Here is a 72,089-nt window from a genome sequence, read left to right as displayed (position 1 = left end):
ATTGTTCTGAACATTATTTCAAACAAAATCATTGATTTATTTCATTGAAATCACAAACAAAATCAGTTCTTTTAAAACCTCATGTAAGAAGAATGGATTCTCCTGTAAAAAAAGTTTGAAAGATCAAATTGTTGAGCAATTGAGATCATGCATGAGCTTTTTGGTGAGGTATATGCAAAGGGAATTTCCTAGCCAAAACTTCATTGATTTGATTGGATGAAACACATCATACATAATACTTTTTCACAGAATCAGAGTTCACAGGCCTAGGTAAATCATCTCCATCCATCCTAGTTAACAACAGAGCCCCTCCGGAAAATGCTTTCTTCACTATGGGCCTTCACCCACTTTATGAAGTAATCAATGGCTACTAAGATAAATTGATGTTTATTGCTGGCCTTTGGGTTGATTGGCCCAATCACATCTATTCCCCACATTGCAAATGGCCACGATGATGTCATACTAAACAGAGGAGATGGAGGTGCATTTATCTTATCACTGTACACTTGACATTTATGGCATTTTCTGACATAATCGATGTAATCTTTCTCCATGGTCATCTAGAAGTACCCAGATCGTTGCATTTGTCTAGCCATCATATGCCCCCTTGCATGAGTTGCACAAATTCCTTCATGAATTTCTTGCAATACTACCTTAGCTGCGATTTCATCTAGACATCTTAGTACGGTGCCATTGAATGATCTTTTACATAGAATTTCTCCATCCAGGTAAAATTACATGGCTAGCCTTCTCAAGGTCTTCATATCTGCTTTAGATGCCCCCAAGGGACATTCTCCCTATTCTTATCGCTTGTTCTATTCTCTCAGCGATAGTTACAGCATCATAGAAATGCTGAGCTGAACTACCCACAAGGTGTTCAAACTATGGAGATTTAAAAGTGTTAGAAAATAGAGTGACCATTTCTTTTTCTAACAAAGAGGGTTGCACATGAGATGCTTTTTCACGCCATCTCAAAGCGTATTCTCTGACAGTTTCTTTGTTGCCCTTCTCCATGACTAACAAGCTTGACCTGTCCGGGGCTACCTCCATGTTGAATTTATACTGCTCCACAAAGGCTTTTGACAAATCTTTCCACTTTCTGATCTTAGTATTATCCAGCCTTGTATACCAGCTTAATGTCGATCCAGAAAGACTGTCTTGAAAGAAATGGATGAGAAGTTTCTCATCATTCACTACTTCTGCCATCTTATTGCAGTAAGATTTAAGATGAGTGACTGGGCATTCAGTTCCAGTATACTTGATGAATTCTAGTACCCTAAATTCTTTGGGTACAACTACATTTGGAACTAAACACATTTCTGCAGCATAAACAGGATCATATAAGTCTGCCCCTTCGACTACCTTCAATCTTTCTTCCAGAGCGGTCAATTTATCATAATCGATATTTTCAAAGAATTTCATCATTTGTGGGTCATCAGTTGCCAGGTTTACAGTAACTGGCACTTGTGCTGGTGGAACATTGGCAGTGAACTGTTGTTCAAATGAAGAGGGATTTGCCCCTAAATTTTGAGGCGGGAATACAAAGGGAGCTACTGGCATAGATATAGATGGAGTTGCAACTGCTGGCTGAGTAGAGGTACCTTCCCCAGACTTGGCTACTAGGGCCTGCTCGAGTAGACTTGTAAGTCGTGCTATATCGTTTTTCATGTTCTCCAACTCTCTTTGATAATGAGCCTCTAGATAGGCCCTTTCATCATTCTCCATGATCTTCCTTCGTAGTCGAGTGTAATGAATTTTATGGTCTTTTGGGGGATCTATATTTCAACCTGAATGAATGCAAGTAAACTAAATGAAATGCATCAATGAATGCAAAATGCCATATGGTTTATGCATGCTTGTTATTGGTTTCAATTTTTTTAAAAAAAAAATTATGACGAGGAACAGACCAGATCAGATTCTCTTAAAAAAAAAGTTCTCACTGAGGACTCCAAACCTACAGGGACTTGAACCGATTTAGGGGAGAAATTTGATGCCATGTTCTGATGGCAAACAATCCCTTTCATCATGTTGGTTCAATTCTGATCTGGTCAAAAATTCCTCAATAGTAATGGTTTTTTTTTTTAATCTCACACTTCCTATGAGGATCGGTGGAGATTTAATGAGAATATGAAATGTATATGAACATGTATGTTAATGCATTGATATTTGTTTGTGTCCTAAAAGGTATATCCTAATGGATAGGATCTAGCTCATAGGGTTTGGCTCAGTTGATTCTAATCTTAAAGATTTTCTTTGGTTCTTAGATTGCCCGAATTACCCATGGGGTAATCAGTCTCTTAACCTTATACAACATGAGTATGGGAAGAAAATTCCACAATACTCGTTGCATAGGGTGAGTTACAATCCAAGCGAAAGTCCAAATGAGCATCAGTGGACATAAGTCACACTTGCCACCTGAATCTTTCTTTTCTAATCTTAAAAAGGACGAGCTCGGGTCCAGAGCTTTTATGGGTTTATTGTGAAGTGTGTGAATACACAAATAAATAACATGCATGCATGTGTAATTACAAAAATAAAATGATTTACAATTGATATTGCATAAAATAAATAGTGCAAATAAAATAAATACTCAAAAAATAAATAGCAATAAAAAGAATGAAAAGCACACACAAGCAGTTGGTTCAACCCTAAATCCCCAGTGGAGTCGCCATTCTGTCGATACACGACGTCGGGCGACGGCTCCATATCATTTTTGTTTATTTAACAAAAAGATTTTGTTTTGATTGGTTGAAATGAAAATTTTATTGGAGTCGCCATCTAGTAATTTGAGGGAACTAGAAATCCCAAATTAGACACTGGTTCCAGAGATTCAGGTACTGGGTTAGTTATGATTAAGGGAAGGTAGACGCCACCCTTAAAACATCCTTTCAAAAGAAAGGTTACCCTTACTTGTGTGTTTTTTATTTGTTTCAAATGATATTATATTTTGAGCTTATTTGCAATTTTATTATTTTTTATGGTTAACGTCGGTCCCTAAAAATAGGAGACACGTTAAAAATGACATCAGTCCCTAAAAATAGGAGACTTGTCTAAAATATTGACGTTTAACCCTATAAAGGAGAAGTACGTCCGAGTTACCAAAAAAAACTATGGACATAATCCATATTGGTATTTAAACTTTTGACATCGGTCCTTTTCTAAAAAAGAGACGTGTCGACGAGTAATATTTGTTTATAAAATTATTTTTATATCGTTGAGAAATGAGTATCTTATATTTGAAATTTGGGCTTTGGACCCACAAACGATAACATGATAGGATGGGTGTTGGACCCGCGTTGTTATTCTTTTTTTTGTTTTATTTTTTTTATTTTACAACATGCAAGAAAATTTATATACAAAATAACAAAAATGTTAGAAATAAAAAAACAATTACTTGAGCACCACAGTATAGGTAAAAGACTGAAATACCCTCGGATTTATCAGAAATTTACGAAAATGCCACTGGCGGCACGTGTGGCTCACGCGCGGCTACTGTTGGTGGCGGCGAGATTTTCAGGCGAGATTTCTGGCCAACCGATAGTCGGTTCTGGTAGATCTGAGGTCGAGTATTTTGTTGGTGGTGGTCTAGACGTCCGTTGATGGCTGAAGAGGGAGAATCAACGCCTTGAAGCTTCGGTGGCCGGCGACGATCGCGGCCTTTTTCCGGCCAGATGAGTCGGTGAAAACGATGAAAACCACCGGGGTTTTACTTTACAGCATGTGAGGAACCTTTCTGTGGTGGTACGGAGGCTTGATACGGCCGATGACGGGAGATCGGAGGAGAGAGAGAGTCGCCGGCGAGAGGAGAGAGATGCTCTGAGATTGGCTACGGTGCGGACGCGTATATGGTGTACCGGTGCCGCTGAAGGATGTTAACCGTTGGATCTTGGATGAAACGATCGGATGGCTGTGATTGGCTAGATCTGCAGGTTGATCGGACGGCTGTGATTTTCTGGGTTTTGATCCTGTGTGGCTCGGTGCACCGAAATCTCGGTGCACCGGATGACGTGGCGCAACGGGATTAAATCTTGGATTATTTCAATGGCTGAGATGAATCGGGATATATTTGGTATTTTTCAAATTGATTTTTTTTCTAAATAATATGCTACTCTCGTGAACAAAAATTAAAAAAGAACATGCACAGTGTCACAATTCTTTCTCTTCCTTTTATTTATCTTCTTTAAATAAAACACAACTGCTCCCAACTGCTCCGCTCTGCTCCGTTGAAAAAATTTTCTGTATTATTGATTTTTTGTTTTATTATATATAATAATAAATATTTATACAGGTAAAATTAAAAATTCAAATCAGAATTAGAAAAAACCTGTTTCAACCGCAAAAAAAAAAGAAACGGAATATCAAAAACACATTTGATGGGTATTAACCCGGTAAACCGGGTTTTAACCAAAAAATAATGGTTTTGACCCAAAAATAGCTCGAAACTCATTTTTCATCCCGGTCGACATGGTTTGACCCCGTATTGACCCGGTGAACTCGGTTTTGGTCGAAAATGACGTTTTTGACCCGAAACAGCCCGTCACTCATTTTTAAACCTGGTCGACATGGTTTGACCCGTATTGACCCGGTGAACTCGGTTTTGGTCGAAAATGACGTTTTTGACCCGAAACAGCCCGTCACTCATTTTTAAACCTGGTCGACATGGTTTGACCCGGTGAACTCGGTTTTGGTTGAAAATGACGTTTTTGACCCGAAACAACCCGGAACTCATTTTTAGACCTGGTCAACATGGTTTGACCCGTATAGATCCGGTGCACTCGGTTTTGGTCGAAAATAACGGTTTTGACCCGAAACTCATTTTTTACCCTGGTCGACATGGTTTTAATGAAAAGATGCGGTTGACTCGAGAAAAAAAAAATATTTTTGATTTTTTTAAAAAAATTTCTTAATTTTTTTGGATTTTTATAAATAATAATAAAAATTAAATTACATTCAAGAAAATTTTGGTGAATCCAAAATTGGGTTACAACACTAGCATTGGTAAATATTGCACACAACCAAAACAAATGTGATATTTCTGACTCTAGTGTCAGTGAATACTTTCGCAAGAAATTTAATTTGAAGAAGAATTTTTCTAATGCCATTATTTTACCCTTTTATTATTATTTGCCCCATTTTTAGACAGAAATAAAAGAAACATTGGACAACAAAGTTTGCATTTAACAGCATGGTCAACAAATTGAGCATATAGCAAAAAAAAATACAAAACACAAAGAAAAAAAAAAGTGCGAGAGGTCCACAAATAAATCAACAAGGATCTCCAAATATTTTTGGAATTTCTGATATTGAAAAGGGTCTCGTTACTAATGTCGCACGTTAGAAAATCCACGCAGCATCAGGCTTGGCAACTTTTTCATCTCTTTCTCTTTTGCTTTGATTGGTTCGTTGGAGTCGCCACCTAGTAATTTATTGAAGGCTACTAGGAAACCCGGGTGTACTGGTCTCGTCAGAGATTCACGGGTAAGAGACTGGTTGTGGTTAGGGAAGGTATTAGCACCCCTAACGTATCATACCTGAAGTAAGCTGCTTCGTGAACTTGATGTGTTAAAGAAGTTTTAAAATTCAATTCATTCATCGAATTTTAGAAAATACAACTTACATGTAAGTTCATAATTCTTTACCCGTGAACAAATCAGAATATTAAATTATTCTTTATTCTTGCAATTTTATCATAAAAAAAAAATCATTCATAAACAAAATACACACCACATATTTACTTTCAAGCTTCGTGGACTTGATGTGATTTTAAAAATAAAATTTTAGCCAAATTCTAGGTTTTGATAAATCAGTTATTAGTTCCCAGAATATATGTAGATACATGTTCTACATTTTTATGGAAAATACAACATGATTTTTATCTGTCCTTTAGATATTTGTGCATATTAAATTAAATTCATTTTTTTTTATTCAATAACATACATTAAAAAAAAATTCAAACACACACAAACATTTCTTTTTCTTTTTTTTATTATCACTTTCTCTTTCTTTTCTTTTCTTTTACATCCACATTTACACAAATTCAAAACAACTAAACAAAAATTACATTAATCAATGTAAAATTTACAAAAATAGCCCTAAAACTCTGAAAACAATTCTGGGAAGCATTCTGGGCTGCCTGAACAGTGGCGGCGCGTCTTCCCACGCGCCACCACACTGGCGCATGTGGGTTCATGCGCCGCGCTAGAAACCTGAAAAAAACAGGGGTGCATGGAGCAGCTTCTTCTCCCCTTTCACTTTTCTGCCAGCGGTGACACCACCGTCACCTGCACAAGAAGAAAAACACACAAGCCAGTCGATTTTATTTTCATTTTGTACAGATCTGCTTTTGGTTCCATTTTTTTCTTCTCCAGAGGTGGTTCTGCTGTGAAGGAGAGCTCTTTGCTTTGGATCTTCGGTGAACGTGGCTTACTCCACGGTGGCCGATCTAGCGGCTAAAAGGTGTGACGGCCGAGAGGGGGTGGCGCTGCTGCTGGTGGCCGATCTGTATAGGCGGACGGCTCTGTGGCCGATCTGTGTTGGTAGCAGGCCGAGAGAGTGTGGACGGCGCTACTGGCTCTTTGGGTTTTGTCCGGTCGGTGGCCGGTGGATCTGTGGACTGCTAGTTCTCGGTGCTGCTTCGTCGTTGCTGTTGGCCGTCTGTTGTGGGAGAAGAAGGCGTTGTTGATGGCTGAGAGGAGCACCGCCGATATGGAGAAGGTCTGGTGCTGAAAGGGAACGGCTAGGATGGAGATGAGGCTGTCCAGCGCCCGGCTGGGAAAAGGAAATGAAGGGGTAGATGGTCGGGCAAGAGGAGAGGGATGGTGGGCTGTGCAAGGGCTGAGGCTCAGCCTTTGGCTGGTGAGAAACAAAAAAAAAGGAAAATCTGATGAGGGGGCTGGCCTCAGTGAGCGGCTGGGGAGAGGAAGAAAAAAAAATCAAAAAGGGAGGTGTGGGGTAGCCGGCGGCTGGAAAAATCAAAACCAAGGAGGGGCTGGCGGCTGGTTCTTCGTGAGGGAGAGGAAGCAGTCAGTTTTTTAGGGTTTTCCCGCTTTTGTGTTGCCTCCTCAAAATTACAAGATGACCACCTTCTATGAGTTGAGAAGACTAGTATTTATAGTAAAATGTTGCTAGGTTTTGCAACTTGGTCCTCAACTTCTTTTTTTTTTTCAAATTTGATTCTTTCTTATTTTTTTTGTATTTTTTTTGAAAACGAGCAATATCAACGTCGACTTCAATGAGGAAAATCAATGATTTTTAAAATGACGCGTAAAAAGTCGAACGCGTTCCAAAAATCTTTGAAAATTAAAATTCTTTTTTTAGACAACGTTGAAAATGCTAAAAACGATGAAATATATTAAAAACATATTTTTTTGGATTTTTGTTGTTTTTCTCTATTTTTGAATTTTCTGAAAATTTTATCAAAAAAGGTGGGTCAAAAATTAGGTAACAACAACTAAAGTAGCTGGTTTTTGGTTAAGAATTTTGTCAATATTTTTTTGGGTCTTCTATATAGTCATTTCGGTCTCATTACTAAAGTAGCTGGTTTCAAAATTAACTGATATAACTTTGGTTTTTTTTATTTTATTTTATCTTTTGACATTAGAGTACTATTGGGCATGAGCTCTCTATTCTTTTTCTCTTTTCTTTTTTTGAGGTTATCTTTAGTTCACGGATTAATTAAGTTAACTTGGGTTCTCTTAAGTTATTATCATTTGAATATATATTTTTATGCTAGAAAAAAATTATCCTGCCCCGCGGCCTAGTGCGGGAAAGAAAAATCTAGTGATAGCTATATGGGGTGTTAAAATTATTTTTTATCAAAATGAAAAGCTATTTCTATATATTTTTTGTAAAAATTATTAAAATAAATGAAAATTTTAACTATTTTTTCTCTTTAATCTTTTCCTCTTTCTCTCATCATTCTATATAAAAAAATACAAAATGTCTTCTTAAAATGTTATTTTTTATTGGAATACCACATAAAAAAAACTAAATTATACCATTCAAATACTATATTAAAATTTGCCTCTTTACAATCGTTTTTTGTCATTGAAGATGCCTTGATTTATTGTACCTCTGAAATTTTGAGTTAAAAAAAGAAAATTCCACGAGTAGCCTAATAAGCTTTACCTAACTTGAGTATTTATTGGGTCCCAACCATGTCAAGGGCATACACCAGATTTGATTAAAGATGACCATGTATCTTTGGAGTGGCAACAAATTAAGAACAACTCCAAAAAATATAGGGTCATCATGAATGAAATCATCTCTCTCTCTCTCTCTCTCTCTCTCTCTCTCTCTCTCTCTCTCTATATATATATATATATATATATATATATATATATATATATATATATATATATATATTTTGTGTTTGGTATGTATACTACATTTACTCATGTTGTTTAAGAGATACAAGTACTCCAACACCAATCAATGAATCAAACAAATTTATCCTTAATTTGTAATAAAGTCATAAGAAATATGGTCATCATAAATAAATTATTAACAAACCAACTAAATCACTTGGTCGGTTTAAGTATTCAATGTTAATATATTATTTAAATTATTTAATAACATATTTATTCTATAGGTGTTAATTAAACAATGAACCATTTATTTTTTATTTTAACATATCAAATCGATTAAGTTATGTCAATAAAACTCCTATATTTGACACTTGGGATTTTTGAACTCATATATATATATATATATATATATATATATAGAGAGAGAGAGAGAGAGGGAGGGGGGGGGGAGGGAGAGAGGGATATGATTTCATCCATGATGACCCTAAATTTGTTGCCACTCCAAAAATATATGGTCATCTTGAATCAAATATTCTGGTGTATGTCAAGTTGGGACCAATAAATTTACAAATTAAATTTAAAAGTTGTTGTTTTTGTAATTTTAATTTTTTTCATAGTTAATTTTAGATTTTAATTATTTTTCTTACTTAGTGTTTTTATTGTTTTTTAAGTAGGTATTTACCTATATATCAATAGTTGATGTTTTATTTTTTTCATTAAAATTATGAATTAAAAGACCATTGAATTTTCTTGACTTTTATGTAGTTTGGGATTGTAATTGTAGGGTATGAAAATTCTAATTCTATCTTTTCATTTTATATTTTTTAAATTCTTTACGATCTTAAATCAAATTCTCATATAAAATGTAACGTGAAAGAGATTGAGAAAAATATAAAGAAGAAAATAACATGATTTTAAATCAAATACTCTATGAAGAGTTTCGAAGTTTTAAAATGAATACAAGGTATAGTACACAACGTCATGCCATTTTCCTATAAATAGCCTTCCTTTGATGATGATTTAGGTACTCGAGCATCAAAGTACTAATCTCGAGCATTTGTCTCTATTTCATTCAAGAAAATGGAAACCCAAGCAGATATAACAGCAAACAACAATCAACAAAACAATTCTCGTCGAAAGGCAGATTTCCCACCAAGCTTGTGGGGTTGTAGCTTCGCTTCATTTTCCTTCCCACAACGGTATGCTAAGATTATAATCTGATGTTTCACAATTGTTTTTTTTATTTTTTCGAAATTATATATCGCCTCTCTCTCTCTTTTTAATTATAAAATCATATGTATCTTTCGTTGCCACTCGTCTCATATGTTCTACTTTTGTCTAGCTGTTGATTACTTTTACTTCAAACGAAGACTTCATTTTTATTGAGTAAAACTCTATAAGAAAAAAACATTATCAATATAGTAGAAAAAAGCACGTTAAGGATTACTCAATGCTATCAATTTATATTAACTTAATATTTCACGGCAGGAATTCGAGTCATACATGATTAGCAGTGTTTTGGCTCAACTGATAACATCCCGTGGGTCAAGTTTAGAAAAAAAGTTAAATTTTAGTATTGGCTTTTGACATATCGGGTTTACTACTCTTTCAAGTTGGGACCTGGGAACAAGAAATATGGGAACCTCTAGAACATGGAAAAACAATGTAGTTCGGTTTTTAACCAATTAAATATAAAATGATGAAATTAGATTAAAAATGGATAGAAAACCGGTCTGAGTTAACTGAGTTAGCATGACAAATATGTAACTTAGGTAACAAGGGGCGAGTCAACCCGTCAATCTTGTGGCTTAGATCATGAGATCAGGATAATCTAGTAGAAAAAAAATCAAAGAAAACACAGCTCATTTTTTTTTCTAAAAAAACAATGTCGAATGATGAAACTAGAAAAGAAAATAAGTAAAAAAAATAATATCAAACCGTATGAACTTTTCAAATTCATGACCCAGGTCATTAGACTAGAAGCATCACACATAGAAAAATTGTGAAGCCTAATCCCTAATCAATCAAATATTGAAGGATGAAATCGAAAAAAAATTCAATTATACAAAAGTATTCAAAACAAAAAATAACAATTAAAAGAGTGATGATTAAAATTGAAATAAAAAATAAATTGGATGAGAACTATGAATTTTTTATTGAAGGTGAAATTAAAAAGAAAATTTTATTTTATAGAAGGACAAAAAAAAAAATGAGGATCAAATCAGAAAAAATAATATATCACAAATTTGGACTAAAGGAAAAAAATGAAAAGAAATAAAAAATCAAAAGAATAAAGATCAAATTAGAAAAAATAATATATCATAAATTGGGATGGAAGGATAAACTTAAAAATAAATAAAATTTTTACAAGAGAGCCCATAACAAAAATTAAAAATCAAAAGAATAAGGATTGAAGTAACCATACTTAATTGTGATTATTTTTTTATATCAACAGGAGTTTTTAATCAATATACATACAATGAAGCATATTGTAAAGATTATGGTACTGCTTGTGGCCATCTCTGCCTGTTGGATTGGGCTCTTGCAAACTTCCATTATTCCACGTAGCCATACCTGGTTGGTGAGTTTTTGATTCAAGTTCATAACTTATACTTCAAGGGTCTTCTTGTTTATTATTGAATTATAAAAAATAAAAATAAAAAGACTTGTTGATTCATTTGCATGCTTGTTTTGCTTTTTGTATTTGTTGGGGATTATCGTGCCCTAATTTCTCATTCATCCCAGCTTCCCATTTATTTCGTTATATCACTGGGATGCTATGGTCTATTGATGGTTGGAGTTGGCTTGATGAATTTTCCAACTTGCCCTCAAGAAGCACTGCTAAGTTTCTTTTTTAACCATTAAAAAATATGCTAAGTTTACAATATGCTAAGTTTCTTTCTTTTTTACAATATGCTAAGTTTCTTTTTTAACCATTATAATCCTATATTTGTTTGAAGGGTGAACAGAAGAGAGGAGACTGTGCATCCGGTGTTGAATGCTTCATGAAACAATATGATGTCTCGGAAAAGAAAGCAATCGAAGAGATACAAAAGATGGTCGCAAATGGATGGAAGGACATCAATGAAGATTGCATGAGGCCAACTAATGCTCCAATGCTTCTTCTTCAACATATTGTTAACCTTGTTCGAGTTACAGATGTTGTATATGGGGATGACGACGACGCCTACACGATCCCACTAAGTTTAAAAGATTATGTCACTTTATTATATGTTGAGCAAGTGCCTATGTGTGAATAATGGTGTAGAACTCTTACGCCGAGCTCATGCTAGAACTCTCTATGAATGTTGCTGAATGCATTGTAATAAAACGAGCAGGTGACTCGTGAACATTATAATCTCTAAGGTAGACTATAAGTGTGTGTGCTGTGTGTGTTTTTCCCCCTCATATATATATATATTGAATTTAAAAGTTGAGTTTGAATTCTATTTTTTTTAAAAGTTAAATCTTGTTGTGAGTTATTTATTCTAAATTATATATATTATTTTTATATTACTTATGTATTTGTTTCATATAGGATTGTTGGTTTTATCACTCTCCATCTCTTTGTAATCTATCTTTTGAGGTTTATAAAATGGAATGAGCTTAAAAATTAAAAATAAAAAAGTTTTAGATAAAAAGTTCTTCCTTATTAAAGAAAAACGAAAGATGGGGGGAACATTCTCTTTCAAAAACCAAAACTTTCCTTAGAGATAAACAAACCTTTATCACACAGTTACATTCAACAACCTAATATTTTTGGAGTGACAACAAATTAAGAACAACTCCAAGAAATATAGGGGTGCGGGAAAGAGAAATGTAGTGATAGCTATATGGATGTTAAAATACACCAAATTTGATTCAAGAGATGACCATATATTTTTGGAGTGACAACAGATTAAGAACAACTCCAAAAAATATAGGGGCGCGGGAAAGAAAAATCTAGTGATAGCTATATGGGATGCTAAAATACACCAAATTTGATTCAAGATGACAATATATTTTTGGAGTGACAACAAATTAAGAACAACTCCAAGAAATATAGGGGTGCGGGAAAGAAAAATCTAGTGATAGCTATATGGGATGCTAAAATACACCAAATTTGATTCAAGATGACAATATATTTTTGGAGTGACAACAAATTAAGAATAACTCCAAGAAATATAGGGGTGCGGGAAAGAAAAATCTAGTGATAGCTATATGGGATGCTAAAATACACCAAATTTGATTCAAGATGACAATATATTTTTGGAGTGACAACAAATTAAGAACAACTCCAAGAAATATAGGGGTGCGGGAAAGAAAAATCTAGTGATAGCTATATGGGATGTTAAAATACACCAAATTTGATTCAAGATGACAATATATTTTTGGAGTGACAACAAATTAAGAACAACTCCAAAAAATATAGGGGTGCGGGAAAGAGAAATGTACTGATAGGAAAGGCTTTGTTGTGAACAATAAAAAACTCATATCAACGTCTCCAAAGATTACCTGCTGTATGTGAAGCGAAGGTATTAAAAATCTAGTAAGGAACACTAAAAGGCATGGTTTATATATTCAATATATAATTTTAATTATTTTCATAGTTAATTTTAGATTTTAATTATTTTTCTTACTTAGTGTTTTTATTATTTTTAAGTAGGTATTTACCTATATCAATAGTTGATGTTTTATTTATTTCATTAAAATTATGAATTAAAAGACCATTGAGGTATATCAAAATTTTCTTTTCTTTTATATTGTTTGGGGTTGTAATTTTAGGGTATGAGAATTCTAATTCTATCCTGTCACTTTATATTATGTCAATTCCCTACAATCCTAAATCAAATTCTCTTATCTTTTCATGCGTGTTCTCTTTTCTTCTCCCTCTCTTTTTTTTTATTGTTAATTATTTTTCTTACTTATAATGATTTATTATTCTTTTAATCACACTTAAAAAATATTTATAACATTCTTTTTGGTTTATATTCAATAAATAATATTGTTCGGTGAAATGGGAAAGTGATTTTACTACATATTTTTGTTTCATACATATTTCCTCTTCTCTCTCGCTCCCCTCTCTTTGCACTTTTTTTTTTTAATATTTACATCTAATGATTTAATATTTTTATCTTAGAACACTCTTAAAAAAGTTAAGTCCTAACACAAATGTTCAGTTTTGATCGTATTTGGAATTGAGGTTGAATTTGTTTTTGTTAAAAAATTATTTTTTTTGTTTTAAATTTATATGTTAATGTTTTTAAATATTTTAATAAGTTGATGTTAAAATAAATTTAAAAATAAAAAAAAATATTATTTTAATATACTTTGAAGTAAAAAATAATATATTTTTAAACACCCATTTAGCATCAAAATCACGTTCATCTCTTTTTATTAAGGAGTTGAATAAGAATAGGTATAGTACACAACGTCAAGCCATTTCCCTATAAATAGCCTTCCTTTGATGACGATTTAGGTACTCGAGCATCGAAGTAGTAGTCTCTATTTCATTCAATAAAATGGAAAACACCAATCAAACAAAACAATTCTCGTGGAAAGGCAGATTCCCACCAAAGCTTGTGGGGTTGTAGCTTCGCTTCATTTTCCTTCCACAAACGGTAAACTACTTCTCTTCTGTGTGTATAGCAGTGTGTTTTTTCTTTTAATGATTTGAAGTATCAAGATAAAAAAAAAATTCAAAAACTGTATATAGCTTTTAGATTTGTGGGATCTATTATCCAATTCTGCACTAAGATTATAATCTGATGTTTCACAATTTTTTTTTTTGTTTAAATTATATATCACTACTCTCTTCTTCTTTTAATTATAAAATCATATGCATCTTTCGTTGCCACTCCTCTCATATGTTATACTTTTGTCTAGCTGCTGATCACTTTTACTTTAAACAAAGACTTCATTTTTATTTGAGTAAAACTCTATAAGAAAAAACATTTTCACATAGACTAGAAAAAATCACGTTGAGGATTGCTCAATGCTATCAAAATTCATATTAACTGAATATTTCACGGCAGGAATTCGAGTCATACAGCCGACAAGTAGAAGAGTTGAAGGAAAATGTGAAGGACATGCTGATGGCATCCAAAAAGGATCCAGTGGAACATATTGAATTCATTAATCTGTTATGTCGGCTTGGTGTGTCATATCATTTTGACAAAGAGATTGAAAACAGCCTCAAAGAAATTTTTGATGACCTTCCTAATCTTCTTGAGAAGCATGACTTTGATCTCTACACTTTGTCACTACTATTTCGAGTATTGAGACAGCATGGATTCAAAATGCCTTGTGGTGAGTGCATACTTATAGCCTTTGAAACATTAATCAACATCTCCAAAAATAATTCTTTAATGAAGTACAGAGGCTGGTTTAGATCAAAGAAGTTTATCCTCCTTTGTAATTTTCTATGTTTCAATCTTTAGACTAATACCTGAAACTACTTCTTCCTATAAGTAACCGAAAATGACAATTTTTTTTTTTGTAATGTGACTCGAAAATGACTCGAAAAAAAAATGCAGTATCTTTGGAGAATACATAATTAGCAGTAATTTAAACTCTGGTAAATCTTTCTTTCAATTACAAGAAATAATCTTTCATAATTACAAAACATCTTTTGAAAATGGCTAAAATGTGTAGTATGCTTGTATGAATCAGTTGTGTTCGACAAGTTCAAGGACACCAATGGAGAGTTTAAGAAACAATCATCAACGATGTGAAAGGCATCCTGAGCTTGTATGAAGCTTCGTTTTTAAGTGTGCATGGTGAACAGATTACTGGATGATGCCCTAGATTTCACAAAAGGCAAACCTGGAGTCTTCGCTATGCAATCAAGCCCACGTCTAGCAGACCATATTAGGAAGGCTTTGATCCGGCCCTTTCACAAAGGCGTACCAAGATTTAGAGGCTAGAAAATACATCTCTTTCTACGAAGAAGATGAGTTCTCGGAATGACACTCTACTCAAGTTTGCCAAGATAGATTTCAATCGAGTTCAGTTAATACATCGAAAAGAGCTATCCATTCTCTCGAGGTATTTTTTGTTCAAGTTAGAGAGAGATATTCAGAACCAGTTTCTATTGGAATTTCTTTTACTCCGTTGCTATTTACATTTTAGGTGGTGGAATGATTTAAAATTTTGCCTGAGGAGCTTCCATATGCAAGAGATAGAATTTTTCGTAGAGATTCTATGTCTGGGCCAAATGGAGTCCATTTCGAGCCTCAATATGCTTTCTCTCGGATGATGGTCACGAAATATTTAAAATTTCTATCACTGGTAGATGATACATACGATGCATATGCATCTTTCGAAGAAAATACAACATTTTTACTAATGCAATTGAAAGGTTTGTTTCTTGTTACCTCATAGTCTGTCTTTCTCTTTCTAAATCTTTCATAAACATAGAATTCGATACAAAGATGTTCAGGAAAGGACATAGAAATTCTGTCTCAATTTCAGATGCAGCATGAATGCTATTGATCAACTACGCTGGTGATTGCATGAAAAGTTCTTTATAGAGCTCTTCTGAATACCAAATTTTCATGAAACTGAGAATGATATGGGAAAGCAAGGAAGATCCTATGCCTTCATATTATGTGAAGGAGGAAGTATGAACATTTTTTCCAGTCTCATGCATTCTTTTAATATTTCTAGGGCATTGCAATATATTGTTTATTTGTATAATATAATTAATTGAAAATATTGCGTAGGTCTTTTACCAGCACGAACAAATCTTTGTATTTATTTGTATGCTATTTAAGTTCAAAGAAGTGGTGAGAGGCTACCATGCGGAGGCGGAGTGGGCAGAAGAAAATAAATGCCATGTCCCTGTCAAGATATCAAATGCTCTGCCTCAGCCACCTCAGCTTTAAACCACCTCAGCTTCAGCACTCTGCTTCAGCCCGGACGTGCTGTCAAAGAGATGGAACTAGAGAATATAATGGTTGAGCAAAGTTTTGTTTAATATGTAAGGCGAGTTAATGCATTCTGTTACAGTAATTCTGAGTAGAAACGTAACACAAGCTTTTCATCTACAGCAGTATATAAATGAATGTTAATAGTGGTGGGAACGTAACAAGTGAATAAACATATAGACATCTTTCTTCTTCTTTCCTCTGCATTACAGCAGTATATTTCCTACTTCTAATTATGCTTCTTGTTCATCTCTATAATTCTTGTAGTCTTTCATGGTATCAGAGAGCATTTAGGATTGTAGTATCTTTGTGAGCTTGTGAATTTCTCTGTCTCTAATCTCTGTTTCTGGTGTTATTATTGTCGCACGCCCAAAAAAAAATCCTTCCTGGCTTTGCGCGAAGGCTGATAGTCGGCTGGCGATTATTCGGTCAGGCTGTTTGATGGCTGATTTGTTTCTTTGGAGTCGGCACAGTTTTAATAGAGGTAATTGTATTGAGGGCTACTAGGAACCTGATGTACCGGTCTTGTCAGAGTCGGCAGGTACGGGAGCTGGTTGTGGTTAGGTAAGGGTTTAAGGTATTAGCCCCTACGCACCCTACTGAGGTAAGCTGCGTTTTAGTAGACTTGATGTGTTAATAGAAGTTTAAAAAATTCTGTTTCTTTCATCGAATTTTTAGAAAATAAACTTACATGTAAGTTGTTGATTCTTATCCACTCACGCTCGTGATAAATCGGATATATGTTAATTCTTCTTGTATTCCTGGTGGCAATTTTATCATAAAAAAAAAACATTCAGTAAACAAAAATACACACCCTCACAGTTCACTTTCAAGTTCGTGGACTTGACGTGATATTAAAAATAAATAATTTGTAGCCCAATTCTAGGACTTTGATAAATCAGTTATTACTTTTCCAGACTATGGGATGAAAGTTTAGATACATGTTCTAGCATTTTCAAGATGGAAATTCAACATGATGATTTGTGATCTGTCCTTTAGATATTTTGTGAGATATAAATTAAATTCCCCTTTTTTTTTATTCAATAACATACATAAAAAATACAACACACACAAAACATTTTTTTTTTTATTATTATTAGAGTTAGTTGTGTATCACTTCCTTTTTCTTTTCTTTTCTTTTCTTTTTTTACATCACATTTACATAAAAAAGTAAACTATATAAAAAAAAAGCTCAAGAATTTACACAAACATTACATTAAATCAAACTTGAAATGTAAAACAAAAATTTAAAACCCAAACAAACAAACTAGAACACTTTCTGCAACCTCCGGAAGTGGCGGCGGAGATTTCTGGCGGCAGTAAACAGTGGTGGCGCGTTGGATCTCACGCACTATCCTATTAGCCACTGGCGGCGCGTGGATCCACGCGCCGCTACCAAGAAAAATCAACAAAGGGGGGGTCTGAATCGCGCGTTCTTCTTTCCTCTTCCGTTCCCTTGCCGGCGGTGGAGGACCACCGTTACCTGCAATCACAGAAAAAACGCACCACACAGTTGATTTTATTTTGTTTTCTCTCCGATACTGCTCTTCTTCTTCTTCGGTCGGCTTCTCCTCTGCCTCGTCCCTTCTTCTGTTATGGGAGGGAGCTGTTAAGTTGTAGATCCGGCGGTGCGCCGCTTCGTTCGTCGGTGGAGAAGCTAGGAGAGGTGGCGGTCAGATCTCTGTGGAGTGTCGAGGAGCGCGCTACGCTGACACTGAAGACCATGGATCTGTGGGTGTTTGAAGCTGGGTCGGCCAGGAGAAGGTCTTGGGCGGGTTTCGGGACTGTGAGCGGACTGGTTTCTGTGGGCGCCGAGACTGGTTTCGGAGGAGCGCCGTCGAAGAAGATCGAGATGGAGGGGAGCAGTGGTGGGATAGAAGAGCTGCAGCTGGGTCGGCAGGAGGGTGTTGGCCGGGGCTGAGACGAAGAGGAGCTGCGATGATGCCGGTGGAGAGGACTGGAAAAATGAAAGAGGAAAGGAGATCGAGAGGGTTGTTTCTGGTTGCAGCAGCCGTGAAGAAAAGTGAGAAGAAAAGTGAGGGGACGGCGTCGTTTTGGTCTTCAGGAGAAGAAAAAAATTCAAAGGGGAGCTGCTGGGTAGATGGTGGCTGTTGTGTTGGGGAAGAGTGAAAAAAATCAAAAAGAGGAGGGGCTGCTGTTTGGTTTCAATTGGAGGCAGATCGGAGAGAGAAAAATGTTATGGACGAGTGTGTGGGTCTGTGAGGGAAAGTTGGAATCGAGAGTGGGGAGGAGATGGTGAGGTGGCTGTGGTTGTGGCTGTTGGCAAGCCCTGGCCGGCGAGAAGAAGGAAAAATCCGATGAGGGGCGGCTGGGGAAGCGCCGGCCTGGCGGCTGAAAAAAATAGAGCTAAGCTTGTAGTTTTCTTTGTGTTTTTGGTTCCCTCTCCCCCGAAGAATTACCAAATGAACCCCCCTCCCTTGAAATTCTGTATAGCATGGTATTTATAGGAAAACGTTTTGTTAGGTTTTCAAAAAAACTAGTCCCTCAACTTTTCCTTTCCCTCTCTTTCCTCTTTTTTTTTTTTTAAATTTGATTTTTCTTATTTTTTTTTGTATTTTTGAAATGAGCAATATATCAACGTCGACTCGATGAGGAAAATCAATGATTTAAAATGACACGTGAAAAGTCGAACGCGTTCCAAAAACCTTTGAAAATTTAAATTCTTTTTTAGACGACGTTTGAAAAATGCTAAAAATGATGCAAATATATTAAAAACATTTTTTTGGATTTTGTTGTTTTTTTGCTATTTTTGGATTTTTATAGAAAGGTGGGTCAAAATTTTGAAGTTACAACAGTTGCCCCTCTTTACAAATGCTTGAAGCAAAACTCATACAAATTTTGCATAGTAAGCTTTGTAAAGAAAAAAAAAGGAAAATGATTTCATTACCTTGAGCGACTTGCCCACACATCCACACTGGTCTGTTTTGAGGGGCGACTGCCAACACTCTCACACTGGTCTGTTTTCATGGGCGACCGGTGTTCCCACACTCTCGCACTGGTCTGTTTTCAGGGGCGACCTGCCCACACATACTCACTCTGGTCTATTTTCAGGGGCGACCGACCCACACTCTCACACTGGTCTATTTTCAGGGGCGACCTGCCCACACATACTCACTCTGGTCTATTTTCAGGGGCGACCTGCCCGCACATACTCACTCTGGTCTATTTTCAAGGGCGACCGACCCACACTCTCACACTGGTCTGTTTTCAGGGGTGACCTGCCCACACACTCACACTGGTCTGTTTTTAGGGGCGACCTGCCCACTTGATTGGGTTTACCTAAGATCCCATCTGGCGATCTAACAAGAACAAAAATCGGTGTAGCTCGATCAACCTAAAATCCCATCTAGTGATTCTGTGTGATTAGGCTAAACTGAGATCCCTTCGCCGATCCCCTTTAACCATAACCAAGGAATGTGTAAGGTTGGGCTAGACTGAGATTCCTTTCGGCAATCCCCTCGAACCAGAACCAAAATCCTTTCCAATTAGGTTAAACTGAGATCCCTTTGTCGATCCCCTTTAACCATAACCAAGGAATGTGTATGGTTGGGCTGAACTGAGATCCCTTCGTCGATCCCCTTCAACCAGAACCAAAATCCTTTCCAATTAGGTTAAACTGAGATCCCTTTGTCGATCCCCTTTAACCATAACCAAGGAATGTGTGGTTGGGCTGAACTGAGATCCCTTCGCCGATCCCCTTCAACCAGAACCAAAATCCTTTCCAATTAGGTTAAACTGAGATCTCTTCGCCGATCCCCTTTAACCATAACCAAGGAATGTGTAGGGTTGGGCTAGACTGAGATTCCTTTTGGCAATCCCCTCTAACCAGAACCAAAATCCTTTCCAATTAGGTTAAACTGAGATCCCTTTGCCGATCCCCTTTAACCATAACCAAGGTGTGTGCGGTTGGGCTGAACTGAGATCCCTTCGCCGATCCCCTTCAACCAGAACCAAAATCCTTTCCAATTAGGTTAAACTGAGATCCCTTCGTCGATCCCCTTTAACCATAACCAAGGAATGTGTATGGTTGGGCTGAACTGAGATCCCTTCGTCGATCCCCTTCAACCAGAACCAAAATCCTTTTCAATTAGGTTAAACTGAGATCCCTTCGTCGATCCCTTTAACCATAACCAAGTGTGTTGTGGTTGGGCTGAACTGAGATCCCTTCACGATCCCCTTCAACCAGAACCAAAATCCTTTTCAATTAGGTCAAACTGAGATCCCTTCGTCGATCCCCTTTAACCATAACCAAGGTGTGTGTGGTTGGGCTGAACTAAGATCCCTTCGCCGATCCCCTTCAACCAGAACCAAAATCCTTTCCAATTAGGTTAAACTGAGATCCCTTCGTCGATCCCCTTTAACCATAACCAAGGAATGTGTAGGTTAGACTGAACTGAGATCCCTTCGCCGATCCCCTTCAACCAGAACCAAAATCCTTTTCAATTAGGTTAAACTGAGATCCCTTCGTCGATCCCCTTTAACCATAACCAAGGAATGTGTAGGGTTGGGTTAGACTGAGATTCCTTTTGGCACTCCCCTCTAACCAGAACCAAAATCCTGTGTGTGGTTGGGATAGACTGAGATTCCTTTCGGCAATCCCCTCTAACCAGAACCAAAATCCTGTGTGTGGTTGGGATAGACTGAGATTCCTTTCGGCAATCCCCTCTAACCAGAACCAAAATCCTGTGTGTGGTTGGGATAGACTGAGATTCCATTCGGCAATCCCCTCTACCCAAAACCAAAATCCTTTCCAATTAGGTTAAACTGAGATCCCTTCGCCGATCCTCTTTAACCATAACCAAGGAATGTGTGTAGCTCGGTCAACCTGAAACCCCTTCTGGCGATTCCCTTTAACCAAAGCTACATGAGATCCCATCTGGCGACCTCATTCAACTGTAACAAAAGAATGTGTAAAAAGTGGTCTCATTATAATGGGTGACCTACCCAGATGGAAAGAATATGAAAATGGCTCTCATTATGAATGGTGACCTACCCAGATGGAAAGAATATGAAGTGCGGTCTCATTATAATGAGTGACCTACCCAAATGGAAAGAATGTGAAGTGCGGTCTCATTATAATGGGTGACCTACCACGTGGAAAAAATATGATGAATTGCGGTCTCATTGTCATGGTGACCTACCCAGATGGAAAAAAAAAGTGAAAAACGGTCTTATTATGATGGCGACCTACCCAGATGGAAAGAATGTGATATGACAAGTGTAAAAAATAGGACTTACCTGGCGAAGTCCTGAGGGGATGACAGAAGAAGGGCTGGAAAACTTGGTGCTTCCTGATAATTCCCGATCATAGGGTTTGAAAACTCGGTGTTTCCTGACTGCAAGGGTTGAAAACTCAAGTCTTCCCGGTTGCAAGGTTGATCTATTCATTTCTTTGGGATTTTCCTAATGGTAGGGTTCATCCCATATTCCCTTTTATTCCATGATCAAAACCGATTCTTTATTATCATCACCACAATGCTTCTTTCTCTTTCCACCATCTTGCTGGACCTCATTAAGGATTTTCCTGTAACAATTCAAAAATATGTGCAAATGGTTTTTTTTTTTTTTGAGGTTAGATGATATGCATGCATCCTTACCTGATTTGAAATATAGGCCCCCCCTCTTTGATGCTCCATCATCATAGGGTGCCTTTGTTTGTATCCCAAAGCTTTCTTTGTTCTTCCGATGTATTGGCTCATTCATGTGCTAGCCATCCACTCAGCTGTAAATGCAGTGCCCATCCCGGGCTGTCTTCGACAATTACTGCTTGCATCATTTATCAAGCTTGACCCTGCCCCCAAGTGTGGTACTGCTTGATTTATCATGAAGGATTTTCTCTCCTGGCTTCTTCTGAGAATTATCCTCTGATTGATTATGTGCATCATGCCAATACCCATCAAGATTGTTAATCAGTCATGAACTTGCCTCTAGTTGAAACAGTACTCTTTCAAGTACATGTTATCATCAAGCCTTCTTGGAACTCATTCAGTCATTCAGTCATGCATTCTCATAGCTTGCAGTACAAAGGCTCATGGTTGTATGCTCAGTGTTTTCTCAATAGATTCCTTTCAACTCTTCTAATCAGATTGTGAAAAGAAATGCCTCGGCCTCATCAATGATGCTACTTCTATCACCCATACTCATGCGGTGAAGTGCTCATCTGGCTTCAAAACAAATTGTCCCACACAGTCAGTCTTCGGGGTGGGTGCCTTTCTGACATTCATTCAATGCAGTTGCGTGGTAACGTCTGTCGATAACCATGTTTCAAAGGATGACAATATGAGATTGTCCTTCAAGTGCAGCATTGTTCCACAGTCAGTCTTGGTGGTGTGCATATGTTCGATGTTCATTCAAATGCACTCACCCGATAACATCTGTCAGGAATCATAGCCATGTTTCAGAGGGTGACCCAAGATGAAGATATGAAAATATCCTTCAAGTGCAGCGTTGCTCATCAATTGCTGCTGAAGTTCACTAAATCATGGATTGTCTTTGAACAACATTGCCCCTAGTTGATCTGAACATGCTCATTCTTCTGTTTACAACCAAATGGCTTTTGTGAGTGCCAGGAATGACTTTGATGGACTTTGATGACTCATCATGTGATTCTTTCTTTGCCCCCAGCTGATCTGGATACTGTTCGTTTTCCTTCTTAAGGTCTATTGTATTGCCCCCAGCTGCTCAACTTTTCAAGGAGTGTCGAAGACTTCAATGTCATTTCTATCAACGATTTTGCATACTCAATCAATGTTCTTCTGTGTTTGATAATCTTCCTTGTTCTGGAATCAACTCTCATATTTCAAAGATCATGTCTATTCAAAGTCTAGTTTGTTGAAATGAAATCAGAGATGTCCTTTTTTGAAAATCTTTTGAAAATCAAGCTTTTTGATCAAAGACCCAACACACGTTATTCGAAATACACAGTCCTTTGATTGTCATGCATTTTAAAAACAGAAATCGACCCGTTGTAGGATTAAAATGGCTTTTTCCATGGTTCTTTGTATCAATTTGAATCCTTGATATTGGGTATATGATTTGATGGTCTATGATGAGATGACATTTTTATGAATTTCAAAAGCAAGATGCTCAGGCTTTATCAAGAAAAGTTGTTTCTTTTCTTAGCATTTATTTTATCAGCATGCATAATAACCAATAGCTTAATTCATGAAGTCACGACCCTTATGGAAAAGCCCTTCAAGTTTTGAGAGCGCCATTTATCGGTTCAAATTGCTTGCTTGATCAAAAAGGGCTTTTAAAAGCACGTAATGCAGGCTATGGTTCATGGCTATGAAAGAAAGGAATTTCAAAGGTTCAAAAGGTGTTTGAGGGTTTCAAAGACCTAGGATCAACATCAACTATTCATCAACTCTTTTATATCGTTGTCTTTGTAGAGGAAACGACATATAACCTTGTTAACCTCAAAGTTCAGACTTTTCTTAACATAAGTTATAATGCAAATCCACATTTCCTTGATGAATAACCAACCTTAATCATCTGATAACATCAGAGGCTTTGTAATGGACACCAAAAGTCACGTTTATAACTTAGTCTTTTTTTTCTGGTATTGACTTTTGTTATGCATTTCCTTTATTGAAATTTCTTTTGCTCTTCATAGACTTGATAGGCGTTCTCCTTCCTTTATCTTTGACTTGTCTTTAAGTGAAGGCAATTTAAACTTCTTCTTTTTTTCTTTTTTTTTTATCATAGCCTTCCTTAAAAATTTCTCATATGCCCCCAGTCTATGTGTCTTCTTCTAGCTCTATTTCAATCATTGGACTTTTGTTCTAAGCCTTCCTCTTTATCCATTAATTATATCAATGTCTCCAACATATCTCTCATTTGCCCCCAGTGTGGGGTGTGATCCTAGTCAGGGTTTTCATGAAAAGATATTTTATCCAGCTCAAAATGGGACTACAAGGGATATAATCTTTAGAAAGTGAAGGGAATATCAAAGATGGCCTTTTCTCATTTCAAGCAAGGTCGGTTAGAACCGATAAATTTTGACCTCATCTAGTGTAATGATTTGGACTTGTAAGAGTCATGATTCACGAGTCTATAACTACCGAATCCACTACATGTCATTATGCATACTGCTAAAACTTAGCTATATGATGTGTGGTTCAATTTTGTGTATGAGCTCAAAATATGTTTGGTCACCTCATGTCATTTCAACAAGAATCAAGTCATTTCTGTAATCAAAACACTTTTAATCTTCAGGATTGATTAACCTTTATCGCATGTTGGAGTTTGACCAAAATATTTTGTTAAAATACCCTTTGAAAGAAGTATCTCCTGATTTCAAAACAACAAGAAGACAAAGAAAAGACATGTTTCGTTCAAGGATGAGATGTGATCCCCAAACAAAATGCAAAATGTCAAAAATCCATAACAAAAATGCTTGACAGTTTAACTCCTTCTTGGATCAGCTTCTCTGGCAATATCTATGTTTTGTCTAGCAACTCCGATCACTTGTCATTCTGAAAATGATTGACGACATCATCTTTCGCAAATTGAGCTCGACTCTTGAAACTCTTGCATCTGCTTAACTAAATGGTCAAGGACCCCCACCATGACAACACATCTCTTGTCTGGATTATACCACCTAGAAAACGGTGGTTACATGGGATTTGTCGATGTCGGGCAAAAGCCTGGAATCTGTAGATGCTGGTAAATAAACTCTCATGGCAAGGAATGTCTATCTTTGGCAAAGACATTTGAGTAGTCAAGGATACATCAAGACTTTGGCTAGACCATCATAACTGAGGTTCTCAATCGAGAGTCATCTTCTGATTCAACTCTTTTCACGGTTCTGGAATCCATAACAAAACCTTCAATCCTTCACTTCTTCATAGCTCGCTCAATTCTTTCGATGATCTTCACAACATCATGTCAATCTTCCAATGTTGTTGTGGTTGGTTGAGGATTGTTTAGAAAAGTTTCCAACAACTTGGTAATCTTGGCAGCGCCCAGAAACTTGTAGTATCGCCACTATCGACGTGTGGAATCACACATTGTCTCTATTGGAAGAGCATCTAATGAATCTAAAACTCCTTTGTCCCCTCTTCGATTTCTCACTGACAGTGCAACAAACAAACACCTATAGAGGAAGTCCTGCTCTGTTGAAGTTTCAGTCTTTTTCATGTTTTTCAGTCTAGGCATGTCTCTCCTCTTTACTTCTGCGTTGTAATGCCGATACTGGTAGGAGAAAATTGTGGACAATCTGAAACCACTGCATCCCTTCTCGGATTTCCCATTTACAGATCCACAAATAGATTCCTGCCGAGAGATCTCTACAACATTGAAGTTTGATGTCTGCTCAATGTTTTTTCAAACCAAATATGGCTCTTAAACATGCTACAGTTTCTTCGTGTTGAAACTAATGAGAGAAATATTTGTAGCATATGCAATTAGTAAATCCTCTCTTGCACTCTCAACTTGCAGCATCATAAACAGATTTTTGTAGAGAGAGCTCTGCCACGTTGAAGTTCGACAACTACTCATATTTTCAGACCAGGCCTGACTCCTTTGCCTAGTACAATGTTTTGCTCGTGCCACACGTAGAAGTTTAGTATCTGATCATGATTTTTCAGACTAACACCTTGTGCTGCTGAATTGGAATTGAGCTCATAATTAGGGTAACTTCAAAGCAGACTAATGCACCATGAACAGGAGACTAGTAGTCGTTTGGTTCTATTAGATGATGTGGAGGCGATGAACACTTAACAGTACAACTAGACAAGAATCAGAGTTGTCATTAGTTGATGACTGAAGGCATTGTTGCTGTTGTTCATGACTGAAAAGGAGAGATACAGCTTCACTTGGACGTGGACAAACAGTGTTCCCACAGAAGACTGTGCAGACATTCTCTTTCCATTTAAATACTCAACACTTGTTCAAGCAAATCTGAGTCTAGCTATTTCACCTTTGAGGCTCTCAACCTTAATCTGATAATGAGCCTCTATCCGACACCTTTCTTCACTTCCATCATCTTTCTTCAATCACGTGCAGCACAGCTTGTGCGGGGGACCTACCTTTCCACCCGGTACATGCATGATAAATTTATGAATATGTAATCTATATGATGAACTCGCCCTTCGAGGGGTGACAATATGGTCGTAACTCTTGTATGATGGAACAAGAATCATGATTTTTGCCCAAACTCTACAATGAAAATTTTCGGAGTGACGGCCAATGTGTCACCCACAAGTCTTGAGTTCAAGATGCTTCAAGAAGGGTTTGCTCGGATGCAAAACAAATATTTACGGAGCATACATCCTACAGGCAGGTTCTAATCTTTTTAAGTGAGACAAAAGGTAGGTTTACTATTCGGTCTCTAAAAAGGGTCTCTTGTTGTCCCAGTGATTACCCTCTTGAAGGCAATATAGGGGCCAGTAGGCAGTGAGATGGCACATGTCCAACTTTTACCAATCTTGGCACTCAACGAAGAGTTGGGATTTACACAAACTTAAACCTTGACTAAAAGTCGTAAGGTAAGCTGCTAGTCCCCCTCCTAACCTGAAGCTTGTGTGTGCTTTAAAAATTACACTATGTGATGCATGAGACAATTCTACAAAATGCATGGGTAAAACAAAAATAAAATAAGACAAAAATGCAAAAACATAAACACATCAAATATGCAAAGCTTAGTCCAATAATGTCAGAAACAATACCGTCCCCAGTGGAGTCGCCATTCTGTCGCACCCCAAAAAAAATCCTTCCTGGCGCGCGGCATCGGCTGGCGATTATTCGTCCTGTTTTGCTGATTTGTTTCTTTGGAGTCGCCACCTAGTAATTTATTGAGGGCTACTAGGAAACCTGATGTACCGGTCTTGTCAGAGATCGCAGGTACGGGACTGGTTGTGGTTAGGGAAGGTATTAGCACCCCTAACGCACCCTACCTGAGGTAAGCTGCTTTGTAGACTTGATGTGTTAAAGAAGTTTTAAAAATTCTGTTCTTTCATCGAATTTTAGAAAATACAACTTACATGTAAGTTCATGATTCTTTATCCGTGATTAAATCGGAATATTAAATTCTTCTTTATTCCTGCAATTTTATCATAAAAAAAAAACATTCATAAACAAAAATACACACCACATTCACTTTCAAGCTTCGTGGACTTGACGTGATATTAAAAATAAAATTTTAGCCCAATTCTAAGGCTTTGATAAATCAGTTATTACTTTTCCAGACTATATGTAGATACATGTTCTACATTTTCATGGAAAATTCAACATGATTTTTATCTGTCCTTTAGATATTTGTGACTATAAATTAAATTCCCCTTTTTTTTTATTCAATAACATACATAAAAAAAATACAAACACACACAAACATTTTTTTTTATTATTATTATTATTATTATTTATCACTTCCTCTTTTCTTTTCTTTTCTTTTCTTTTTTACATCCACATTTACATAAAAAACAAACTATATAAAAAAAAACTCAAAATTACACAAAACATTACATTAAACAAACTTGAAATTACAAAAATTAAACCCAAAACAAACTAGAAACCACTTCTGCACCTCCGGAACAGTGGCGGCGGATTTCTGGGCGCAGTAACAGTGGTGGCGCGTGGATCTCACGCACCACCGCCACTGGCGGCGCGTGGATCCACGCGCCGCTACCAGAAAAAATCCAACAACGGGGGGGTCTGAATCGCCTTCTTCCCCTCTTCCTTCCCTTGCCGGCGGTGAGGACCACCGTTACCTGCAATCACAGAAAAAAACGCACCACACAGTTGATTTTATTTTGTTTTCTCCTCCGATCTGCTCTTTCTTCTTCTTCGGTCGGCTTTCTCCTCTGCCTCGTCCCTTCTCTGTTATGGGAGGGAGCTGTTAAGTTGTAGATCCGGCGGTGGCCGGCTTCGTTCGTCGGGTGGAGAAGCTAGGAGAGGTGGCGGTCAGATCTCTGTGGAGGCTGTCGAGGACGGCGCTGCTACGCCTGACACTGAAGACCATGGATCTGTGGGGTGTTGAAGCTGGGTCGGCCAGGAGAAGGTCTTGGGCGGGTTTCGGCTGTGAGCGGCTGGTTTCTGTGGGCGCCGAGACTGGTTTCGGAGGAGGCGCCGTCGAAGGAAGATCGATGGAGGGGGAAGCAGTGGTGGGAAGAAGAGCTGCAGCTGGGTCGGCAGGAGGGGTGTTGGCCGGGGCTGAGACGAAGAAGGAGCTGCGATGATGCCGGTGGAGAGGGACTGGAAAAATGAAGAGGAAAGGAGATCGAGAGGGTTGTTTCTGGTTGCAGCAGCCGTGAAGAAAAAATGAGAAGAAAAGGAGGGACGGCGTCGTTTTGGCTTCAGGAGAAGAAAAAATTCAAAGGGAGCTGCTGGGTAGATGGTGGCTGTTGTGTTTGGGAGAAGAGTTGAAAAAATCAAAAGAGGAGGGGCTGCTGTTTGGTTTCAATTGGGAGGCAGATCGGAGAAGAGAAAAATGTTATGGACGAGTGTGTGGGTCTGTGAGGGAAAAGTTGGAATCGAGAGTGGGGAGGAGATGGTGAGGTGGCTGTGGTTGTGGCTGTTGGCAAGCCCTGGCCGGCGAGAAGAAGGAAAAATCCGATGAGGGGGCGGCTGGGGAAGCGCCGGCCTGGCGGCTGAAAAAAAAATAGAGCTAAGCTTGTAGGGTTTTTCTTTGTGTTTTTGGTTCCCTCTCCCCCAAAATTACCAAATGAACCCCCCTCCCTTGAAATTCTGTATAGCATGGTATTTATAGGAAAACGTTTTGTTAGGTTTTCAAACTAGTCCCTCAACTTTTCCTTTCCTTCTCTTTTCCTCTTTTTTTTTTTTAAATTTTGATTTTTCTTATTTTTTTGTATTTTTTGAAAATGAGCAATATCAACGTCGACTCGATGAGGAAAATCAATGATTTTAAAATGACACGTGAAAAGTCGAACGCGTTCCAAAAACCTTTGAAAATTTAAATTCTTTTTTAGACGACGTTGAAAATGCTAAAAATGATGCAAATATATTAAAAACATATTTTTTGGATTTTTGTTGTTTTTTTGCTATTTTTGGATTTTTATAGAAAAGGTGGGTCAAAATTTGAGTTACAACAATTATCGCCATATTCAATCAAAAAAATCAATAACAATGATCTGCCTATAAGTTGTTTGATATATTGTCAAACTGAAAGAATTCTCTTCAAACACTCTTCTCAACCTGTGATTTCTGTGATTCTCTTCCTCCTCATTACCTAATCTCAATCGTTTGAACTTCAAAAATGATAACAACTTCTCAACTACAGATTCTCCAATCTCCCATTACCTCTTTACTCCCTACAGTTTCAACAGCAGTAACCGTTAAATTGGATGACACAAATTACCTCATCTGGAACTTTCAAATGCAAATTCTACTGGAGAGTCATGGTATTTCAGGATTTGTTGATGGATCAACAAAGTGTCCACATCGGTTTGATACAGCTTCTGATGTTGAAGGTGCTGAAACTGATGATTACAAAATTTGGAAAATGCATGACCGGGCATTGATGCAGTTGATTATTGCTACTCTCTCTTCAACTGCAATCTCCTACGTTATTGGATGTGTTAGCTCTCATGACATGTGGATTCAACTGAAGGATAGATTTTCCACAATTTCCAAGGCACGAATATTTCAGATGAAAAGTGAGCTTCAAACCATCAAGAAGGGCTCCGATACTGTGACTCAATATTTGCAGAAAATCAAGGATGCTCGGGATCATCTTTCTGCAGCAGGGGTTTATTTTGAAGATGATGACATTGTCATCTTGGCTCTCAATGGTCTTCCTTCTGATTATAACACCTTTCGGTGTATGGTTCGTGGCAGAGACAATGTGTTATCTCTTAAAGATTTTCGGTCTCAATTGCTGGCTGAAGAAGCTACTCTTGAGCAAACTTATTCTGCTGCTTCATTTGTTCCTGCAATGATGGCTCAACATCAGGGATCTCCTGGCAAAGCTCTTGCTCTTGATGAAGGTAGCCTTCATTCTCATCCTTCTAACTCCAAGTCTGCTCCTCCTCCTGGCTTCAATGGAGGATTTAATGGTCATAACAGTGGATTTCATGGTTCCAATGGTGGATATTTTGGCACTCGGGGGTCTCACTTTAAAGGACGTGGCAGAGGACGTAATCAGTATCAGTTCAGCCCACGTCCTTATCAGGTTCCACCTACATCTCACCCTGGTCTTCTTGGTCCTGGCATTGACATTCCTACATGTCAAATTTGCACTAAGAAAGGTCATGTAGCTGCTGATTGTTATCAGCGTCACACTCTGCCTCCTAATCCTGCCAACTTCCATTCAATGTCAAATTTGTTGGAAATTTGGGCACACTGCTGTTCAGTGTTACCATCGAGGTAATTTCAGCTATCAAGGTCGGCCTCCCTCCAGTAATCTTAGTGCTATGCATGCTGCGTTTCCACCTGCTTCTCCTCCAGAACAATTTTGGGTGGCTGATACTGGCGCCACCACACATATGACCTCTGATTTGGCTCAACTTAATCTGGCTGCACCTTTCTCAGGAGCTGATACTGTTACCACAGCTGGAGGTTCAGGTTTGACCATCTCTAATATTGGTTCTTCTATTCTGGATGTCCCTCATTGCTCCTTACAATTAAAGCAAGTTTTGCATGTGCCAAAACTCTCTCAACACTTGTTATCGGTTCATAAGCTGTGCAAAGATAACAACTGCCGTTTTATTTGTGATGCTTTTGGTTTTTGGATTCAGGACAAAATCACGGGGAATGTCCTCCTCAAGGGACTGTGTAGAGCTGGGTTATATCCTATTCCTTTTTCTTTTTCATTTCCTTCGCAGTCTTTCTTTCCACATAATCCAGTTTGTTATCTTGGTAAACAGGTCCACACAAGTCTTTGGCACAAGCGTCTTGGTCATCCTTCAAACACAATCACCTCTACTCTGTTAAAACAATCCCAGATTCCTTTCACCTCAGACACATCCAAATTTGTTTGTACCACTTGTTTAGAAGGTAAACTTGTCAAACTTCCTTTTCCTTATCCGGCAGTTAAATCTGTTAAACCTTTAGAGGTCATTCATAGTGATGTTTGGGGGCCTTCTCCCACTGTATCTGTTGAAGGTTTCAGATATTATGTTAGCTTCATTGATGAATGTACTCGATTTACTTGGATTTTTCCAATGATTAATAAAGGAGAGGCTTATTCCATTTTTGTTTCCTTTCATACCTTCTTAGTTACTCAATTCTCTGCTACTCTTCGAGTCTTTCAGAGTGATGGGGGTGGTGAGTATCTTAGTAATAAATTCAAACATTACCTCCTTACCAAGGGTATTATCCATCAAATGTCTTGTCCCTATACTCCGGAACAAAATGGCCTTGCTGAGCGCAAACATCGACATATTTTAGAAACAGCCATTACTTTATTACAAACTGCCCATTTACCTCTAAAATTTTGGTTTCATGCTTGTGCTACTTCCATTTATTTGATTAATAGAATGCCCTGTCAAATTCTTCAACACAACTCACCATATTTCCTGCTATATGGCTCTCCACCCGTTGTTCATCATTTGCGAATTTTTGGTTGTGCTTGTTTTCCTTTACTCAAGCCTTATAATTCTAACAAGCTTCAGCCCAAGACTTCCACTTGTATTTTTCTGGGGTATGCAGGTCAGTATAAGGGGTATATTTGTTTTTCTATTCGCACAAATCGTTTCTTTGTCACTAGACATGTTCTATTTGATGAATCTATGTTTCCTTACTCTCATGTGCTTCCTGTATCCCCTTCCACTTCCTCATTCCCTTGTCTACATCCCACTATGTTCCCTCTTATTTCTCCTCCTCCTCAAGTGGCTACATCTCAGCCTCTATTATCTCCCAGTTCCTCCTCACAGCCTACATTGTCTCCACCTCAGCCCACTCTGTCACCTACACAGTCTCCTCTCCCTGTTGATCCTGACTTCCAGCCTGAGAATCTATGTGTGGTCTTACCTCTTTCCCCACTAAATCTTCATCCCATGACGACCAGGTCTAAGAATGGTATCTCCAAAAGAAAGGCTTACTCTGCCTCTGTCCAGTTTGTTGCTTCTTCTCAGGTTGAACCCCATTCCTTCAAGGCTGCTTCCACCATTCCTGAATGGCAGTCTGCTATGCGAGAGGAGCTTGATGCTCTTCATGCCCAAAGTACTTGGGACTTGGTGCCTCTTCCACCTAGCAAAAATCTTGTTGGCTGTAAATGGGTCTACCGAATAAAAAAGAATGCAGATGGTTCTATCGCTAGGCATAAAGCTCGGTTGGTGGCCAAGGGTTTCAGTCAAGAGGAAGGAATTGACTATCATGAAACCTTTAGTCCTGTCGTGAAACCTACTACGGTTCGTTTGGTCCTTGCTCTTGCTGCTCAGTTTAACTGGTCTTTACGACAACTTGACGTTACCAATGCCTTTTTTGCATGGTCTTCTGCATGAGGAGGTTTATATGGCTCAGCCCCCAGGTTTTGTGAGTAAGCTTCATCCTTCTGACTTTGTTTGCAGACTCAAGAAATCGTTATATGGCCTTAAACAGGCTCCTCGTGCCTGGAATGAACGCTTCACCAGTTTTTTACCAAGTTTGGGATTTCAAGCATCTTCTGCCGATCCATCTTTGTTTGTTCAGCATTCTTCTCTTGGTGTTGTGATTTTGCTACTCTATGTTGATGATATCATCCTTACTGGTAGTCATGCTTCTCTTCTTTCTTCAGTCATTGCTGCCTTGACTCAAGAATTTGATATGAAGGATCTCGGCAGGTTGCATTATTTTTTGGGATTGCAGATCACATATCTCCCTTCCGGTTTGTTTGTGTCCCAGACGAGTTACATCACTGACTTACTTAGTAGAGTTGATTTACAGCATTCCAAATCTTGTGATACTCCTTGTCTTCCTCATCATCATTTGCTCAAGGATGATGGACAGCCCTACTCTCATCCTCAACAGTATCGCAGTATTGTTGGTGCCTTGCAGTATCTCACGTTCACCAGGCCTGATATTGCCTTCTCTGTCAACCAGGCTTGCCAATTTATGCATAATCCCATGCATTCTCATGTTGTTGCTGTCAAACGGATATTGCGGTATCTTAAAGGTACCCTTGATGTTGGTCTTCATTTTCAGGCTGGTCCTCTTCATCTCCAAGCTTATAGTGATGCTGACTGGGCCGGTGATCCCAATGATCGTCGTTCTGTCTCTGGCTCTATTGTCTTCCTCGGCTCTAGTCCTATTTCTTGGGCTTCTAAGAAACAACATACTGTTTCTCGCTCCTCTACTGAAGCTGAGTATCGCGCTCTTGCGATTGCTGCTGCTGAACTTGCTTGGATTCGCCAGCTTCTCTGTGACGTTCACATTCCTTTTACATATCCCTCCGATCATTCATTGTGATAATATCTCTGCTATTTCCCTTGCTTCCAATCCTGTTTTCCATTCCAGAATGAAGCATCTCCAAATTGATTATCATTTTGTTCGCGAACGTGTTATCAAAGGTGATTTGTTGGTTCAACATGTCTCTTCCGCTGATCAATTTGCTGATATTCTCACTAAAGGTCTTTCCACTCCTTTATTTCGGCGTCACTGTTTCAATCTTATGCTTGGTTCCTCCAAGCATATGATTGCGGGGGAATGTCAAGATATCAAATGCTCTGCCTCAGCCACCTCAGCTTTAACCACCTCAGCTTCAGCCACTCTGCTTCAGCCACCTGTCAAAGAGAATAGAGAATATAATGGTTAGCAAAGTTTGTTAATATGGTAAGGCAGTTAATGCATTCTGTTACAGCTGAGTAGAAAACGTAACCAAGCTTTTCATCTACAGCAGTATATAAATGAATGTAATAGTGCTGGGAACGTAACAAGTGAATAAAACATATAGACATTTTCTTCTTCTTCCTCTGCATTACAGCAGTATATTTCTCTACTTCTATTCTGCTTCTTGTTCATCTCTATAATTCTTGCTAGTCTTTCAGTCCCAACATTCGATGAGTATGTGCGCAATGGATTAGCCACAAGTACTTATGGGGTAATTATGGCAGCATCCTTCCTTGGAATGGAAGAAGTTGCAGGAGGGGAGGAGTTTGAATGGCTAAAAAGTAATCCAAAAATTATTAAAGCTGGGAAGATGATCGGTCGTTTGAGGAATGACGTAGTGAGCCACGAGGTACGATGTCTGAATTCTTTAAAAAAAAATTACTTCGTTTAAGTGCAAAATTATTAGTTCAAATTAGGATATACTTAATAGTTTACAAGATTTTTCAATTATTTTCGTGCATCAAAAAAATTGAACCAAGGTTCAGCTCATGACTATTCCTGTCTTTCTTCTCAATTTTTTTCATTTTTTTCATGCTAGGTTTATTTTTTAACCATTATAACATCGTTTATATATTTGAAGGATGAACAAAAGAGAGGAGACTGTGCATCCGGCGTTGAATGCTATATGAAACAATATGATGTATCGGAGAAGAAAGCAATTGAAGAGATCCAAAAGATGGACGTTAATGTATGGAAGGATATCAATGAAGATTGCATGAGGCCAACGAATGCTCCAATGCTTCTCCTTCAACATTTTGTTAACCTTGTTCGAGTTACAGATGTTGCGTATGCGACTGATGAAGATTCCTACACAATTCCATTAGGTTTAAAAGATCATGTCGCTTTATTATATATTGAGCAAGTGCCTCTGTATGAGTAATGGTGTATAATTCCTGCTTTTGAGCTCATGGTGGAACTCTCTATGAATGTACTGTAATAAAACGAGCAGTGACTCGTAGATATATGTACTATATATTGGATCTAGTGTGTGTTTTGGTATGTATTGAATTTGATAGTTGAGTTTGAATTTTACTGAAAAGATTTAAACTTTGCAGTGGTGATCTATATATTCTTAATTTATATATTATTCTTATATTTTTTTTATATAGGATTGGTGATTCTAACACTCTTTCTCACTTGTAAACTATCTTTTAAGGTTTATATAAGGGATTAATTTTTAAGATTGTAAATAGTTACAGGTCCCTTATTTTATTAAATTTGATAACTTGATAACTGAGTTTTTGATTTTATATATATATAAAAAAGGAATTTCAAGTAATATTTGCTAAAACCTTAAATGACCATAAATTATCTAATAAGATACTTTGAACTCTTGAAAAAAAAAAAATTACAATTTTCACTAGATTTATATGTTGTAGAAAACCTAGCACTAACAAGATATGATAAGACTCAATCAAGTAAAAAGAAGATGCATCATCATCATCATTCATCTTCTCTTTAGTTGCAATGATTATTATATTCATTTTGTAAATGCCATAAAAAAAATCTCTTTTCTACAAACATCTCACTTTTTATAAGTATAAATTTGTCACTCCCAAAAAATATCATTAAAACATCTTTATTCAGTAATAAGCCAGACATTAAGTTCTTTCTAATGTTAGAACATCAGGTTAGGTGAGAAACTTTTTAAAACTCATCTTTAGTATAACCTTCTTGAAGCCAATACGTAAGAGGTTGATGAAATTGTTTTATACAAATATTCATTATCCATTTCTTGGTAAGTGAAAAACATTCTTTTCTCTATGCTTACAAGTCTCGTTGTACTAGTATTAGCCCAACAATAATCGAGATTAATGATCAAGTTAACTTTAGAAACAACAATAATGAAATTCATTTTTGGCACATCATTTGTGTGGTTATCAACTTTTGAGTCATTGGCTTAAACAATCTTTGTTTTTGTAGGATTTTCTTGTTGTGTTTTATATTTGCAATCATTAACTTGGTATCTAAAAGTATTCCAAATGAATCACTTTCCATGAAATGTTTTAGCATTTTGCTTTGTTTGAAAGAAAATGTTTTCTTTTATTTCTTAATGTGTGTCTTCTCCTTCTTATTCAACAATATTTAGTTTAGGAGACAAACTAGAAGACTTGACTCTTCTTTTAGACAATTTATCTTCCTGTTCTAATATCAATCTCAAAATGAGATATTCAACTCTCATCTACTAATGTTTATGCTTAAGATAATTTTTAATTTTTTTTCAATATGGTGGCAATTTCTTAATAATTACAACTTGGAAGGATTCAATCAAAACCATTCCTTCATCATGAGTATTATGAAAGATGTGATGAAACTCTTAAACTTGACTTATCATTGTTCTTGAATTGACCATTTTAAATCCAAAAATTTATTGACTATGAATTCTTCCATACCAATTTTAATCTTTATAAAAAAAAAAAATGTCAAAAGAAAACCAAAAAAATATATAGCAATAAGAAGAAGACACAATGGTGCCTAGAAAAATGATCAAAGTTTGGTTGAGAAAGTTCAAAAATATAAAAATTGAAATTTGACAGTATGTTTTTTTTATTAAAAAAAAAGCTCTATTGACAAAGAAAATTCAATTTAAGAAAGAAAAATTCAAAATCAGATGTTTAAATACTCAATTAGATTTTGTTGAAAGATTAATTGAGTTTATGAAGGGTTTGATTGCAAGAAAAATGATTAGACTTTAATCAGAAGAAATTAAAGTTTGGAGGTCGAATTACAATTGTTAAGAGCTAATTTGATCAAATTAAGAGTTTAATTGTATAAATATTGAAGTTTGATAGGCAATTAGGGATTTCATTGAAGAAATCCAAAAACCAAGGACCAAACTGGAAAAATGTGCGTAAATATAGGGGTTGGAATTGACTGAAGCAGGGGCTAAATTGAAGAAATTAGAAGTTTGTTGATCAATCTTCTTCTCAATCGGGAAACGATCTTCCACGGTGTTATTAAGCTGAAATGAATTCTAGCCAGTATTCTTTCAGTAACGGATAACCTTCTGGTAGATTAAGGATGATCTTTCCTCTTATCTTTCCATACTCATGTCAGTACATATCAAGATGCACATATATTCTAATGGATGTTTTATTTCGTAATGGATATATCTGGATACATGGTGTTTTTCTTACAAAGGATTGTGAGGATCTATGATCTATTGTGGGTGTGATCCATGATCCTTTTATACTGGGAGTAATCCTATATATACTAGAGGATTACATGGTTGGAGAGAAATTTCAATTCTCTTTACATTTTGAAAGCGGCGCTTTATTTGAAATCTGGTGCAAAAATGTAAGTCCATCGTCGCCGTCGCTTTCTTCTGTGAGCTGGTGGCCACTGGCTTGGATCGTAGTTGACGACAGTAGTGGCAGTCCTCGCCATGCATTAAAGCTTCGCAAAGCATTAATGCTGTCCTTTACCTGAAGGGATCTTGTTTAGGAAAATATCCTTCTCTAATTTCTGTAGATAAGGCACAGCCGTGGCTGATCCTTTTCGACCGCTGGAGACCACAAAGTAAGGAATCTTGTGGTGGCGTGGATCCATGTCTCTCTGGCTGCTGCCACTCTCTGTAGAGTTGATATTAGGAACTTCATTCCTAACTATCATGGGGAATGGTTTCCTAGTGCTTGTATCTGTAGTCTCAGCTTTGGATGAACAAAAACCAATCTGCACAAGATGCAGAGCTGGATTAAACTTGTTGCCTCCCCAAACTGGGCTAGGGCTAAATATCTTGACGAAGAGGAGTGTGTCCTTCTTGACTACTGGGGAGTTTTGTCTGTACTCCATTACACATTTTCTGATAACTGGCAGCTCATTTAATTCCTCTGCTCCTGGAGACAAATAGATTACGTTGGCTGCTCCCGTGTCGACAATTCTTTTGATAAACGTTGGATCTGCTCCCTGCATAAAATTCAATCAGAGATAAATCCCTGAATGATCTGGAATAATGGAAAGGGATCTTATTCATGTTTCAGACACTATACATTGGGCCACAACTGCATACAAAGTTACAAGCCTACTGATAACAGGGGTGACTGCAGCGTGAAACCCTTCGATTATATACTGAAGCCAAAATAGAGAAATTGTCAACAATTTTTGTTCTTTTTCTATAAATTTCTTGTTAAAAAGATCCAAAGGAAGAACCGTAGTTCTAATCATTAATCAGTACCCTGATTCCAAGGGATTTGGTAGAGATTTTGCAGCAGGTCAAAGACAAGGTAATCGCAACCTCGCACCTTGTGTGGTTGCTGTTTTCCTGGAAATTTTGTCTATCTTTTGGTTGGTGGTACGTGGAAATCAACTGAATTAAATTATTAAGGAACTCATATAATGTCTACCTATTCTACGCTTTTCATAAAGGATCAAAAGGAAATTTATTGATTGTTGGCATGAGTTTTTTTATTATTATTATTTGTCACATGAATTTTGCAAATCATTTTTTTTATGGAACTTTATATCTTTTGAGTGCGCATCGGATAAATCTCTAACTAATTTTGAGTAAATTGCAATAGACTCCAAAAACTTTTTGCTCTTATTCTGATTACAATATTCTAATATGGATAACATCAGCACGGAAGCAAAGCAAAACAACCTTGGAGTTGGAAAAAACTCATGTATCATGGTGCTATACACGGACAAGGATTAAAACATTGGTGTGCAAGCAGCGCAGCAGTGGCAGTCACAAATCAGAAGCATCAATATGGTGGAGGCGGCGGTGCCCGCGGAGGAGGAGGGCTGGAATGAAGAGGAGGATTGACCCTGGGAGGTGGTGGCGATGGTATTCGCCTTCTCAATGACCCCACCTTGTAGTTAGGAAAATCATTTGAAGAAATTGCATCAGAAGAAGACCATTCAAGAGCCTTGCAGATGTAGCTACTATGAGATGATAATAGCAGAAAATGGATAAAAAAGAAACAAAGTAAAGATGAAATGGCACCCATCTTTGGTTGCTGTAGGAGCACTAGTAAGATGTGCCAATTTATATTAGTAACCGGTTTATGAAGACTCTCCATACAGGACACAACGTGAACTTGTCCGAATAAATTAGTGTGTATTTGTTTTGTTTTATTCGAAAAGTCTACATGCATGCAATTTGATTGTAAACTGTGCAAGAGTTTTGTTTAGCATTTTCCAGCCTGTCTTTTTTATTTTATTTTTAATTTCAATAAAACGCGTTTTAGGTCCTCCTACTACAATTTGATACATCATCGACGGACTTCTATTATTTATTAAGGGGTCTACACATTGCCTAACTCTCTTTTTCTTGCATACTTGACTTTCCAGCACACACACCACTTGCATCCAAGACAAATCCAGCACCTAGAATTTATAGGCTTCTTAAGTCAGCCGAAAGAGTATAGATTTTTCCTAGAAAACCTTTCATTTTGGATAAGTATGGGCTGATTTTTCTTGATCTTCAACGCGCGCGCGCCCGCACACAGTTTTAAGATCCGACTCGATTCAAGATCCGGGTTTCAAATTTTGACAGTATCGTTGAGTCGGCCGGGTCAAAAAAAATTTTTGAAAAATTAAAACGACGTCGTTTTCGTAAAAAAAAAAAGAATAAAAAAAATAAAAGTCAAGGGATTTGCAGCCGGGTTTTTCCTTCCTTCATTTTTTTTTTCAACTCGGCTCAGTTCCGACCCCAGGTCGCCCGGGTCCCTCTAATCCATAATTCTAGGTTCGTCTCTATTGCCTGTTATTAAGGATATATATGACTTCAAAGCCTAAACCGGTGACTGAGCCTAAACCGGACTCGGTTTCTACGAGAAGGAAAACTAACAAACTACTGCTTTTCGAATATAGCAAAGCAGCATTTTCTTTGTCATCCATGCCGTCATCAACCTGTCATGACATAAATAAAACAATCTTTATTCGTATTGTCCACTTGCTTGAAAAAAAACATTTCGTACCAATAGTTTCATTTTGACAATTACATATGTGCCTCTTTAAATACAGAAAACTAGTTATTCTGTCAGTGTTTCCTCGCGGGTTGCATAATGTTTTTGGTAAAATAAATGTGTACATGCAAGCTTTTACATCATGTTTTTTACTAAATAAATTCTAATTATAAATAAAAATATATATGCATCCATTTAACTAAATAAATCAAGAATTATTTATGTCGATTAAAAAAAAGTGTTAACATATTTATTTGACTCAATTTAAAGAATTTTTTTCTAACATAAAAAAATTGAATGTATATGTGTTATTAAACACGTTTATTAACATAGAGCAAAAAATATAATTGTAAATCAAAAAGTCAATATTTACATATAATAAAATAAAAATTATATGCGTTAATAAAGACTTGTAAGATCTCAAGTAAATTTTTAATATAGTAAAGAAATAGGACAATATTGTAATTGCTACAATGAAACATCATTTTCTTTTAATCTTTGTATAATAATATTTCAAAAAAAAGGTAAACAAAAAAATGAAAAATTACAAAAGAATGAAGATAAAAAAAAAATAATGTAAATAGATCAAGTGTAGTTAGAGTGATAATGTAAACCCCAAGTTGAAATTAATTAGAGAACAAAATTTTTTTATAAAAAATCAATCTTTATAGAGTAAGTTCAGAATAAGTAAATAGATTAGGAAGTCAATCTTACTATTAAAGTGTGGGAATGAAAAATTACAAGATGGAGGATTAAAGAGCATAAAAAGAGAGGAAGAAATACTAGCTAGGAATTAATAGGACAATAGCCAAACAAAACCTAGTCCCAATTAGGAAGGGTTATGAATATAAATACATGTGAGAGAATAAGATGGACACTTTTCTTCCCCATAAAGCTGGCGGAAACCATAGAGAACAGCCCTTCCCCATTTCAATTTCAAACTAGAAATCCTTTGCATGTTTCCATTCCCAAGCACTGGAGTGAAAGAAGAATAATAGTAAGGTGAAAAATCAAGAATTTGAAGTAGAGTAAGAGAGAGAGAAAGAACTGGCTGAAACAAAAAATTAAAAAAAAAAGAGAGAGAGAGAGAGAGAAGAAGGAAAACCGAAAAGGAGGAGAATATCACCCAAGTACTCCATCAAAATTCTTCCAAATTCCTGAGGTAAGAGTAATCATTTACCTTTTTTGAAACTTGTTATGGGAGGTGTTAGGTTGTATGAGAAGAAAGCCTCAAATACATACTCTAGAGCATAAATAGTCTAGGAACACAACATTTTTTAACTATGATTGATGAAGGTGGGAGATGTTAGGAAAACCCCCACCATTTGGCCAAAAGAAAAAAAATATAAGGGGAGGGGGGGTCTTCAATGGTATTATACTAATATAATGATGTTCTATGTTCAATGATAAGGATTGATGAAGTTTGCAGTAAGTGAAATTATTTTTAACTTCTTTTCATATCTCTTGATTTGCACTTATATGCTTTATGTTTGTGCTTGAAGTTGTGTGAATCATGTTAACATGAAAAAAAAAAAAAAAAAAAAAAAAAAGAAGAAGAAGAAGAAGAAAGATTTGATGTCTTGATAAGGAATAAACTTCAATTTCTGGTTCCTAATAGAGTTTGTACATAATGAAATCCCATGATGTTAGAAAGATGCATAGGAAATGTTTGATTAGTGTCTAGATCCATGAATTCAAGGCTGGGCAATTTGGTAATGGAAATCCCAACACAAATATTGGACATAGAAGATGATAGAAATTGTTATAACATTTCATATAAAAATTGTAGAGAAATGAGTTAGCTAACATTTGGCACTGGTATTGCCTCAATTGGAATTATAGGACTCTAGATATGGGCAAAATACCATTAAGATATCAAATTGTTCGTAACAGGACAATTTGATAGAAATAAAGTCTAGTGTATTAGTGGGATTAGCATTGGCTAATGGCATCTGTAATAAGGATGCCGGGAAATGAATTACAAGATTAATTTTGCCTAATAACATCCGTAATAGGGTTGTTGGAAAGTGAATTATAAGAGTAGCTTTTGCTAATGGCGTCCACATTGGGACACCCAGGAACGATCAAAAGGCTTGATTCGTAAAGGGTATCCATATTTGAATGACTTGAAAATTTTGATAAGTATAATTGCCTAAAAATATCCAGGTTGCACTACACAAAGTTGAATATCTAATAAAACCAATTAAACGAAGTTACTATGTTCTTGTAAGTAGATAAGAGTAATAAATTATTAAGAACAAATAAATGATGTTTAATTGGTCTTCATAGGTTTCCCAAGAAATTTATAAGTTGGTTATTAGAATGCTTAGGACACTAATAGAAAACTTATGCTTTATTTGTATTCTTTACATTATTATTTATAATTTTGTTGTCAATATAATTGTATAATTATTAAGTTGTTTTTGTAACAAGTTCATCTAATACCCAGGGAGCTCTTTAGATTTTAGGATTTTGCTTTGCGAAGCTTATGTAAATAAATTTATTTTAAACATAATAGCATTAGCTAGATCATGCAATATGTTTGTTGGTGTAAACTTTGATGTATATAAAAATCTTAGCTCAACATTTATTATGTTAGTTATGTAAACTTTGATATTGTTTGAACTAGAACTCCTTAGTTAACTTGTAATTAAACCTTTTGAAACTTTAAAAAATACTTATGTTATGTTTAAATTCTCTCATTAGCGATGCTCAACACTTTCTCTCTCTCAAACTTACCTCTAACAACTTTATGTTCTAGCATTGTAATATGAATTCCTTCTTATTAGGGTAAGGAGATTTCAGCTTCATCCCAAGCACCATGCCTAGCCCTCCTGATTTCAGTTTATTCATATCTAATGCATTGTAATATGAGTTAAAAAATATTATCACTCCTTTCTCTTCAAGGGGTGTGGACCAGCTTCTTTCTCTAAAATATACAGTCTTCCCACGAGTCCTGAGTTTCTTAACAATGACTCAACCAAACGGGCATTTCTTACTACACCATCGCTGCTAGAGGTGCAGCCTAGAGTCGACATAAAACCAACAGCAACATCTATCCTCCATCGAAAGGACCTCTTCTTTCAACTACCGTGGGCGTGGCAGGGGTGGTCGAAGTCATGGAAGTTTCTTGTTAGAAATGATAAGATAATTAAAATTGAATTAAAAGTTGAAGCTTAAGTACACGTATTTGAAAGGAATACTTTCATTCTTTCACGATAAGAGTTATTCTTAGACTAGCTTGCATGTTAGATAACGCTCGGGAGGACTTCTAATGTTGTGGGATAACTCAAAATTCAATATTAATTCAGAAGAGTTTGGTGTGGGTTGGATTGCTTTATATGGGTTAAATGTGATTTCTGGTTTTGAATATGATTTTATTGGTCTCTAAACAGTTGAGAATAATTAGGAGGTTTAACTTATTGGTTAGCCAACCTTTTCTATATATATATATATATGCTTAGAACAATATACAATAGCAATGGTGGAAGTTACCATATAAGAGTATGACTACAATATTTTTTATATATATAATATTTTCTATATAAGTACATTCTATAATATGCCCCCTCAAGCTGAGGATAGAGGATCAACTCGAAGCTTGAAACGAAAAGAAGTAAACGAAACAGTAAGAAGTTGTTTAGTAAAGACATTTGCAAGTTGATCCTAAAATGAAATAAAACAAATTTGAATCTTTTTTTTTTCACAACTCTATCTCGAACAAAATAATAATCAACTTCAACATGTTTTGTGTAAACTTGAAAAATAGGATTCGCAAACAAATAAGTGGCATCAAGGTTATCGCACCAAATAATAGGAGCAGAAATAGACGTAATATGAAGATTTATTAATAAATATTGAAGTCAAATAACCTCAATAATATCATCGGCTAATGCTTTGTGCTCAGCTTAGCTTTAGTAGAAGAGCAAGCAACTCTACGTTTGCTTTTCTGATTTCATGTTGAGGCGTCTTCCTAGAGGTCTTTCAGACCATAGACAACTGCTTCTGGGATATCAAGAGCAGATTGAAGGATGGAAACCATTTCGGTTCCTTGACTGTTGGTTAACCCACCATCAGTTTATGCCGCAGATTGAAAGTTGGTGGGACAGTGATTGCAAACAGTTCCCAGGTAGATACAACTTATTGAAAAAGTTATACTGCATGGCCAAGCACTTGAGGATTTGGAATAGGGAACACTACGGAAATCAGGACAGTAGGTTGGGGGTGCAAAATGGAAAAATCGAAGATTTGTAAAGTATCCAAGAAAGTCGAGTACTGACTTCTGAAGAAGCAAATAGCCTGGGAGACTTAAGCAGGGAGCGGTGGATGGTTAACCAAAATCTAGGCAAACTGGTGTAAACTCGGTGATCGAACCACAAAAATTTTCCATTTCGTGGCTAATGTCAGAAAAAGCCGAAACTGTCCCAATACCATCTCTTATCATGGTAACTCTTACAGCACTTTCACGGAAATTAAAGGGGCGGCAACTGGGTACTATTGTCAATTGTTCACGAATCATACGACAACAAGACCACTAATGGGGCCGGAGGGTTTTCAGAGGCTTAGTCTGGATAAGGCGGCAATGTTGGAAAGGGGGTGACTATGGAGAAGCCTAAAGCAGCAGTGTGGGATTGTGATGCCTCTAAATTACGGGGGCCAGATGGTTTCAATTTTATGTTTTATAAGAAGGTAAGGGAGTTGATTTTTCAGGAATTGTTAGAGTAAGTTACGGAGTTTTTTAGAGCGGGAAGATTGCCAACAGGAGTTAACCATGCGTATATGGTTTTGATTCCAAAAGTAAAGTATATATAAGATATATAGTGCCAAAGATACTCTCAAATAGACTCAAGCTAGTTATCCAGGAATTGATCAGCGACAATCAAACAACATTTATTGCAGGTCGTCAGATTATGGATGGCTTCTTGATTGCTAATGAGACAGTGCATGATTTACAAACTAATGGCAAGACAGGTATGATCTTCAAAGTAGACTTCCATAACGCATTTGACACTGTGTTATGGGATTATCTGGATGAAGTGATGGGTTATATGGACTTCGGAGAAAAATGGAGAAGATTGATTCATGAATGTCTCTCTACAACAAAGTTATCAATTCTAGTAAATGGTTCTCCATCAGTATAATTCCAAATTAGCAAAGGGATCCGCTAGGGTGATCAATTATCTCTCTTTTCAACATAGCTACAGTGGGATTGACAGTCTTATTTGAAAGAGCATCGATCTGTAGTCTACTCAGGGGTATCCGATTAAAGAATATGGATTTCTTCAGTCATATGCGGTATGCAGATGATACTTTAGTGTTCATGTCAGCTAATCTTCAATCATTGCTTAGGTGAAGAGAATTCTTCGCTGGTTTGAGTTATGTTCAGGATTAAAAATCAACTTCCATAAGAGCTCTGAGGTGGGAATTAATGTTGATGATACTTTCTGTGCAGGTTTAGCCAACGCAACTTTCATGAATCATTACCTTTTTCTTATCGTGGTATGCCTTTAGGAGCTAATCCCAGGCAAAAATCTACTTGGAAGTTTGTCATTAACAAATTCATGATAGGTTTTCCTCATGGATGCTTAGTATGGCGGGAAGAATATGCTATATTAAGAGTGTTCTAAACTCATTGCCCATTTACTTTTTGTCAATATTCTTAATGCCTAAAGGGGTATGCAGGCTTCTGGCATCCATTCATATGAGATTCCTCTGGGAAGGGGTTGCTAAACAAAGAAAGAGTTGTAAGGTCTAATAGTGCACAGTTATCAGAGAAAAGACTTGTGGAGGTTTAAGTATCGGATCCTTACTCGAAATGCATAAAGCTTGTTGCTACCCAATTTTTGACCCATGTTTTTTATATATTTTCAAAAAATCCAAAAATAGAGAAAAACAAAGAAAATCCAAAAAATATGTTTTTTAATATATTTTCGTCATTTTAGCATTTTCAACGTCGTCTAAAAAGAATTTAATTTTTCAAAGGATTTTCAAACGCGTCATTGATTTTCCTCATCGAGTCGACGTTGATATTGCTCGTTTTCAAAAAATACAAAAAAACAAGAAAAATCAAATTTTACAAAAAAAAAAAAATTAAAGAACCAATTTTGAGGCCGAAACAATATTTTTGCCTAAGGGAATTTTGAATTTTGGAAGGAGAGGCAACCTAAGAATTTTTTTTCTTCACCCGAAACTAGTCGTTGCCCCTGGCCCAAGACCATTATTTAACCCTCTCTTTCGGCTGAAAATTAGCAGCTCAACCCCACCCATGGTTCCTCTTTTCTTTGTTTCCCGCCGACAATGGCCGACAATGGTGGCCCTCCTCATGATGAAAGCTTTTATTTCTTCTCATCTCCAGCTTTGTAAAAGGAGGGAGATGGGAGCCATTTTTTTTGGGGAAGATCCAGCAGGAGGGGGGAGACACCCACAAGCCCCAATCCCTTTGGGATTTTTCATCTCCCTCTCATCAACACCAAGAGAAGCCAAGGCAGCCGCTCACCCAAATAAAGCCCTTCCCCACTGGTGAATTATTTTTTTTTCTCCCGGGCAGCCACCATCAGAAAACCAAGGCAGCCCCCCCCTGGTTTTGATTTTTGACCGGCTGTGAAACAAGCCTCCATTTTGATTTTTTTTCTTCTTTCCCCGTTGAAGCCGCTGGCCAGCCCCCCACCACTTTGAATTTTTTTATTTTTTTTCTTCTTTCTGGTTCTCACCCAAAGACAACCGAACCAACCCCCCCTATCCTCTGCTTTGTTTGGTTTTCCTTTCAACACCGGAACCATTCTCTTCTTCTCCTTCAACCAGCCACAACTGATTTTCCCCTTCCTCACCGAACCCGAAACCAGCCGTCCATCTTCCTTCTCCCAGCACCGAACCAGTTCTCCAAGGCAGCCTTCACCCGATTTTTTTTCTTCTCATCTTTCACAGCCAGCTCAGACTCTCCCCAGCACGCCGGAGCCACCACCGCTGGACCTTCCACCTCTGCCTCCACCGCAACTCACTTCATTTCTTCCAGTCCATCGCCGACCAGCACCAGACCCTCCCCCCTCTCAGCAGCGTCACCTCCTCCTCCGGACCATCAACGCCATCCTCCAACAGCAGCAGCTCCTCCACAGCAGCACCCGATCTCCTCGCAACTGAAGAACCAGCGACGACCACAGCAGCGGCCGAACAGTCCCAGCGGCAACGCCCCCTTCTCAGTCGTTTCCCTCTTCACTGCTGGCCACCTGAAACGGAGGAGAGGAAGGAGATGACCGATCTGCAGCGAGGCAGATTCAAAAGACCCGCACGGGACAGATCTGAAGAGAACTTGAACAGATCTAAAAAACTAAAATCGACTGTGTTGTGCATTTTCTGTTATTGCAGGTCACCGCCGGCGAGAGAAAAGGAAGAGGAGAGGAAGCCATTACAGCCCCTCACGCTGCCTAGATTTCATGGCGGTGCGGTGGCGCGTGGGAAGACGCGCCACCAGCGTTCAGTTGCCCTGAAAATGCTCCCAGCACTGTTTCAGTGGTGCAAAAGGTGTTCCTGTGAATTCCATATTGTTTTTAGGGCTGTTATTGTAATTTTAATGTAATTTTCGTTTGATGTAATTTCTTATTTAGTTTTGAATTTGTATTTGTATTTGTATTTGTATTATGGAAAGAAAAGACAAGAAAAGAAAAAGAAAAGAAAAGAAACAAAAAAAATAAAATAGTGAAATATGAATGTGTGTGTTTGTATTTTTTATTATATGTTATTGAATTATAAAAATTAAAAAAAGGACAAAAAGAATTATTTGTTAATTTAAATATGGTTAAATATCTCAAGGACAAATAAAATCAAGTTGTATTTTCCATGAAAATATGAGGACAAGTTTCTACATATATTCGGGGATTTAATAACTGATTTATTCAAGCCTAAGAATTTAATTAATATTTTAAATTTTCAAATCACATCAGAACATGAAGCAGCTTACCTCAGGTAGGGTGTGTTAGGGGTGCTAATACCTTCCCTAACCATAACCAGTCTCTTACCCATGATCTCTGACAAGACCAGTACATCAGGTTTCCTAGTAGCCCTCAATAAATTACTAGGTGGCGACTCCCACGAACGAATTCAAAGCAAACTCAACAACGAGAAAAATCGCCAGTCGATGTCGCGCGCCTGATTGATTTTTTTTGGGGTGCGACAGAATGGCGACTCCACTGGGGAAAGGTATTGTTTTCAACTTTATCGGACTAAGCTTTGTGTTTTGATGTGTTCAATTTTATTTTTTCTTTGGTGCTTTGTTTTATTTATTTGTGTTTTATTCATGCATTGTATATAATTCTCTCATGCATCACAAGTTTTAATTTTTGTTAAGCACACACCTGCTTTAAGTTAGGTGGGGGACTAGCAGCTTACCTTATGACTTGAGTCAAGGTTGAAGTTTGTGTAAACCCCAACTCTTCGTTGAGTGCTTAGACTGGTAATAGTTGGACACGTGCCAACCAATTACCTGCTGGGCCCCTATATTGCCTTTACGAGGGCAATCACTGGGACAACAAGAGACCCCTTTTAGAGACCAAGTAGCAAACCTACCCTGTCTCACGTAAAATGAATAGAACCTGCCTGTAGGATGTATGCTCCGTAAATATTTGTTTTGCATCCGAGCAAACCCTTCTTGAAGCATTGGCCGTCACTCCGAAAATTTTCATTGGAGAGTTTGGGCAAAAATCATGATTCTTGTTCCATCATACAAGAGTTACGATCATATTGTCACCCCTTGAAGGGCGAGTTCATCATATAGATTACATGTTCATCCATTTATCATGCATGAACCGGGTTGAAAGGTAGGTCCCCTGTACAAGTTGTGCTGCAAGTGATTGAAGAAAGATGATGAAAGTGAAGAAATGTGTCAGATAGAGGCTCATTATCAGATTAAGGTTGAGAGCATCGAAGGTGAAGTAGCTGGACTCAGATCTGCTCAAGTGTTGAGCATCAAATGGAAAGAGAATGTCTGTATAGGCTTCTATAGGAACACTGCTTGTTCACATCCAATTGAAGCTATATCTCTTCTTTTCAGTCATGAACAACCGCAACAATGCCTTCAGTCATCAACTAATGACAACTCTGATTCCTGTCCAGTTGCGCTGTTAAGTATTCATCGCCTCCACATCATCTAATGGAACCCAATGACTACTAGCCTCTTGTACATGGTGCATTAGTCTTCTTTGAAGCTACCCCAATTATGACCTCAATTCCATTTCAGCAGCACAAGATGTTGGTCTGAAAAACCATGATTAGACACTGAACTTCTACGTGGCAGAGCTCTCTCTACAAAAATCCATTTATGGCTCTGCAAATTGGGAATGCAAGAGGGGATTTATAAGTTGCATATGCTACAAATATTTCTCTCATCAGTTTCAGCACGAAAACCTCTTAGTAGGTTGAAGAGCCAGACCTTGTCCGAAAAATATGAGCAGACATCAAACTTCATCGTAGCAGAGCTCTCTCGGCAGGACTCTGTTTGTGGATCCGCAAGTGGGAAATCCAAGAAAGAACACAGTAGTCTCAGATCATCTATGATTTTCCTCTAAACAGTGTCAATACTAAAACGCAAAAGTAGAGAGGAGACATGCCTAGACTGAAAAACATGAAGAATACTGAAATTTCAACAGAGCAGGACTTCCTCTATAGATGTTTGTTTGCTGTACCGTTCGAGAGAAATCGAAGAAGAAATAATGGAGATTCAGATTCATCAGGTGCTCTTCCAATAGTGACAATGAGTGATTCCACACGTCGGTAGTGGCGATAATACAAGTTTCTGGGCGCTGCCAAGGTTACCAAGCTGTTGGAAAGTTTTCTAACAATCCGCAGCCAACCACAACAACATTGGAAGATTGAAATGATGTTGTGAGGATTTGCCGAAGAATTGAACAAGCTATGAAGAGAGGAAAGATTGAAGGATCTGCCATGGATTCCAGAACAATGATGAGAGGTGAATCAGGAGATGACTTTGACGGTGTGAAACCTTAATTATGTGGTCTAGCCAGGTCTCACGGTAGCATCAATTGCTCAAATGTATTTGCCAAGATGGGACATTCCTCTGCTGTTTAAGTTTGTCGACCAGCATCTGCCAGATTCCAGAATTTTGCTTGACTCCGACAAATCCCATGCAACCACCAATTTCTAGTTGGTATAATCCAGAAAAGAGATGTGATGTCATGGTGGGGTCCTCAACCATTTCAAGTGAACAGTTTCAAGAATTGCAAGAATTGAGTCTGAAAGTTGGTGAGCAAGAGACAAGTGGAGTCGGTGAAGAAGGGTGTCATTGGCTATATTGTCCCCCGAACATCTTCAGAATGACATGTTGATCGAAAGTGCTTGGCAAAACGCAAATATTGCCAGAAAAGCTGATTCAAGAATGGTGATGAACAATCAATCATATTGTTTTGGAATTCTGCATTTTGTTTTGGGATCACATCTCATCCTTCAACGAAACATGCCTTGCTTTTATCTTTTTGTTGTTTTGAAATCAATAGATGTTTAACATTTTATTCTGACAAAATATTTTGATCAAACTCCAACATGCGATAAAGGTTAATCAATCTGGAAGATTAAAAGTGTTTTGATTGCAGAAATGACTCGATTCTTGTTGAAATGACATGACGTGACCAAACAATTTTGAACTCATACCTTTTGAAACTGAACCACACATCATATAGCTAAGTTTTAGCAGTATGCATAATTTATCAGTTCTAACTGACCTTGCTTGAAATGAGAAAAGGCCATCTTTGATATCCCTTCACTTTCTAAAGGTTATATCCCTTGTAGTCCCATTTTGAGCTGGATAAAATATCTTTTCATGAAAACCCTGACTAGGATCACACCCCACACTTGGGGCAAATGATAGATATGTTGGAGACATTGATATGATTAATGGATAAAGAGGAAGGCTTAGAACAAAAGTCCAATGATTGAGAGAGAGCTAGAAGAAGACATATAGACTGGGGGCATATAAGAAAATTTTGAGGAAGGTTGTGAAAAAAAAAGAGAACAAAAAAAAAAAAGGGAAGTTGAAATTGCCTTCACTTAAATACATGTCAAAGATAAAGGAAGGAGAATGTTATCAAGTCTATAAAGAGAAAAAGAAATTTCAATCAAGGAAAGGCACGACAAAAGTCAACACCAGAAAAAGACTAAGTTATAAACGTGACTTTTGGTATCCATTATAGAGCCTCTGATGTTATCAGATGATTAAGGTTGGTTATTCATCATGGAAACGTGGATTTTGATTATGACTTATGTTAAGAAAAGACTGATCTTTGAGGTTAACAAGGTTATATGGCATTTCCTCTACCAAGACAACAATAGAAAAGAGTTGATGAATAGTTGATGTTGATCCTAGGTCTTTGAAACCCTCAAACACCTTTTGAGCCTTTGAAATTCTTTTCTTTCATAGCCATGAACCATAGCCTGCATTACGTGCTTTTAAAAGCCCTTTTTAATCAAGTAAGCAATTTGAACCGATAAATGGCGCTCTCAAAACTTAAAGAGCTTTTCCATAAGGGTCGTGACTTCATGAATTAAGCTATTGGTTATTATGCATGCTGATAAAATAAATGCTAAGAAAAGAAACAACTTTTCTTGATAAAGCCTGAGCATCTTGTTTTTGAAATTCACAAAAATGTCACCTCATCACAGACCATCAAATGATATACCCAATATCAAGGATTCAAATTGATACAAAGAACCATGGAAAAAAGCCATTTTAATCCTACAACGGGTCGATTTCTGTTTTCAAAATACAAGACAATCAAAGGACTGTGTATTTCGAATAACGTGTGTTGGTCTTTGATCAAAAAGCTTGATTTTCAAAAGATTTCCAAAAAAAGGGACATCTCTGATTTCATTTCAACAAACTAGACTTTGAATAGACATGATCTTTGAAATATGAGAGTTGATTCCAGAACAAGGAAGATTATCAAACACAGAAGAACATTGATTGAGTATGCAAAATCGTTGATAGAAATGACATTGAAGTCCTCGACACTCCTTGAAAAGTTGAGCAGCTGGGGGCAATACAGTGGACCTTAAGAAGGAAAACAAACAGTATCCAGATCAACTGGGGGCAAAGAAAGAATCACATGATGAGTCATCAAAGTCCATCAAAGTCATTCCTGGCATTCACAAAAGCCATTTGGTTGTAAACAGAAGAATGAGCATGTTCAGATCAACTAGGGGCAATGTTGTTCAAAGACAATCCATGATTTAGTGAACTTCAGCAACAATTGATGAGCAACACTGCACTTGAAGGATATTTTCATATCTTCATCTTGGGTAACCCTCTGAAACATGGCTATGACTCCTGACAGATGTTATCGGGTGAGTGCATTTGAATGAACATCAAACATATGCACACCACCAAGACTGACTGTGGAACAATGCTGCACTGGAAGGACAATCTCATATTGTCATCCTTTGAAACATGGTTATCGACAGACGTTACCACGCAACTGCATTGAATGAATGTCAGAAAGGCACCCACCCCGAAGACTGACTGTGTGGGACAATTTGTTTTAAGCCAGATGAGCACTTCACCGCATGAGTATGGGTGATAGAAGTAGCATCATTGATGAGGCCGAGGCATTTCTTTTCACAATCTGATTAGAAGAGTTGAAAGGAGTCCATGAGAAGAGCACTGAGCATACAACCATGAGCCTTTGTACTGCAAGCTATGAGATGCATGATTGGATGACTGAATGAGTTCCAAGAAGGCTGATGATAACATGTACTTGAAGAGTACTGTTTCAAATAGAGGCAAGTTCATGACTGATTAACAATTTTGATGGGTATTGGCATGATGCACACAATCAATCATGTCGCACGTGTGCGGCAGCGCGGCGATCGTCCACCCTTAATGGAAAAAAAAACGGAATATTTATTCCTGGCAAATAAGGAGAGACAAGGAATTCTTGTCTCTACATGTGAAAATATGGACTGGGAGTCGCCACCTAGTATTCTGGTTACTAGGAACCCTTACTGGTCTTTAGAGATCAGGTACGGAGACTGGTTGCGTAAAGGGAAGGTGTTAGCACCCCAACTACGCCCTACCTAAGGTAGGCTGCATTGTTTTGTCTAATAAAATCTAAGTCATGTTGTGGTTTCTTATTGTCCAAAATATGCATTACATGTAATGTCATACCCCGGGTTCTAGTGTCCAAACAAAAAGAATTAAATATCCGGAATACGCATTACGTGTAATGTCATACCCCAGGTTCTATTGTCCAAAAAAAAAAAAGAATTAAACATCCGGAATATGCATTACGTGTAAAGTCATACCCCGGATACTAAGAGACAAACAAAATAAAATTTTTGTTGTTTTTGAAATATTGGCCAATATTCTCTTGACTTTAATAAACTGGTTATTAAAGCCAAAATGCATGCTAAAATATTTTTTTTGGTGTATGAAAAATACAATATGAATTTTTTAGCTTTGAGACACTTGGCCGTATGCACAAAAACATTTTTTTTTCTCTTTTTTCAATTTTTTTGTATTTTTGGAAGTTTTTTGACGAAAACCGGGTATTTGAAAATCAGATTTTTGTATGTTTAACAACATAAAAAAAAATACCACCAAATATTAATCAAAACGACATAAAAATTACATGGAAAAATAAAATGCTGAAAAAAAAATATATATATTTTTTTAATGGGCCGGATCAGGCCCAAATATATGGGTTGGGCCGAACCTGGCCCAAAGAATGGGCTAGTTACTGTGCACATAGTAACCGGGTTACTGTGTGCACAGTAACCAGAGAATTAATCTGCGGGTTACTGTGCACATGCACAGTAACCGTGAATTAATTAGCGAGTTATTGTGCTGTGCACAGTAACTCGCTAATTAATCTTCATCTGCTGCAGAACGTAAACGTTCTGCATGCAGATGAAACTGAACAAAAAGAAACGATGGGAAAGGCTACCTGGAGCGGTGGTGATGTTGGCAGCAACTGTTGTGGCAGGGGTGGCGGTGGCAGTGCTGGCGGTTCGCGGTGGCCGGAGGTTTTCCTTCTCTCTCTCTCCTCTGTTTTTTCTGTTTTCTTCTCTGCTTCTTCCTTTCTCTTCTCTGCCTTCTCTCCTCTCTTTTCTCGGTCTTCCCCCTCTCTTCTCCCTTCTGTTCCCTCTCTCTCCGTCTTCTCCTCCTCCCCTCTCTCGGGTCTCCTCTCCTCTATTTATAGAGCCCGTGAGCATGTTTTTTTCATTGTGGAGCCAAGGAACGGGTCATGCGGCGGCTGGTCGGGCGTGGCTGTCCAGGCGTGCCTACCTCAGTTTCGGCGGTGCGGTAGGTGGTCGGCCAATGTCTTCGGTCGGCGGGCTAGAGGGACCGGCGGTCGGTGGGCTTGAGGGACCGGCGTCATTAAATATGCATTCTTTTTCCTTCTTTGCTGCTGTGTGTTCGGCCGGGAAGAAAGGGGAACAGTGCCGTTCAAAACGGCACTGTTTTGAGCTTTCTTTGACTTTTTTTTTTGTATTTATTATTTTTTTATGGGGACCCAAAAATGGGTTACAACAGTTGCCCCCCTCTTTACAATGCTTACGGAGCAAAGATTTGTGCATAGTAAGTGTTGTAAAGAAAAAATAACATTGGTCTTCCGAAACTGGTCGTCTCAAAATTTGATTGACCTAAAACTTCAACCGGACCCAAAGTCCTGTGTATGGTTGGGCTAAACTGAGATTCCTTTCACCAATCCCCTTTAACCCGAAAAAAAAAGGAAAGAATGTGAAGTGTGGTCTCATTGTAATGGGTGACCTACCCAGATATAAAACATGGAGAATTGGTCGCATTGTAATGGGTGACCTACCCAGAAAAATGTTGGTGAGGGCTCAAAGGCGCACTCAAAAGGAGGTAGGGTTACAAAACGCTCTACCTGACTGGTGGTGGCTCAAAGGCACACTTGGAATGAGTTGAGGGCTCAAAGGCACACTTAAAAGGAGGTAGGGTTAGAAAACGCACTACCAAAGGGATGAGGGCTCAAAGGCGCACTCAAAAGGAGGTAGGGTTAGAAAACGCACTACCAAAGGGATGAGGGCTCAAAGGCGCACTCAAAATGGAGGTGAGGGCTCAAAAGCCCACTCAAAAGGAGGTAGGGTTAGAAAACGCACTACCTAAGGGATGAGGGCTCAAAGGCGCACTCAATAATAAAGGTAAGGGCTCAAAGGCGCACTCAAAAGGAGGTAGGGTTAGAAAACGCACTACCAAAGGGATGAGGGCTCAAAGGCGCACTCAAAATGGAGGTGAGGGCTCAAAAGCCCACTCAAAAGGAGGTAGGGTTAGAAAACGCAACTACCTAAGGGATGAGGGCTCAAAAGGCGCACTCAATAATAAAGGTAAGGGCTCAAAGGCGCACTCAAAAGGAGGTAGGGTTAGAAAACGCACTACCAAAGGGATGAGGGCTCAAAGGCGCACTCAAAATGGAGGTGAGGGCTCAAAGGCGCACTCAAAAGGAGGTAGGGTTAGAAAACGCACTACCTAAGGGATGAGGGATCAAAGGCGCACTCAAAATGGAGGTGAGGGCTCAAAGGCGCACTCAAAAGGAGGTAGGGTTAGAAAACGCACTACCGAAGGGATGAGGGCTCAAAGGCGCACTCAAAATGGAGGTGAGGGCTCAAAGGCGCACTCAAAAGGAGGTAGGGTTAGAAAACGCACTACCGAAGGGATGAGGGCTCAAAGGCGCACTCAAAATGGAGGTGAGGGCTCAAAGGCGCACTCAAAAGGAGGTAGGGTTAAAAAACGCACTACCAAAGAGATGATGTTGAAACAATGATTTGTCAATGTTGAAAAGCAAATGCATTATGATTGATATGCATGTATACTTACCTGAGAAATATAGGCCCCCATTTCTTCATGGTGTCTTTTTTTCTCTCAAAAGTTGTAGTGTTGGTAGTAACTTCGATAGCTTTTTCAGTTCTGCTTACTCATATTACATCTTGTGATCTTGACCTCTGAGAAGGGTTTGATGTCATCATACATCTTTGTCCTTCACCCTTTATCTTAAAAGTTACCAATTTTGCCCGACATTTTCCTTAGAAAAGGAATCATGGAGCCAGCCCTACCATGTGTTTTTGATTGCCCCCCAGCTTGATCATGCCCCCCAAGTGTTCAACTTGGGTTTAGTGTGGGGTGAGGATATGTGAAAGTAAGTTTGGGTTTTTTTGGTACAATGAAATGTTTTCATGCAAAATTTTTGGAACTTTCCAAGTTATTCCAATCACAAAAATTATTTTGACATTGGTTCAAAATAAACTTGTTCTCAAAAATTCAAGTGATTCCTATGGATAGGTTTTTTGAAGTGATGAAAGATTTTTGCTTTTGGTTAAAGATGAAGGTGACATCTGGTTGGTCACAAAAGGTTTAAATGTCAATTTGAGGGTACCAGATGTCACCTTCATCTTTTTTTTTCAATTTTTTCAATTTTTTTTTGTATTTTTGGAAGTTTTTTGACGAAAACCGGGTATTTGAAAATCAGATTTTTGTATGTTTAACAACATAAAAAAAAATACCACCAAATATTAATCAAAACGACATAAAAATTACATGGAAAAATAAAATGCTGAAAAAAAAATATATATATTTTTTTAATGGGCCGGATCAGGCCCAAATATATGGGTTGGGCCGAACCTGGCCCAAAGAATGGGCTAGTTACTGTGCACATAGTAACCGGGTTACTGTGTGCACAGTAACCAGAGAATTAATCTGCGGGTTACTGTGCACATGCACAGTAACCGTGAATTAATTAGCGAGTTACTGTGCACAGCACAGTAACTCGCTAATTAATCTTCATCTGCTGCAGAACGTAAACGTTCTGCATGCAGATGAAACTGAACAAAAAGAAACGATGGGAAAGGCTACCTGGAGCGGTGGTGATGTTGGCAGCAACTGTTGTGGCAGGGGTGGCGGTGGCAGTGCTGGCGGTTCGCGGTGGCCGGAGGTTTTCCTTCTCTCTCTCTCCTCTGTTTTTTCTGTTTTCTTCTCTGCTTCTTCCTTTCTCTTCTCTGCCTTCTCTCCTCTCTTTTCTCGGTCTTCCCCCTCTCTTCTCCCTTCTGTTCCCTCTCTCTCCGTCTTCTCCTCCTCCCCTCTCTCGGGTCTCCTCTCCTCTATTTATAGAGCCCGTGAGCATGTTTTTTTCATTGTGGAGCCAAGGAACGGGTCATGCGGCGGCTGGTCGGGCGTGGCTGTCCAGGCGTGCCTACCTCAGTTTCGGCGGTGCGGTAGGTGGTCGGCCAATGTCTTCGGTCGGTGGGCTAGAGGGACCAGCGGTCGGTGGGCTTGAGGGACCGGCGTCATTAAATATGCATTCTTTTTCCTTCTTTGCTGCTGTGTGTTCGGCCGGGAAGAAAGGGGAACAGTGCCGTTCAAAACGGCACTGTTTTGAGCTTTCTTTGACTTTTTTTTTTGTATTTATTATTTTTTTATGGGGACCCAAAAATGGGTTACAACAAATCAGAGGATAATTCTCAGAAGAAGCCAGGAGAAAATCCTTCATGATGAATCAAGCAGTACCACACTTGGGGGCAGGGTCAAGCTTGATGAACGATGCAAGCAGTAATTGTCGAAGACAGCCCGGGTTGGGCACTACATTTACAGCTGAGTGGATGGCTTGCACATGAATGAGCCAATGCATCGAAAGAGCAAGGAAAGCTTTGGAATGAAAACAAAGGCACCCTATGACGATGGAGCATCAAAGAGGGGGGGACCTATATTTCAAATCAGGTAAGGATGCATGCATATCATCTAACCTAAAAAAAAAAAAAAAAATTTGCACATATTTTTGAATTGTTACAGGAAAATCCTTAAGGAGGTCCAGCAAGATGGTGGAAAAAGAAAGAAGCATGGTGGTGATGATAATAAAGAATCGGTTTTGATCATGGAATAAAAGGACAATGGGATGAACCCTACTATTAGGAAAATCCCAAAGAAATGAAAAGATCAACCTTGCAATCGGGAAGCCTCGAGCTTTCAACCCTTGCAGTCAGGAAACACCGAGTTTTCAAATCCTATGATCGGGACTTATCAGGAAGCACCAAGTTTTCCAGCCCTTCTTCTGTCATCCCCTCAGGACTTCGCCAGGTAAGTCCTATTTTTCACACTTGTCATATCACATTTTTTCCATCTGGGTAGGTCGCCCATCATAATAAGACCGTTCATCATATTTTTTTCCATCCGGGTAGGTCACCCATGACAATGAGACCGCAGTTTTCCACATTTTTTCCATCTGGGTAGGTCACCCATTACAATGAGATCGCATTTCATATTCTTTCTATTTGGGTAGGTCGCCCATCACAACGAGACCACTTCATCATATTTTTTCCATCTGGGTAGGTCACCCATTACAATGAGACCACACTTCATATTTTTTCCATTTTTTTGGGTAGGTCGCCCATTACAATGAGACCACACTTCACATTCTTTCTATCTGGGTAGGTCACCCATTACAATGAGACCACACTTCATATTTTTTCCACGTGGGTAGGTCACCCATTACAATGAGACCGCACTTCACAGCATGTTTTTAGGGTTCGTCACCCGTACAATGAGACCAACATCTTTCTAGGGTTCGTCACCCGTACAATGAGACCACCATTTTTCTAGGGTTCGTCACCCGTACAATGAGACCAGCATCTTTCTAGGGTTCGTCACCCGTACAATGAGACTAGCACTTGTCTAGGGTTCGTCACCCGTATAATGAGACCAGCAGCACTAGGGTTCGTCACCCGTACAATGAGACCAGCACCAGGGTTCGTCACCCGTACAATGAGACCAGCACCAGGGTTCGTCACCCGTACAATGAGACCAGCTTATTTCTAGGGTTCGTCACCCGTACAATGAGACCAGCTTTTTTCTAGGGTTCGTCACCCGTACAATGAGACCATTTTTTACACATTCTTTTGTTTTGGTTAAATGAGGTCGCCAGAGGGATCTCATGTAGCTTTGGTTAAAGGGAATCGCCAGATGGGATTTCAGGTTAACCGAGTTACACAGTTTAGTTCCAGTTGAATGAGGTCGCCAGATGGGATCTCATGTAGCTTTGGTTAAAGGGAATCGCCAGACGGGATTTCAGGTTAACCGAGTTACGCAATATTTTCGTTCCAGTTGAATGAGGTCGCCAGATGGGATCTCAGGTAAACCCAATGTGTGGGCAGGTCGCCCGTGAAAATAGACTATTGGGAGAGTGTGGGTCGGTCGCCCGTGAAAATAGACTAGGGTGAGTATGTGTGGGCAGGTCGCCCAAGATAATGAAATCATTTTCCTTTTGTTTTCTTTACAAAGCTTACTATGCAAAATTTTGAGAATTTTCGCTTCGTAAGCATTGTAAAGAGGGGGCATCTGTTGCTACCCAATTTTTGACCCATGTTTTTTATATATTTTCAAAAAATCCAAAAATAGAGAAAAACAAAGAAAATCCAAAAAATATGTTTTTTAATATATTTTCGTCATTTTAGCATTTTCAACGTCGTCTAAAAAGAATTTAATTTTTCAAAGGATTTTCAAACGCGTCATTGATTTTCCTCATCGAGTCGACGTTGATATTGCTCGTTTTCAAAAAATACAAAAAAACAAGAAAAATCAAATTTTACAAAAAAAAAAAAATTAAAGAACCAATTTTGAGGCCGAAACAATATTTTTGCCTAAGGGAATTTTGAATTTTGGAAGGAGAGGCAACCTAAGAATTTTTTTTCTTCACCCGAAACTAGTCGTTGCCCCTGGCCCAAGACCATTATTTAACCCCTCTCTTTCGGCTGAAAATTAGCAGCTCAACCCCACCCATGGTCCTCTTTTCTTTGTTTCCCGCCGACAATGGCCGACAATGGTGGCCCTCCTCATGATGAAAGCTTTTATTTCTTCTCATCTCCAGCTTTGTAAAAGGAGGGAGATGGGAGCCATTTTTTTTGGGGAAGATCCAGCAGGAGGGGGGAGACACCCACAAGCCCCAATCCCTTTGGGATTTTTCATCTCCCTCTCATCAACACCAAGAGAAGCCAAGGCAGCCGCTCACCCAAATAAAGCCCTTCCCCACTGGTGAATTATTTTTTTTTTCTCCCGGGCAGCCACCATCAGAAAACCAAGGCAGCCCCCCCTGGTTTTGATTTTTGACCGGCTGTGAAACAAGCCTCCATTTTGATTTTTTTTCTTCTTTCCCCGTTGAAGCCGCTGGCCAGCCCCCCACCACTTTGAATTTTTTTATTTTTTTTCTTCTTTCTGGTTCTCACCCAAAGACAACCGAACCAACCCCCCCTATCCTCTGCTTTGTTTGGTTTTCCTTTCAACACCGGAACCATTCTCTTCTTCTCCTTCAACCAGCCACAACTGATTTTCCCCTTCCTCACCGAACCCGAAACCAGCCGTCCATCTTCCTTCTCCCAGCACCGAACCAGTTCTCCAAGGCAGCCTTCACCCGATTTTTTTTCTTCTCATCTTTCACAGCCAGCTCAGACTCTCCCCAGCACGCCGGAGCCACCACCGCTGGACCTTCCACCTCTGCCTCCACCGCAACTCACTTCATTTCTTCCAGTCCATCGCCGACCAGCACCAGACCCTCCCCCCTCTCAGCAGCGTCACCTCCTCCTCCGGACCATCAACGCCATCCTCCAACAGCAGCAGCTCCTCCACAGCAGCACCCGATCTCCCCGCAACTGAAGAACCCAGCGACGACCACAGCAGCGGCCGAACAGTCCCAGCGGCAACGCCCCCTTCTCAGTCGTTTCCCTCTTCACTGCTGGCCACCTGAAACGGAGGAGAGGAAGGAGATGACCGATCTGCAGCGAGGCAGATTCAAAAGACCCGCACGGGACAGATCTGAAGAGAACTTGAACAGATCTAAAAAACTAAAATCGACTGTGTTGTGCATTTTCTGTTATTGCAGGTCACCGCCGGCGAGAGAAAGGAAGAGGAGAGGAAGCCATTACAGCCCCTCACGCTGCCTAGATTTCATGGCGGCGCGGTGGCGCGTGGGAAGACGCGCCACCAGCGTTCAGTTGCCCTGAAAATGCTCCCAGCACTGTTTCAGTGGTGCAAAAGGTGTTCCTGTGAATTCCATATTGTTTTAGGGCTGTTATTGTAATTTTAATGTAATTTTCGTTTGATGTAATTTCTTATTTAGTTTTGAATTTGTATTTGTATTTGTATTTGTATTATGGAAAGAAAAGACAAGAAAAGAAAAAGAAAAGAAAAGAAACAAAAAAAATAAAATAGTGAAATATGAATGTGTGTGTTTGTATTTTTTATTATATGTTATTGAATTATAAAAATTAAAAAAGGACAAAAAGAATTATTTGTTAATTTAAATATGGTTAAATATCTCAAGGACAAATAAAATCAAGTTGTATTTTCCATGAAAATATGAGGACAAGTTTCTACATATATTCGGGGATTTAATAACTGATTTATTCAAGCCTAAGAATTTAATTAATATTTTAAATTTTCAAATCACATCAGAACATGAAGCAGCTTACCTCAGGTAGGGTGTGTTAGGGGTGCTAATACCTTCCCTAACCATAACCAGTCTCTTACCCATGATCTCTGACAAGACCAGTACATCAGGTTTCCTAGTAGCCCTCAATAAATTACTAGGTGGCGACTCCCACGAACGAATTCAAAGCAAACTCAACAACGAGAAAAATCGCCAGTCGATGCCGCGCGCCTGATTGATTTTTTTTGGGGTGCGACAAAGCTATGTTACTCAAATGGCTTTGGTGACTAAGCACAAAATGTAAAGGTAAATGGAGAGATTTAATCTGCAAAAAGTACCTCCCAAGTTTCGAGAATGGTAATTCATTATTTCAACAAGAAAATATCATGTATTTGAGAGGTAATAATGAAAACAATAAATCCATCAAGAATTTATGCATAAGCTTTAAGAAATAGCACTAGATTTATAGTCGGGAATGACGAGTCTGTTAACTTTTGGAATGATATGTGGTTGGGAGATTCATCGTTGAAAAATAGATATATCAGAAGGTATAGAATGTCTAGTGACATTTTTGAACATGGGTTCATGGAATAATGGATTCTGGACTTGGCAGTTGGGTTGGACAATAGAGTTAAAGGCTCTTGATCTTGATCAAGTTTTTGCCCTACAGGGCCTCATAAACGAGAGTAAGTTGTTTCAATGGAAACCAGATATGCTAAAATCTAGAACATTGAAAGAGATGGGAAATTTCTAGATAATCTTGCAGTACACGAATTGATGGATTGGATTATAATGGAACTTGCTCTTTTACATCAAACATCTGGGATTCTGCAGCTCCTCCAAAGATTCAAACATTTTTATGGTCAGCTGTGCAAAATAAATTGTATACAATATCCCTTTTTTTATTATTAGACGGGCACTTCGAGTTGATCAATCATGTTGTTCTTTTTGTGCGGATGATCTAGAGATTTCAGACCATTTGTTACTTCAACGCCAGTTTTCTTAGAAACTTTTTTCAAAATTCATCTCGTAGTGGGGGTATCTCTTGGTGCATCCCAAAAACTTTTGATGAGCTACTATTCGAATGGCATGAGATGGCTAAGGACAAATTTCGAAGGAAAGTGTGGAATCTTCTCTCTTTAGTGAACACACCAAAAGGACGAAATAATGAAATCTCATAGAAGAGTGAACACACCAAAAAGTCCAACAACTAATTCACATCTCTACATTTATGACTATACATCCTTTTCATAAAGACTTTACTAGAGATTGGAAAGTTAAGTTCATGTTTTTGTTGTTTATGAGAATTTATTAGGCATCTTTTATATCATGGATTGTATGTTTGCTTTTCTCTTCTTCTTTTTTACCATGTCTTGGTCTTCACAAACAAACACTCCACACAAAATAGATATTGTCGTTGTAGTTTGTAAATAAATAATATTTATCCCATATAAAAAAATGTTTCTAAGTGTTTATAAGTATAGATTTTTATTATTTAGTAAATTAAATAAAAGTCATAGTGAAATGGATTTTCTAATACTATTATTATTATTATGTGAATATTTATAATATCAAAATATATTATTTGGCATTTATAATATTTTCAAGTATAATAAAATTTGTTATTATACAAAAAACTAAATACAATAAAAATATATTTTTTTGTTTTTTGTGTTTGATTTTTTTTATTATTTTTTAAAGGATTTAGATATATTTTGAAACTGCTACGGGATCGGTGGTGCTGGTGACTGTGAGAATGACTAATTAAAGTCACGACTGAAAACAAAGCCAGTTGTATACATGTTGCGTCCAAGAGTCGGGCTACATCCCGACCTCATTAATTAGGTGACTTCTTAGAAAGGGGATTAAATTCATGGGATGGTACGTGGAAATGGAACTACGTAGCTCGGGAAAAGTAACTACAGAGGTGATGGACATTAAAGTTGAAAATGATAAAGAGTTCTCGGCAGCCTAGTTTGATTTTTTGCTAGTCTATATTTTTGAAATCTCACTACATAGACTATCTTTTCAAAGTAAATATATTATTCGAACCGATTGCCATGACAGGAAATCTCAAACCATTGGTAGCTATGGAATACAAACCCTATTTTTGTTTCGACTACTGTTTAAATAGCCATATTTTTAATAAAATCAAAGATTATTACTACTGTTTAAATAGCCATATTTTTAATAAAATCAAAGATTATTGAATAAACAAACCTTATTGTAGTGCTGCCCTAATTTGGAATTGAAGATCTAATTGTAAGACAGACAACAACAAAACATTTTATGTTTGGCAATGAAATTTCACAATCAATAGGGAGCTCTATTGCGAGCTCAGAATCATGCTATAGCCATGAGCACTACACAAGTGCTCGAAATTAGACATTGTAAAAGGGATAACAAAGTTTCGCCTTACTGAAGCACACAAACCTACAAACTAAGAAGGAAAACTTGAACATGAATCATGCGGCAGTACTGGAATACATGGTGACGGTGCTGGTGTGGCTGTCATGGCAAAAAAAACATACTCAATGGAAGAGTTCCTTTTGAGGAGGAGAGCCAAGTATATATACTGCGATGAAGGTGGAGGCAACTTTGATGTTATTAACTACGTTGTGGTGGTGGTGGGTAACGAGGGCTACCATAGCTATGTGGTGGTGGTGGAGGAAGACTAGGATAATGGCCATCATTGACTTTTGGTGGTGGTGGTGTTCGTGGAGGAGGAGGATATTTTGGAAGAGGCATAAATGGTGGTTTTGGCTTTGGATGAATAATTTGATTTATATTGGGTGGTGGTGGTGGTGGTAATCGCCGTCGACGTTGTAACGAGACATTAACCATGCAACTGGTTTGTGATAGTATCATCCCATGAAAAATGATGAATGCCAACAAGTAGGAATAGATTTCCATCGCTATTGTGGCTGCCTGCCTGTGTCGAAACTCAAGATATGATAGTGCTTTTTATAGGAAGATGATCAGAGGCATGGAGTTGTTGTTGGTAACTAATTTGGACAAAGCTCAAGTCAAGTCTACTGTACTCTGAAGCCTCAAGTTCTCACGCGTTAGAACATTCAAAAGTTGAGACTTCGTAGACTTACTATTCCTATCTATTTCGTTGAGATTTTTTTGGCAGAAGAACCTAAAAACAAAAATCGTTTTTTCCCTTCCAATGAATTCTAATTTCCCTCTTCTTTTTCGTGATAAATGACAAGGTGTAATCATAAGAGTGATGCCGAGTAAATCGATGCAGCTATAGGATGTATATGGGAAATTAATTAGTTTACCAAATGGATATTTCAAAAAAGGTAATATAATAGATCAGAAATAGTTATTCGGGTAAAAACATTTTGACAAATATAATAGATCAGAAAAGTATTGAGGGATGGAGAGAAATTATTTAGGAAGCAAAGCAGTATACGAAAGCTGGCAGGGAAAGAAATAAGATGTCGACAAAGAAATAATGGTGAGTGGAAAAATCCTCCTGTTTATTTGAGAGTATGCAGAGAAAAACTAATAAGTGAAAGAGACAGAAATAAATGAATGAGGGGTCCGACAGTTAGAAAATTAATCGGAGAGAACATGAACAGAGAAAATGAAGAAAGAAGACTGAATTATTGATCAAAACGTGTGACTCCCTCCCTCTTTTATTTTCTTTATAAAAAAAAATGTCAGGAAGCTATGAAGCAAAAAAAAAGAAAAAATAAATAAACGAGACACAGCTTTTCCCAACTCCAAAAATCCTGAAATCTTTACATAAACTTCCTGACATACTTGAGATAACCTCAGAAAACTTCCATAAAAAAACTCTTTCATGTGAGCCCTGAACAGACATGAAGACAGTGGTTGCTGCAATATGCTTCTCCAGCAAGGCGAGTATCTGATTGAATTACTCGGGTCATATAGAAACAAGTTCAAGTCTACTGGTTTATTAGGATGCATCAGCTGTATACATCACTATACTTCCACTTGACACCTGATAGCTGTGGAACATATTTGTTTAAAAAAAAAAAAAAACTATCTCACTCAATACTTTAATTTATTAAATAAAACTTTGAAATATAATTATATAATTATTTTTAATATATCTCTTCAAATCAAAATCTTTTAAGCTTGAAAATTATATGAATTCATGTTATTTTATACTTAATTTTTATCAAATAGAATAAGAATAATAAAATAAACTTATGACTGTTTTATCAATAAAATTCTAATATTAAATAACTATCTCATTCAATAATTTAAATTATTAGATGAGATTTTTAATATAATTTATATAATTTAATCTAACAAGATCTTCATTTTCATGAATCATGATTTTCTCCTACTCCAAAAATTAAGAATTTTTTATCTAGGTTTCCTGAAATGCTTGAGATCAATGTTATCAAAAACGCGTTTTAACTCATAAAATCATATGATTTTACGAGTTAAAATGGACAAAACATGTGAAAACGGGTTAAAAACTCAAAAACCAGTAAAATCAGGTCAAACTCGATTAAACTCGTAGAAAATTGGTCCGACTCGTTAAAAACGGTAAAACCGGACCGATTTCACGAGTTTGCTGAAAAATTAAAAATATGCTCACTGCTGACTCCATCTCCTGATTTCAATGCTCCCCGACACTCCACCCATCCCTTTCTCCTTTCCCCTTTCGGCCTTTTCCCTTTCCCCAAATCTCAAATTCTCAGAATCTCAAGCCTCAGCCCTAACAAATTAACATCAGCATTCAGCAGCGCAGCCGCTGGTTTCACTCTCAACTCTCCACTCACCAGCAACACAAATATATAACCAGGTTTGCTTGTTGCATTCTCATCTTTTCTGTCATGTTTTATTATGCAGAAGAGGGCCATGTCTTTTTTCTAGTTGTATACAGTGTTGTTGTTGTTGTTGTTGTTGTTAATGGTCATATCATATGTAAAACATCATGCCAGCTAAAACATCTCTGGCAAATGAAAAATCAAATTGTTTTACATGAAAGAAGAAGAAATAGAGATGTCTAATTGGTCACTTTTCTCTTAATTTCAACACATATAAGACCGGCCTAGTCTAAATTGTTGGACCATCTCACATGTAATTGTCTCTCAACTGCAAGCCCTAGTCTTTTCTTCTTTCTCCTTATCATGGCAACGAAGTGTCTGGTATACAAAAAGACTTGAGTGCCTTATATCAATCAGCTCCTTATGATTATGTGTGTATGTGTGTATGGTGAGCTAAGGCATTCAAAAATATGAGGTTTTTGAGGGGTTTGGTTGCTGAAGAATTGAGAAGGAAAATGGGGATGGAAGTGGTTTGCATTTAATTGTTGCTTTTTGTTGTTTCGGATAAGTGCAAGGGGAAAAAAAGAGAAGAAAACACCCCATTTTGATGAAGTCTTTATTAAGCTTATTGAAGAGAACAATTTGTTTTCTTTTCTTTTTTGCAGATAATTTTTTAGGAATAAATTTCCCTCTACCATTAGTCTAGGTTTTTGGGAGCAACGGGCAATCTGTTCCTGCACTAGTTTTGAATGGATTGTTAGCTTTCAAAACCCTTTCATCTCTGTTCCATGTTATCAACTAAAAGCATGGCTTTGTTTTCCTATGTTGTGGCATGTCAGTGGTTTCTAATAGCTTGTTCTTAAATTTCATCTCTGTTCTAGCATTGATTTCTTAAGAACATATAGAGGGATAAAGGGAAGAGGAAAGTTGGGATTTTGTCATTGCTTTTTATGTTCTAGACATTCATTAAGTTATTCATGATGGGTTGATCAGTTTCTTTCTTATGATGTATTATTGTTAGCAGAGATGAGATTGCTCTTATTTGTTGCAATGCGTGGTAACATGATGAAACAACTGCTTCACCTTGATATCAATTCACAAATTGGAAGTTGCATGTCTCTTGGTGTTATGCGTATTAGAACAACAATACATAACATTTAGATGAACCCTGGTCAAAGTGGGAAGTTGGTTCGAGCTGTAAGTACAATGTAAAGATTTTGAAAAAAAATTTACTTGTGATTTTATGATTTTACGATCTATTTTTACGATCCGATTTTATTTTGTATTTTCTGTGTCGGGTCAAAAATACGTTTTTGACAACCTTGCTTGAGATAACCTCAGATTTCATTAAAAAAAAAATTCCTTCATGTGAGCCTTGAACAGAGTAGCTGCTGCAATAAGCTTCACCACGACAACAGCTGTGCAACAGTTCTTCACTCCCATGAATCACGGTTTGAATATCATGCTAAATATTGTCACCTTCAACCCGTTGATTGATATATTCTTTAAAGAATGCAATGTTTTAGAGGCTTAAGGTGTCTTAAAAACAATGGTTGAAATGGGTGTATCCAAACCCCAATTAATTAATGCAGAATCAGTTCAAGCTTGCTCACTTAGCGCCTCTTCAATGCAGTTTAAGCTAGATGAATATTTTAAAATTTTAAAAGCTTTTAGAGAGCGTTTGGGAACGTGATGCAAACCGCGTTCCCATAAAATTCAAAATTATTTTTTTTTGTTAAAATTTAATACGGTTTGTATGTTTTGGATCGTTTTGTTGTGCTAATGTTAAAAATAATTTTTAAAAAATGAAAAAAACATCATTGGTATATATTTTGATACAAAAAGTTATTTAAAAAGCAACCGTTATCACACTGCCAAATACGTTTTAAAAAATTAAAATGATTGCCGAAGTTGTGAAGATACTGGTGGAAGAAGAGCATTCCTCATTTTGAGAATCTACCCGCAACTCCATATTCTCTGCAATGAGATTTCTTAAGAATCAATGTTTTTTTAGCAGAAGCCTCGCCTGAAATCAAAGGCTTGTTTTCTGCTTTGCGCTCACTGACTTGATACTGGAGTTAATTAGATTATGATCAAATCAAATTGGAAGCAGCCTATTTATGCATATATACATCAATAAAATTGTTGAACAAATGATGTTAGAGTTCTACTCACCCAAGTGTGTTTATTTTTACAGTTTAACCTGTTTTTTTAATTATATTTTACTTGAAAATATATTAAATTAATGTTTTTTCAAGTGTTTTTTTAATGATTTTAATGTATTTATGTCTAAGATAAATAAAAAATATTTCAAGTAGAGGAAATAGAAGGAAATATCATTTAATTATATAATCTTGATCAAATAACCTTCCCTTGATGAACCTTCTTTGGTAAACATGAATGATTAAAGAGGGAAAAAAGGAGATAACATAATTTAATTAATTGGCTTCAAGACTACCAGTCTAATGGTAACCTCTGTCTTGGTAGGTTAAGAGCTTGAATATATCATATACTTACGGTATTCTTTTGGAGCTTTTAATTCATTTTTTTCTAGATCCTAGGATATATGCTGTTTTTGCCTATCTGGATTGATTTCTATAGTATTCGGAAATTCTCAGTGGAGTTTTACCCCGTTCACAAAAATGATATTTCAACTTCCAATTATATAAAGTGTTACATATGAAATGTAGTTTTTAAAATAATGAGCTGCAACGTAGAAAGGGTTCAAATTATAGGTTGGTCAAGGTAATATTCTATAAAAAATAATACTTGTTATCGAATTATTAAATTAAAAAATAATTTATAAAAAACAACTTTTTTAAAACCAAGTAAAATTTATTATTTAAGTCATGAATTTTATGAGTGAAGCTTCAAAGTCTATGCTAATATCCAATATATAGATATCTCAATATTAAAAAAATATATCATTTTTAATTTTAAAAAAAAAAATTTAAAAATCTAATCATGATTTTATTGATTATCCAGGCTGCTTTTGGAATCGTCTAATCAACTAGGCATATAAAATCAACTTTCATACAAATTAATTCTAAATATATGCTAAGTATGAAGTCAAATCAGAAAGTTTCACGTGGTTTAACCTATAAGGTTTTTGTTTTTGTTTAATAGCAATGCAAATAATTTTTTGTTCTTTAATTTTTTTTATTGATTTTTTTTAATTTTATTATTTAATTTTTAAATTTAATTGATTTTAAATTAATCTTCATAATTTATTTATATTTATGTTTCATAAAATTATTATAGTCTTAAAAAAAAATATCAGTATTGGTTAACACTCGATTTTACAAGAATTTATTTTTATTGTAATATAATTAAATAAAAATTATTTTCATAACAAAGAAATATAATGGTTTTGTTAAATAAACAAAGAAATATAATGGATAGATACCATTTTCTATGTTTTTGATGAACTTGATTGTATAATTTCTTAGAAAATCATGAAAAAAGGTTTCATTAAAGAAACAAATTAAGAAATATAATGGATAACTAATTTTTATGAGATGCACGGAAAGAAGATACATAAATGGTAAATGATTATGCACATAAATAACTAAATTTGCAACAAGAGCACGAGCTATTCACATGCATATTCCTCTCATACATGGTTAAATCTGGAAACGTGCTTTTCTAAAGGAGCCAAAAACAGAAAAAACTAAAAACAACAAAAACAAATCACTGGTTATATGTCAAGAAAAAACCTTAGCAGAAGCTCCGGGAATCTGTTTCAGATCTTCACGAGTTTGCCCGCGGCTACTGCTTTCCTCACACTTAATGGGATTGAGTTGCTCTGTTTTACTTGGAACTGAGGCCTCCTCACCAGAACCTCCAACTGAACAGCTCTCTAGCATTTTATCTTCTTCCAATTATTTGCTGTCTGGTCGACCACTGCTTGTGGAGTTGGAATAGCTATTTGTTGTGGTATTAGATACAAGGTTTTGATCTTTCTTGTTGAACTGTGTAGCTGCTGCTCGTGCACCAGCAATGGCTGCACTGAGACCTTCAGATTTCTCCACAACAGATGCTTTATTGTAAGAGAATCCCACAGAAATAGAACCGGGTTTCAGGGAAAACGGATCTTGAGGATTTGGGAGAGGGAATTTTACTGGCATTGGACCTTTAACAGGGACAAGACTTCTAATTGCAGCCTCATGGATCTGTGAGACAGGAATATGTTAATCTCAAGCACATAAAAAGCACAGGTCACGACATTTAACTTTGATGTACTGCATATACCTTCCTTTCCAAGTTATAAACACCTTGATACCCTCGCATCTCAAAAGGAACTAATAATTTCTGCATTTGTTGAGGTAAAATGATCAGCAAGCTAAGCACATTTTCAAATAATATATATTCACAGATTGCATACCTGTGGCTGCTCACAAAGCCAGCAAAAATCTGTTTGTCCTTCTAGCCTCACCTGTAGCAAAGAAACTCATCTAGATTAGTCACCAGATACACAAAAATATCAGATGACATACGTTAACGGACAGAAGGTAAGAAACAGGTGCCCACCCCTTCAGGTACTGCCTCCCAGCTTGCTAGCTCTTCACATTTCACACAGCCAACCACTTCAACACACCCTGTATAATATATAAAGATATCGTATTTTGTATTCACAAGACAAAACAGGAAGCAGTGTTCTGACAATGCTCACTGGTTTTCACAACGCATAATCTAAAACTACAGAAAATAAGTTGAGGCTTCCTACTTCAGCTCAGGATAAACATCACGGTCATGTTTGTTTGTGGAGAATTTTACAGCTTTGGGAAAAAAAATTCTACAGAGCACTGGAAAACAGCTAAAAGTTGTTTTCCAAATTCTCCACTATAGAAAACTAGGGCACTGCTTGTTCCCCTCTCATTCTATCTCTTTGTCATTCATTACTTTCAGGATAACCCAAATGAAGCCCTTATTTTCTATTTTAGAAAAATATTAGCAACCCTATGCGCAGGAGGTTGCTATTGTTGATCATTCACAAGAAGTTGAGGAGCATTTCCAATAGTTATGGGCAGGCGCATAAGAGGTCATGCACAAACATTCATATTAAACCCAGATCATGTTCTACTCTGGCCTGCCCATCCAGCAATTAAGTGGAAATTTAATTTGGTTTGATGCATTGTCAACACCCAAGGCTAGCCAGCATCTTTAGCCATGTGTGAGAACACCCATGCTAGAAACCAATAACCATGTTTGTGAAATGGTCACACAGATTCCTCACTCCATTCATGAGATGGGACCAAAAATTTATGCCTACAGGCTACAGCATGATCTTAAGCCACAGTTGACTTACTGCTCCCTTTCATAGTAAAAAATACATATAGAGAGCGAACCCACAATTCTGAAAACAAGAAATGACACAAAGTGGTACCAGCAAATCCAAAACAAATTATTTCATGAATCTACAGAATTCATTGAGAGGAAACGAAAGTGTTGAATTTGTTGCTAAGACTTGAGAAAAACATAGAAACACATGATATCAAAAGTACTCATGCAGATACCTAAGAGTCTTGAAACAGGATAATGTTCTGGAAACTTTAAGTCAGTAATGCCATTCACTGCATAAATTTCTCTATAGAAGTCTTCCATCGCTTTGATTGTATCTTCCTCTGGAACTTTACTTGCAGCATGAATCCAAAGGCGGCCTTCAAAATACAAGATTCTTTACACTTAATAACAACTTCAACAAGATGGGAAAAAAAGAGTGATGCTGAATCTATTATTTCATATTTATGAAATAAATGGAGTGTCCCCTGGACTTCCCACCAAAACATGCGTCATATAATTGTGGTCAGTGGGTTCCATAGTTAAGCCCCAAGACCTTTCCTGGCTGTCAACTTTAAATTTGTTTATGCTTGTATTGATATAGACACTTGACTTCCAAGAAATCATTCCTTCCCAACATTGTTTAAATGATCATATCTTAATATTATAGAACCAGATTATCAAGTGGTGCATTGATTGTCCTATAAACAGTACCAAC

General features: G+C 37.4%; 1 protein-coding gene, 1 long non-coding RNA gene and 1 pseudogene across 2 annotated transcripts in view; 2 read left to right on the top strand and 1 right to left on the bottom strand.

The window, feature by feature from the left end:
- The first annotated feature begins 13,807 nt into the window (after nt 1–13,807).
- Nucleotides 13,808–34,880, top strand: LOC118050598 (probable terpene synthase 6; annotated as a pseudogene).
- Nucleotides 34,881–65,903: 31,023 nt separating this feature from the next.
- Nucleotides 65,904–67,095, top strand: LOC118050599 (uncharacterized). The gene is made up of 2 exons (XR_004687898.2): nt 65,904–66,126; nt 66,757–67,095. It is a non-coding gene; the product is annotated as an uncharacterized lncRNA (long non-coding RNA).
- Nucleotides 67,096–69,671: 2,576 nt separating this feature from the next.
- LOC118050600 (uncharacterized) overlaps nt 69,672–72,089 on the bottom strand; it is a 2,907-nt gene continuing 489 nt past the window's right edge. Inside the window, exons 1-5 of the mRNA XM_035060981.2 lie at nt 71,608–72,089; nt 70,622–70,689; nt 70,476–70,526; nt 70,343–70,402; nt 69,672–70,263 (exon numbers count right to left, since the gene is read on the bottom strand). The exon at nt 71,608–72,089 is cut by the window's right edge and continues 489 nt beyond it. Coding sequence (XP_034916872.1) covers nt 69,973–70,263; nt 70,343–70,402; nt 70,476–70,526; nt 70,622–70,689; nt 71,608–71,695 — 558 coding nt within the window. The 5' untranslated portion in view covers nt 71,696–72,089 and the 3' untranslated portion in view covers nt 69,672–69,972. The remainder of the gene's footprint in view (nt 70,264–70,342; nt 70,403–70,475; nt 70,527–70,621; nt 70,690–71,607) is intronic.

Source organism: Populus alba, chromosome 19 (genome assembly GCF_005239225.2).
Source record: "Populus alba chromosome 19, ASM523922v2, whole genome shotgun sequence".
Classification (NCBI taxonomy): Eukaryota; Viridiplantae; Streptophyta; class Magnoliopsida; order Malpighiales; family Salicaceae; genus Populus; species Populus alba.
The sequence above is the reverse complement of the archived record's forward strand: the minus strand, read 5'-3'. Positions and strand labels throughout refer to the sequence as shown.